At 30.7% G+C, this 70,558-nt stretch overlaps 8 protein-coding genes across 10 annotated transcripts; 2 read left to right on the forward strand and 6 right to left on the reverse strand.

Moving 5' to 3' along the window:
• Nucleotides 1–970: 970 nt before the first annotated feature.
• LOC137819614 (gibberellin 3-beta-dioxygenase 1-like) lies at nt 971–3,376 on the forward strand. Its single transcript, XM_068623514.1, has 2 exons — nt 971–1,540; nt 2,592–3,376. The coding sequence occupies exons 1-2, from the start codon at nt 1,053–1,055 to the stop codon at nt 3,226–3,228; spliced, it is 1,125 nt and encodes a 374-aa protein (XP_068479615.1). The 5' UTR covers nt 971–1,052; the 3' UTR covers nt 3,229–3,376.
• A 6,288-nt stretch (nt 3,377–9,664) lies between these two features.
• LOC137818516 (probable 2-oxoglutarate-dependent dioxygenase AOP1) lies at nt 9,665–11,469 on the reverse strand. Its single transcript, XM_068621987.1, has 3 exons — nt 10,868–11,469; nt 10,282–10,603; nt 9,665–10,028 (listed from the first exon to the last, which is right to left on the reverse strand). Exons 1-3 carry the CDS (start codon nt 11,239–11,241, stop codon nt 9,780–9,782), a joined length of 945 nt encoding a protein of 314 aa, XP_068478088.1. The 5' UTR covers nt 11,242–11,469; the 3' UTR covers nt 9,665–9,779.
• An 8,867-nt stretch (nt 11,470–20,336) lies between these two features.
• LOC137819674 (probable 2-oxoglutarate-dependent dioxygenase AOP1) lies at nt 20,337–23,063 on the forward strand. The gene is made up of 3 exons (XM_068623593.1): nt 20,337–20,809; nt 21,481–21,805; nt 22,426–23,063. The coding sequence occupies exons 1-3, from the start codon at nt 20,433–20,435 to the stop codon at nt 22,684–22,686; spliced, it is 963 nt and encodes a 320-aa protein (XP_068479694.1). The 5' UTR covers nt 20,337–20,432; the 3' UTR covers nt 22,687–23,063.
• Nucleotides 23,064–26,598: 3,535 nt separating this feature from the next.
• LOC137818821 (pleiotropic drug resistance protein 1-like) lies at nt 26,599–35,601 on the reverse strand. The gene is made up of 22 exons (XM_068622438.1): nt 34,762–35,601; nt 34,418–34,538; nt 34,152–34,325; nt 33,901–34,060; nt 33,712–33,788; nt 33,234–33,287; nt 32,727–33,119; nt 31,978–32,259; nt 31,463–31,779; nt 31,201–31,361; nt 30,762–30,865; nt 30,520–30,676; nt 30,353–30,439; nt 30,149–30,273; nt 29,726–30,058; nt 29,088–29,378; nt 28,912–28,995; nt 28,528–28,661; nt 28,180–28,407; nt 27,799–27,970; nt 27,465–27,719; nt 26,599–27,078 (listed from the first exon to the last, which is right to left on the reverse strand). The coding sequence occupies exons 1-22, from the start codon at nt 35,091–35,093 to the stop codon at nt 26,818–26,820; spliced, it is 4,302 nt and encodes a 1,433-aa protein (XP_068478539.1). The 5' UTR covers nt 35,094–35,601; the 3' UTR covers nt 26,599–26,817.
• A 3,253-nt stretch (nt 35,602–38,854) lies between these two features.
• Nucleotides 38,855–42,729, reverse strand: LOC137818468 (uncharacterized). 3 transcript variants are annotated; one of them, XM_068621915.1, is made up of 2 exons: nt 42,428–42,729; nt 38,855–42,291 (listed from the first exon to the last, which is right to left on the reverse strand). In XM_068621915.1, the coding sequence occupies exon 2, from the start codon at nt 42,161–42,163 to the stop codon at nt 38,993–38,995; it is 3,171 nt and encodes a 1,056-aa protein (XP_068478016.1). In that variant the 5' UTR covers nt 42,164–42,291; nt 42,428–42,729; the 3' UTR covers nt 38,855–38,992. The 3 variants fall into 3 exon arrangements, with proteins under 3 accessions (XP_068478016.1, XP_068478018.1, XP_068478017.1); XM_068621917.1 differs by having other exon boundaries at nt 38,855–42,288; nt 42,428–42,667; XM_068621916.1 differs by having other exon boundaries at nt 38,855–42,352; nt 42,428–42,666.
• Nucleotides 42,730–44,340: 1,611 nt separating this feature from the next.
• On the reverse strand, nt 44,341–46,124 carry LOC137818705 (molybdate transporter 2). Its single transcript, XM_068622273.1, has one exon. The coding sequence runs from the start codon at nt 45,959–45,961 to the stop codon at nt 44,549–44,551; it is 1,413 nt and encodes a 470-aa protein (XP_068478374.1). The 5' UTR covers nt 45,962–46,124; the 3' UTR covers nt 44,341–44,548.
• A 2,333-nt stretch (nt 46,125–48,457) lies between these two features.
• Nucleotides 48,458–51,155, reverse strand: LOC137819163 (root phototropism protein 3-like). Its single transcript, XM_068622932.1, has 3 exons — nt 50,377–51,155; nt 49,681–50,204; nt 48,458–49,175 (listed from the first exon to the last, which is right to left on the reverse strand). The coding sequence occupies exons 1-3, from the start codon at nt 50,654–50,656 to the stop codon at nt 48,645–48,647; spliced, it is 1,335 nt and encodes a 444-aa protein (XP_068479033.1). The 5' UTR covers nt 50,657–51,155; the 3' UTR covers nt 48,458–48,644.
• A 1,281-nt stretch (nt 51,156–52,436) lies between these two features.
• Nucleotides 52,437–56,481, reverse strand: LOC137819162 (plastidic ATP/ADP-transporter-like). Its single transcript, XM_068622931.1, has 5 exons — nt 55,397–56,481; nt 54,044–54,298; nt 53,649–53,792; nt 53,207–53,554; nt 52,437–53,063 (listed from the first exon to the last, which is right to left on the reverse strand). Exons 1-5 carry the CDS (start codon nt 56,150–56,152, stop codon nt 52,695–52,697), a joined length of 1,872 nt encoding a protein of 623 aa, XP_068479032.1. The 5' UTR covers nt 56,153–56,481; the 3' UTR covers nt 52,437–52,694.
• Nucleotides 56,482–70,558: the final 14,077 nt, after the last annotated feature.

Here is a 70,558-nt window from a genome sequence, read left to right on the forward strand (position 1 = left end):
ATTGTTATATCATTTAAAACACAAGATTCTCTTATTTAATAATTTGTTTTATTAAGATCTTTTCTTGTCTTTACATTATAGAATTCTAAATGTAAATTTGTGTCTTAGGTTAAGTAAAAATAAAAAAAATAAGAAGACTCACAAAATAAAATAAATCAATTATTTTAATTTTTTTTGATTCAAAGGTGTCTTAAATTTTTCTTTATATGTAATGCTTGTCGCACCTAACTTAAAAGAAAAATAAAAAATAAAAGTAGAAAAAAATTATATATAAACATTAGGGTTGATATAGAGTAATATGGGAAAATAAGTATTTTAAATTTGGTTTAAATATATTTTATTTTTTGCAAAACTAATATATTTTAATATTAAATTAGATATAGTTAATGATAAAAAACCACAAACAATGGCATGTATGAATTTAATAAGCTGATAATCATATATATATATATATAAAGAAAATCATTAAATAAAAATTAATTTTTAGAAACTAAAATAATTAATTACAATAATAATTAAATTAAAGACCATTTTGTAAACTAAATAAATTTTTGACTTCTAAATTACTTTTTATTATTATTCAATAGTTTCTAAATTGGTATTTAATTAACCACCAATGTTTTTACTACTAAATTTAAAATCTAAATAATTAATACTTAAAATAAAATAATTTTAAAATTATATTAATTAAATTATAATTATAAATTGATGTTTTATAAATTGATGTTTTTTAATTATGTTCTCAAAAGTAATATTTTTGTATAAAATTTTGCCTTGGTCATTTATATTTTGAAGCAATATGTATTAATTAATTGTATCTTAAAGACATGACGTGATGAAAAGAGTAAAAGAGGGATACAGAGGCATTCTTAGTGGCACAAAACAGAATATGAAAATCGAAAATAAAATTAGTTTCATGTCTGTCTGGTTTTCATTTGGTTATCTTATGTTAACATTGTCGGCATCTTCTGCACCATTCTCTATATATACATCATTCTTTCTCAACACACTTTCCCAACACAACACAACACAACAACATTAACATTAACACCATGCCTTCACTCTCAGAAGCCTTTCAAGATCACCCTGTCTATCTTCACCACCACAAGCACCCTGACTTCAACTCTCTGCAACAACAATTCCCCGAATCTTACGCATGGACACAACCAGATTCTGATCATCATCATCATTATTCCGATAACACCACCACCAACACTGTCCCTGTCATCGATTTCAAGGACCCTAATGCTTCAAACCTCATAGGGCATGCATGCAAAACATGGGGTGTGTTCCAACTGGTCAACCATGGCATCCCCATCAAGCTCTTCACTGACATTCAGACGGCTTGTCTTGCCTTGTTCTCTCTTCCTCTTCACCAGAAGCTCAAAGCTGCTCGCTCCCCCGACGGCGTCGCCGGCTATGGCCGCGCCCGCATCTCCTCCTTCTTCCCCAAACTCATGTGGTCTGAGTGCTTCACCATTCTCGACTCCCCTCTCCACCTCTTTCTCCAACTCTGGCCCCAAGAATATGCTAAATACTGGTACGTAACCGGATTTTTTTTATCAGTAAAGAATAATCATTTTATATAAAATGAAACACTTTAAAGATGTCTAATTTACTCTTATAGAGAGTCTCAACTTTTATCCAAAATACTTCAGGTGTCTCAAACCCTATACAAACATTTAAGTGTGTCTTAACTCTTATACAGACACTTCAGGTTATCTCAACTCTTATACAGACACTTCAGGTTATCTCAACTCTTAACACATTTTATATGTTTTAACTTTTATACACAAAATGGTCAAAGTCAAGCTATTGAACAGCTGAACATTTCAGACTTTACACGTAACTAGATTATCAAATAACCCTAATTACAAATACCGTTAACACTGCTCATTATAATAATTACAAGAATTTAGTACCTTTTGTTTTGGTTTTCTTGATGAGATATGTTGTTATAGGTCTGGTTTGAAAAGAAGGGTGAAGAGAGGGTTTTGTGAATTTTGTGGTGAAGGTTCCACTACGCAAAGTTAGAACCCCATTTTTCTCAGGCTAATGCAGTTAGCAAAGATCACTATAATGACAGCCAAGGACCCACCCTTATGAGAATCTACCACACTATATCCACTTGCTTCCCATTCTCACTTTCTTCAAATCCAAGATTATATATATTAGGTGGTCCACATCAAAATATACTTCCTATTTATCCACATCAAAATCCTATATAGTTCTTTGTATAAGGATTAATATATTTAATTTATTTTTTGTTTATAAAAAAAATTATCCACACATACACTATATATGTAATTAAGTTTGATTAATCTAAATAATATATGTCATTTAAAGATTTATTAAAAGTTTAGAACTATGCCTCATAGTGACTTTGAATAACCTAATAATTTATGATGCTAAACTTGTATGTATTTTGACAGTGTGTTTATTTTTTCATTTGCTGCAAAAAGAAAAAGACTGATATAGAGAGAAAGAGAAAAAAAATGCTAATGTTGTGAACTATATTATATAAATGGGTGATATGATATGAATAACTTATATTTAATATTTTCTAAAGCTATTTTATTTATAATTTGCAGTGAGATTGTGAAGGAATATGAAGCAGCCATGAAAAAACTAGCAGCGAAGCTAATGTGCCTTGTCTTGGCTTCCCTTGGTATTTCGAAGGAAGATATTAAATGGGCCGGGCCGAGAGGAGAGTTCAACGGGGCTTGCGCGGCCCTACATTTGAATTCTTACCCGAGTTGCCCGGATCCGGATCGGGCCATGGGTCTGGCGGCCCACACGGACTCCACGCTGCTCACAATTCTGCACCAAAACAACGTGAGTGGGCTTCAGGTTCTGAAGGACGGCGAAGGGTGGGTGGCGCTGCCGCCGCTTGCCGGAGGGCTGGTGATTAACATTGGCGATCTGCTCCATATTTTGTCAAACGGGTTGTACCCGAGTGTGCTCCATCGGGTGCGGGTGAACCGGAGCCGGCAAAGGTTCTCAGTTGCTTATCTATATGGGCCCCCAACAAACGTGGAGATCAGTCCAAATGAGAAATTGGTAGGCCCAGGTAGGCCCAGTCTATTTCAATCGGTGACTTGGAACGAGTACCTTGGGAAAAAAGCAAAGCATTTCAATAAGGCTCTCTCTGCGGTTAGGGTTTCTTCCTCTATTAACGGTTTATTTGATGTAAACGAGGATCAGAACAACGACTTTCAAGTGGGCTAGAACCATAGCCATAATAGCCCATAGCCCATAGCCCATAGCCTTCAACTTTTTTGACCCTTCTTGGTCAACTCTTGTACTAGCCATTTTAAAGGCAAAAAGAAAAAAAATATAAAAATAAAAATTCAAAAAACCCTTTGTTTGCTTATACAGAATCTGGTTTTGTGGTTAGGGTACAGACAACAAGAAAGTTGGAGAGGATTAAAACACACCATTTTTTTCTACTTTTATTTGATAATAAAAAATATTATTATTTAATTTAAATTTATTTTTATTAATTGAATGTAATATTTTATTATTGAGAGAAGTTGTAAAGTGAAAGTAAGAGAAAAATGTGAGTGTCAACAAATAATTTCTCTAAAAATAAAAAAACTATTTTAATATCTCAATTTTTTTCTCTTGCATCTATTTAACAACTATATACAATAATAAAATATTTAATTAAATTATTTAATTAAAATATAAATTAATAAAAACAGTTATTAAATGGGAGTATAAAGTTTGAAGAGTATCATAAGTTTGAAGATTGCATTGTACATGATCAATGACACTTAAGTCTATTTGATAATAATTTTACAATAATTTTGTACAAACAACAACTTTTTAATTGTATATGTTTGGAATACTCAAAATATTCTTATTAAATATTTTTTTCTGATAAAAAAATGACAATTTTTTTTTATCCTCATCAAATGAGTTTGCAACCTTACCCCATTCTAACATTTTAAAAGCAGAAAGCAATGGACAAAACTCAATTATAAATCTGATGTATCATAAAATATTCAATAATAGACACTTCAACCATTCTTCGTACATGTATGGTGGATCTTAGTGCATGGCTGATTTTTTATTTTATTTTTTAGTTAAGGATGTTTAGAACTATCTTGTTTATATTTGTTCCTTTCAAATTTAGTGTTATTATTGTATAAACTCGTACATATGTACATTTGTTGATAAGGGTTAAATCTAGGTTTTAATTCCTTTTATATTATTTTACTAAAAAATTATTAAATAAAAATTAATATAAAGAGAATAAATATTTAGTTATTATATTGTTAACTTTCAAATTATGATTATTAAATAAGTTTATGAATTATTTAGTTGTTAAATTAATCTCCAAAATTAAGATATACATATTTTAATTACTTCAAATCTAATACTATTACTAAATTATATACTATTTTAAGACTAAAAAAACTATTAATATCTAAACTAGTTTTTAATATCTAAATTAGTATGTAATTACCAACTTTAGAATATAAATAATTGATAGCTAAAACTTTGATAACTAATTAGATACTAATTTAGAAATTATTTATCAATAATAGAAACTATTTTAGATATTAATAATTCTTTTAGTTTATAAAATAGTATCTAATTATTTTTTTTTCTAAAATTAGTTTCTATTTAATAATTTCCTAGTAGTGTAAATTTTAGTTTAGCCCCTATTTACTTAGTTACTAATTCTTTAAATTGAGAAACCATTAGTTCAAAAACAAATTTTCTTATAGTATTTCTATCATAGGAATTATGTGAAGAAGCTAATAAAATAGAATAAAATTTATTATTTACTGTATAATTAATTTCTTTCTCTTATAGTATTTTGGATATTAAAGGGGAAAATAGCTATAATAATCTAGAAGAATGTCGTAGAATTATATCTCATGATATATAGTTATAAAGGATAGATTGATCTAGCTGGGAAAAATGAATTAGTTATACTATAATGAGTTCTAAACACTGTAGAATTTTCTTATCACAAAAGACATCATTGATCACATTTTATTGGTAATAAATAAAGCTTGATTACATGTATATATTAGAATTATGATGTGAATTGTTTCACCAAAATTATGAAGGAACCATTCCATCTGATAGAGACAAAAGGGACAAAAGAACTTAACAGATTAGATTGGCACTATTAATAGTTACTTGATTAAAAAGAAATGGTCCACAATTATTTGACAATAGAAGATTATATAACGATTCCTAAGCTTTAATTTTTCCAGTGTCTGAACATCTGTGTTTTACATACGACATTATAAAACTAAAGTTGAAGATGGTCCATTGTCCGTTTCTGCACATGGACTCAGATAATGCCAATACAGAAAAGTACTAAACATATATGCTTTTAGTTTTTATTCAAAATCATATTATATGTAAAAATGATATCCTAAGAAGAGATGCCAAATACTAATTATCATAGTTCTAAATAGATGCATGATGAATCATATAACTGGCACATTTCACTCACTTTATACTCCAGATTAATGCAAGTTTCATAGCACCAAACTTTCTGAGTTTGTTTTTGTATAATATAAGTGTACCGGTCGGAACCAAACAGGACTTAGAAATCTTGGTACCCGGTTTTGGTCGATCAACATGTTCAAAATGCATTAAGATTAAAAGAAGATTAATAAGCTTAAACCGTATGAAAAAACTAGGTAATATGTTTTTAATCAACATAAACATTAATCCAGTCCAATAATACCGGTCCATAATAAGCATAATAGTCACAACTTTCAAGAAGAATGTACGTTATTATCGCGCATTAATTACACCAAACACAGAGTATTTATCTGAGCGTCAGAGAAAAAAGAGAAAGACAGAGTAAGCCAATCTAGTCTGAGAAGTACGAGGAGGAGTGTGAACCGACCTTAGACGGAGTTCAACAGGCAGAAATTTTCTCAGTTCCTTTTGGACGAAAACAATAAATATCAATGCGTGAAGCATAAGAAGGAAAATTTTGCTTCAATATTTAAAAAAAAAAGTGTTCAGTGGCGTGCTGGGATTATAGATACACTACACAAGATGATTGATTAGTAAATCTTAAGGTAGTTTAAAGGACTCCATCATGAAAATGATTGAAGTGCAAAAAAGCAAAGGACAGCAAAAACTTCAAAACAAATAATTGGTTTCTGGTTTGGAGCATAGCAAAACTTCTTTGTGTGTGTTGTTGTGTTTCAAGCACGGGCAAAATGCTTTTAGAAATCACAACTATACTTGAACTGACATGATTTGTAGCCACATACGTTGAGTTACACAATGCAATTACTACTAACTATATCAAAGGACTTTTTTTCTCTCTTTCCATAAACCAAATTAGGACTTTGTCAAATGTAAGGTTGTCTGTTAGCCAATATTTCAAAACCAACCTCAATCACATCAGCTACAAACTGTATCATGGTATTGTGGAAGAGTGTTGCAACAAGACATGCAGATGTTTCATCAAACTTTTCAGCAGTGATGAAACATTCAAAATCACATGAAGTCCAAAGTGACATTGTTAGAATGAAGAAATTATAATATCTTGACACACATTGTAAGGAGGAGGAGGGTTTGTGCATCCTTTTTCTTCTGTGATCCCACTACAGGAGCAGAAAATCTATGATGATTTTCAGATTATTGTTGGGTGGCAGAAGAATGAAAAATCATAAGAGGTATGAAATGTTTCATTTGATCAATGTCTTTTCAAGCTAAAAAAGACTGGTTTATACTCCGAATCTGAGGCCTACATAGAATATTGTTATGATTAATCTTATCAGTATGATGGATGATGGAGACGAATCTTTGGTTATTTAATTGCATTTGGAATAACTCCAAATGCATGTCACCTTTTTTATTCTTCTTTTTCATGCATTGTAATATTCAGTGATACATCAACAATCTACAATATTATGAGTCTATCATAGAATCTTTTGAAGAGCCAACTGCACTAACTTCCTTTATGTTATTCCATCATAGGGTCTTTTTGACAGATACCTCCACTTTCACATGTTAGTATATATATATATATATATATATATATATATATGTATGTATATGTATATGTATGTATATATATGTATATGTATGTATGTGTATAATTATATTATCAATAACTTCATATAAAAAATATCAACAACTTCATATTATTACTTCACCACTAGAACAATCTTAGTGATTTTGGTTACAACTTTACTTGCTGTTTGTTCAAATTTATTAATTTAAATGATTTATATTCCAATATTTCAGAACCAAATATTAAGTAGTTTTAAATTAATTTTGTATTATACTTAAGTTGATAACTTGGTCATTCCACTAATAAGACTAATGTTTGATAAAAAAATTAGTTGGAAGTTGAATAACTAGATGGAGCTCTTAAGATAACTTGTAACTACACAAAAATTATTAAATAAAAATTAAATTTAAAGATAAAAAATAATTAGTTGTTATATTGATTAAATTAGAAATCATTTTAGAGACTAAAAAAATTTTTGCTTTCTAAATTAGTTTTTATTATTGTTATAAATTGATATCTAATTAGCTATCAAGTTTTTAACTACCAATTATTTAGATTCTAAATTTGGTAGCTAAAATCTTGATAGCTAATTAGATATCAATTTAGAAATTATTTAACAATAATAAAAACTAATTTAGAAATCATTTTTTTTATCTAAAATGATATATAATTTAGTTATTATAGTAACTAATTATTTTTTGTCTCTAAAATTAGTTTTTATATATATTTTATGATTAAAAATACACTTTGAACTGTCCTTTTCTTTTAAATTACTTTTTTAACTATTAGATTTTTTTATTCATAAAGGAATTATTTTAATTGCATTTTTTTTAGTTTCAGTTATATATTTTATATTCTACTATTAATCTTATATTATATCTTAAAATATTTTAATCAAGTTTATAATAAGTAAAAATAATGTATACTTTAGAAGAGGTATTATTTTGTTATATTAATTAATATATTCGTTAAAATGAACAGTTAAACATGAAACTATTGAAAAAACTAATAAAAAAATTAAAATAGATCCGTTATTAGCATTTCTAAAAGTATAATATTGAATTAATAATATAATCATTATTAATATTACAATAGTTCAAATAGTATAAAAAGAGAATAACGAAAGAAAATAAATAATTTACCTTATCTCTTATTACTTAGGACTGTGACTTACTAAAATGAATATTTCAAGCTTGAGATCAAATTTTGTGAGTGGCCCAATATAGAGGATGCACAACAATAATAAAGTTGAGTATTATAGACTCAAAGTGATTCTAACACAATATTAGTAACTAATTTTATATATAACCCAATCTTATAAAATTAAATTATAAAAAAAGATTAGAACCTATAATATATATATATATATATATATATTCTTATTTCTATTGGAAAAAAAAACTCCAATATTATTTAGAAACAGTAATAAAAAAACTTAATAAACATTTGACGAATGAAAACTAAAAAATAAAAGAAAGTAACATTTAACCTTTTAAAAAACGTTAATTTAAAATATATTCTCTTAGTAGTAAACTAGGAAGGCCATTAACATAGTTGTTTTTATATTTTATATATAATAATTATAAAAATTATGCTAGTTAGTTGTTGATATTTCAATGTATAAGTTAATGTATATTATATAAAAGGATACAAATAAAAAAATATTATTGTATACAAGCAAAATATGTTTAGTGCATAGAGTTGTTACCTACTCTCATCTAACATAAAGAATTAAACAATTTTTTAAATAAAAGCTTTCATATAAAAGATGAAAGCCTACAATACCAATGAAAAGTTTCTCTATGAATAAATCCTAAATTAGCCAACTTATCAGCACATACATTCCATTTACAAAAAATATGAGTAACCCTAAACCTAATTTTTCCACAATAATTAAAACAAGTATTTCATCGATTACGAAGGATCAAGGAACATTTGTCCTAACAGTAAACACAGCACAAACCAAAGCAGAATCACATTCTAGCCAGACAAGACATTAATAAGCCTCATCTTTTGAGTTTCCTCCATAGGATGTATAACCCCATATAAAACTCAGCAACCAGAGCAGCCTGAACTTCAAAAAACGCAGAAAAAACTCAAATAAATTCCCCCATACTCCCACGAAAAATACCTTCACAAGTAGTAAGACCAGGATATCCCTAGTAGCCCCATCAGTGTTAATTTTAACCCAGTCTGGTGAAGAAAACTCTCATCTAACAGGAAGAGGACGTAGAACTTTATCAATACGAGTGTTAATACCAAAAAACTTGAACACATTAAAATCGAACATATCATTCTTCATTTAAGCAATTTTCTTAATTCTATGTTTTGTATTTATAATTGGAGAAATTTATATAAGATAAGTTATTAGTAAACTCATTTAAAAAAATTATTTATAAGTCTTATTTATTTTTATTTTACTGATGTGTCTTGTTTTCAGTTAACTTTTATACTTTTATAATATAGAGAACTTGTTATTTTTATGATCCTATTAACTTTAAGTATTAGATAATCATTTTCAAGTGAACCTCCCATTTTACTTTAGAGATTAATTAGAACTTGATACCTGTTCTTATTAAGTTGCACACCCAAACTCATTTATGGTAGAAACAACTCCTATTATCTTTCAATTTTGTGTCAAATACGAGCAATCAAAGGTTGATTAAAAACAACACACATAACAATGGTTTTATTAAGTCCAAGGTAAATTGCGTAGGGAACATTTGAATGATGAATGACCACACTGTAGTGGTACAACACAACCAATGGCTGCTCAAACACCACAGTAAGTGAGCAGTGCAAACTGATCTCTCTGTCCTTTTTCAGTGTAATAATACTTGAGAAACTCCATATGATCAAAGGGTTTGAAAAGCAGAGGGTGTTCCTCATCCACCAGCTCCTCTGGGGCTTTTATTATGCTCCCTCCTTTAGGGATAGAGAACAACCCTGCAGAGTATCTTGTCTCATTTCCACTCATCATCACTCTATGAAAGGGTGAATGCAACCTCCCATTTGCCCATGCCTGCAACATTTCACACTCATCCAATAATTACAAATTTGAGTACACAACTTTTTACTGTCATTCAATTAGAAGTAGTCATGTAAGATAAGTTTGATGATTTCTGATTGTGTTGGATATTAGAACATTTCATAATAAATAACTCACCTTACGACCGACTTATGAGACCGACTTATGAGGTTGAATTAAGCTCACTTCTTAATAGATTGATATGATTTATGCTGTTTAAATGGTAAGAGATTAATAGAAAATTTACATTGAAAGAGTCACCAATCATGACAACAAAACTGTGAGGGGAAGGCTTGTAGCTTATCCATGTTCCATCTTTGGTCAACACCTCTAAACCCTCCACTTCATTTTGGTACAATATGGTCACTATGTTCTTGTCTGTGTGTGCGCTGAGGCCCAGCTTTGTGTCACTGGTTTGAGGGCCTTGGTATTTCATAACCCTCAGGAGATAATTGGTTGAGTTCATGTGCTCCTCCAAGTACTTCTCAACACCCAAGCTCTCCAAAACCATCTTCCTAATAATCTGATCCAACTCTGCTAGCTCCTCAGAGAAAGATTGTATAGTTTTGCTGCCAAATTACAAGACAAAAAAGAAAAAGAAAAGAGTTAAATGAAATACAAGTTTCAAAATATGTATTAGAAATCCGAGAAGTGATATATTGACAACTTGTACCAGTCTACAACTTCATTTTTTTTGTCTAAAATTTCAAATTTTTTTCCATGAAATGACAAAAATACTTTTTCTTCTTATCATGAATGTATTATTACTTTGAAATTCGTATATGGAACAGGTTGTGAATGTATTATTACTTTGAAATTCGACTCGGACATACCTAAAATTTGGGTTTCCATTAGGCCACATGGTGTTGGTCAAGCTTTCTACTTCCTCATACACAACTGCATCATCAATGCCCATGCTTTCAAAAAGTGGAACCATAGGATATTGCCCAACATAACCATGAAAAAGCTTCTTAGACACATTGAGTAGCTTTGTTTGCAGAGGGAGATCAAAGAGTTCTTGAAGTGAACCTAAAATGGCTTTTCTAAGCTCTAAAGGAACTCTATCAAAAACTGCTTCAAAGCAACCAAACTCCACAAGTGCCCTGTGGACTTGGGACTTCACTGCCTCCCAATTAGGGTCCTTGGCCTCCAGTTTGAGGTCAGTAAAGTTGATTACTGGAAGCTTTGGAGTGTCTTCTGAACCCATATTTTCACTTTTCCTTCTCTAATTTGATTACAAAATTGAAGGGTGATGCTTAATTTAAGGTGGATTTGAAGGCATTCATAGTACATATGCTATATAATGCAACAACCTCGTTGATAATATTATAACATTAATGTTGTTGTATGGTGTGACAGAAAATATATTGTGATTGGAAAGAACCAAGCATGTGAAGCTGACACTGCAAACAAAATTGGTTGGGTTTTTGGCTTCAGGCTCTGTTTTGGGCTTATCTGATGGAGTTTATTAGACATTCACAACCAACCAATTGTTACAAAAGTTAAACAATTTTGTTTGGTTTCAGCATCACACACTGTTTTGGGCTTATTTTAATTAATAATTAAAGGCGATCTCATTTGTGATTTGTGATTTTGAAGGCAGATTTTGATTGAATTGTAGTATAAATATATATTTTTTCTTTATTCTATTTTATATCTCCAATTATTTGATGTTTTAGGTATAATAAATAATGATACTAGACTCAACAACTGAAAATGACCTCCCTGCTACAATATTTATGGTTTAAAGTTTAGCCAGAATGTATATTAATTTAAGGGTTTTTTTTATTTGATCAGCATTAAGGGTTAAAGATGTAAAATTGTTTTTTTCTTAATCCAAATTTTGAACATCCTAAATACTTACTGTTCTTGTAATTTATGAGACCAGATATTCCCTATCAAACACCTCTTCAAGCTTCACGTGAGTTGTCCTGCCGATATTTCGTTCGAGACAATCTAAGAAGAATATATGCAATGACATTCTGCCGCTTAAGTCAGTTTAAGTATGCAATATTAGCTATTTTAACTATAACTATCATTATCCTTTTATCATGGATCTTCCTCTATTTATACTTTTCTACGACTTCATATCTTGTACAAACTAACGCATGCCCATAACTTCTTAATCATGCTTAATACTTGTTAATTGAGTTAGCTTCAACTAGTTTAACGACAGCATATTTATGGTAAAAAAATATTTAACTAATTTTTTATTAATAATTTTTACATAATAAATAAATTTTTAATATTATTATAATATTATAACAATTCCATTTTAAGTCTAGAGTGATGCTCTATCCGAGGGAGGGAGAAGCCCCAATGCAAAAATGTAAAAACTAAAGTGAGTCATGTGGTTGAATGAATATTTTTGAGTTTAATGAAAAACAGAAGAAAGTACAAGAAGGCAATTTTAAAAATGAAATACTTTTTCATACAATTTTTTTTTGAATTTGTTTATATTAATTTTGTATGTACTTAAACTCAAAGCCATGTTATTGAATGGTTAAGTAATAATGATGATGAATTGGTGTGGAGGAGCATTTAGTAAAATATAGTAAAGTAGTTAATTTGGAAAAGGAAAGCATGTTCTTGTGGATCTTTCACACCATCAATTCTTATCATATCTACAACTTGTGTCTAACACTGGACCACTACAAATTAATCAACTTTCATGCAATTATTCTTAGTACATAATTTTAATTTTTATAATAGTTTAGCAGAGATTAATTGTGGTACCACGATGTTATCTTCATGCACAATGTTTGACATGCTTCCTTCGATTAGCTGTCTACTGTGTGGAACCAACAACACAAGAGCTCAGACAAAAGTAACATACAAACACGACAATGGAATTAGGTTACCATGGTTTCTTTAACAATTATATCCCTGTTTAAAAACCTCTGTTTCTCTTTAAATGAGTCATCTATTATGTAATTACACTTATTTGTATATTATAAATTATTTTATCTATCTTTCAACACATAAGATTGGTTATTTGTATATTATAAATTATTTTATCTATCTTTGAACACATAAGATTGGTTAATATATGTGAGATTATATATTTATTTCTAATCCCAAATTAATAATTATAAAAGATTTACATTTATTTATATATTAAAAATTAAGTCTATATTCAGATATTAATTATATATATATTAATAATATATACAAATATGAACCAATTCAGAAATATTCCTTTATATAAATTGTACTTTATTTATCTCTTTTCTTCCAAAAAAAAATTTATCTATCTAAAAAAACAGAATAAAAAATAACAACAAAATGTCAACAAATCAATATGAGAGTTCGAACATCAATTAAAATATATATATTTATTGACAATTTCGTATCAAATTCTAATAATTTTTTTTTTATAAAGTTTTCGTGTTAGGCAAAAAATTCTAATAATTTAGAATGAATGAAAATTAACAACATATACCACATATTTTAACATTCAACTTTCAGCTTTTTTTTCTCATAAAAAGCAAATGCATAATTGAAGCATTTTTATAGTAATAAAAATAATAAAAAAATTAATTATTGTAATAATTATTAAAATAAAACAAAAATTATTATAGTAACTAGTGGGAACACAGGCGTGTATCCGCATTTCTTATTTTTTTCATTTATATATATTCATGTTTAATATTAAAATTTGAATAAATAATATTATTATTTGCACATTTATATTAACAATATAAATTTATAGTATATTATAAATAAAAAATGATATTATCATTATTATGTAAAATTATTATACTTTGTGTGAATTGGCTTAACAATGCGAGTAATGGATCATGTGTTTTATTCTTTACACAACATATATGTCCATTTCCTCTTTCTATGCAACTATTTTTGAAAATTAACTACTTTTTCAATTCAAAACCGCTAATTTCTCCTGTATTTTCACTAATATTTTTTTTCTCAAATTTGAAGAGACATTCATCTTTCCATGTAACTACTTGAAAAGTAACAACTTTTTCAATTCAAAATCGCCTCCAACCTCTATTTTAATTTAAAACTGTTCCTCCACATATATTAAATATTTTAGAAAAAATAAAAAATAACAACACTATCCATAATATAATAATATAATTAAATATTTATATAAGGATAAAATAGAGAAAGAATTAAGAGCAATCCTCTTTATATATAAGTATATAATAGTTTCTTTTACTATGAAAATGAAAAAAATATTAATATTAATATAATATAACTTAAAAATTATAATTTTTTTTACCAAAATCACTCCTATTATTAATTGTTATAAATATCTTTTTTTTTCTGTATCTTTTTTCTATCATTCTATTCTCTTCATAATCTTTTGGACCAAACTAAAGTAGGCAATTAGAATTTATCTTTTGGAACAGACTCGACGGTATTTTTTTTTTAATTCTTAGGGTTTAAAATTTCACATTTTTTTTAAAAAAAAAGATATATAATATACATGATCAGGAATTTCTCCCTCTTTTATTAGTTTCCAAACTTTTATTTTATTTTTTATAAATATATTTTTAAAGCATTCATAATTTAATTTTAGTAAAATTAATCGGCAGGGCCTTGAATTAATTACATTTTTAAATTAGGCTTCCAAACTAAAAAAAAAAACTATAACTGAGTCTGTGATCTTGTAATTTGATTTAAAGTCTGTAGACTTTTTATAGAAAGTCTCAAGAATTTTTAACCAAACGTAAACTAATTTAAGATTTTGTAAACTAATTTTAGAAGCATAATTACAAAAAAAAATGTACAGTATCAAATATTTAATCATAGTTTTTAAGCCTAAAAACTTAATTAAAAAAGTTCAACTAATTCATGACCTAACGATTAATTTAATGTTTGACTTATACAACCTAATAATCTAATACAGTTAATAACTTAACTCAAACTCAAAATTAACATGGCTATAAAAGCTCAATTAATTAAATTAAACAGATTTTTCTTCCAAATACATTGTACAATCGTACTCCAAAATTTTAGTTCAATAATCATATTAAGAACATAGACCAAAATAATTTACAAAAAAAATCATTGTACTTTACCTTTAAACAAGAAAATTAATAATCTTCTCAATAATAATTTTAAATTGAAAACTAATTCAATCTCTCTTATTTCAGCCTTTATCTCATATTTCTTTCCATTTCAGAAAACTTTTTTTTTTCCTTCTGAAATCCCAATCTTTCCTTCCATTAAATATGATCTGCTAAAGGAAAAACTCACACAATCAATATACACGATATTAGAAAAATCAGTATATTTTTTCTTCGTTGGGTAATTAATGAAAATGGACAGTGAGAAAAATAAAGAGAGGAACGCAACATGGTCAATTTTTAATGAGAAAAACATGTGAAAGAGAAAAACTACAAGATTTAAGTGTGTTTTAAATATATATATATATATATATATATATATAATAACATTATAAAAAAAATTGAGGATTACATAGTTTTTATGAGCCAATGACGAGTTGAGCTAAAACGTAATAGATTAACTCATTTTGATATTCTTAATTAATATAATGTAGTTTTGACTAATAAAATTTCTTCAACTTTTTATCACGTATCATGATTATATGAAGAATATTTAATAATATAATAAGAAATGACTATAAGAAAATGATATATAAGAAAATGGTAAGAAAAAATATACAATAATTGCATAAAATAATTGTGTATAGTTTGATAATTATTATTTTCTTAATACTCCCTCAAGTTGGTAGGTGAAGATCATGAACCCAACTTGTGTGTCGCAGCGTTTCTTGTCCAATGTCTTCGTAAAAATATATGTGAGAGTTGATACTGTGTCGGTACATAAGAAAGACTGATTATCCTAACTTATAATTTTTCTCCTACAATGTGACAATGACTTTTCCAATTACTTTTTTCAATTTGTTTATATTAGAAATATCTTTTACAATGATATACATGACATCAACATATAATAACATTATAAATTTTTGTTCTAATAGACATAGTGGTTGGAAGTAAACAAATTCAAATTAAAAATATAGATTCTTTCTCAACCTACACACATAGTATTTCTTGTCTTTAAATAAGAAACCTCATCCTCTAAATCACTATGAAGGAAAGAAGTCTTCACATCTACTTGCTCTAACTCGAAATCAAAAGTAGCAATTAAGCTTAAGAAATGAGTGACATTTTCACAACAAGTGAAAAAGTCTCATTAAAATCAATACACTTTATTTGATAAAAGTCATCTACCAGTAATCTAGATTTGTATCAAGGAGACATGGAATTACTCTCACACTTGATCTTATAAATTTACCTATTTTTCAAGACCATCATCTTGTCCTTAGACAAATTCACCCAATCAAAAGTGTGATCATCATATAAAATTTTAATCACATTCTTTTCGACCATTTTTGTTTTTCTTCACTCTTCATCGTCTATGCATAATTATATATGATTTTTCTCATCTATTAAGATCACGATCTCATAAAAAGAATATCTATTAGAAATTGAACTTGAGGTAAAACAATAAAATTTCATCTTTAACCTGGTCCTCCTTATCATCATAAAAGAAACATCTACCTCATTTACATTAATATCTATATTCTAAATAAGCTATTAAATTATTTAAAATTAGTTATATCACAGTCTTTCAAGTGTATAATTTACCACCTTATCAATTTTTAATGATTGTCTTTCATCAATTTTCTATCACAACTTCTTAAAATTCTTCTAAAGAGAGTCATAAAACTTATAACAAAATCCATCATCAACATAACCTATATTGAATCTTTCTCTTTGGCTTGGAACCAAAAACTCTCATGTAATTATACTTGATATTATAAAATCAATTTTTTTGACCTCACTGTCCAAAGCAACAATAGAATTAAGATTAATAACATGCACTTCAATTTACTATGATCACAAATAAAAAAAGAAGATAAAAAAATTAACTTCAAGACAAAGTTGTTATTATGAATAACTTATCTTTCTATATTTCAAATAACGATCCAATCGTGGAAGATAAAGAATAACTTCTTTTGAATTTGTTGCCCATAAATAGTGAATAAATCTGTAGTTGCAATTCAAAAATTTATATTCTAGTAAAGATACAAATGCACAATATATATTTTTTTCTTTCTTATAGTCAATAATGAGTGTGTTGTTCATAATTTTAATATGAAACCTCTCCACTTCAACAAATGATAAACAAAATCTCTATACACCTTTGAATCTATCCTCTGTCCAAAGAAAGGGAACCAAAAAAGTCAATTGAAACACCTAATGGTGTTAAGTTCTAATGTTCCATACTTGGATTAAAAAAAGAGAGAACTGAAGAAGAAGAAGAATTGTGGGTTTATTTTTGGCCAACTTGCCCAAAAATAAATTGGATCTCCCCTGAAATTGTTATAAGAAAATTTAGAATTAGAGTTTGTTATTGAGGCAAACACATGGAGTGCATAATCACTGTTGTTGATTGGGAATTTGGCATGATTTGACTTATAGAATTCAATGGAGTCATGTTCTTTTCCCCCTAATGTAGCTAAAGTAAATAAAATAAAGGAAACATTCAAATGCTGGCAATGGAACTTAAGCATTTTCTTTCAGCTTCAACAAACAAAATATTTCATAGAAAAAAATGACCTAATAGCACAAACTCTATCTAAGTAAATTTATATTACTCAATGTAGCATAAGCAAATACAGTGAAGAAAAAAAATTAGCTACCATGAATTCATTAGAGACTTAAAAAAATTATTAGTTTCTAAATTAATTTTTATTGTTGATAAATAGTTTCTAAATTAGTATCTAATTAACTACCAAATTTTTTTTTACTAAATTTATAATCTAAATAATTGGTACTTAAAATAAATATGAGACATTTTAAGAATATTTCAACCTATTCCATGTAAACAGTATGTATATGCATAATTCTAAAAAAATCTAAAAATCATCAAAATATATATATATATATATATATATAAATCCTATATAGTTATCACAAAATTCCTACTTACCTCAACTGCTCACCTATATAAACAAAATTATTATGATTTCAACTATCATTATTACACTCAATTAAACCAAAACAACTAAATATACACTACAATACAATAAAATAAAGAAAATAAAACGAATTTTTAGAAATCAAAATAATTAGTTGCAATAGTAACTAAATTAGAGACCATTTTAGAAAATATTTTTTTTTCTATTATTGTTAAATAGTTTCTAAATTGGTATCTAATTAGCAACCAAGGTTTTAGTGACCAAATTTAGAAATTAAATAATTGGTAGTTAAAACCTTGGTTGCTAATTAGATATTAATTTAGAAACTATTTAACAATAATAGAAATTAATTTAGAAACCAATTTTTTATTTAGTTTCTAAAATAGTCTCTAATTTAGTTACTATTAGAACTAATTATTTTGGTTTCTAAAAATTGTTTTCTATTTCATGATAATTTTTTTTAGTGATAAAAACCCAAAACAACAAATAAGTTTATCATGATTTAAATAATAATAACTATTTTGAAAAAAAAAAAATGAGCAACCTACAAAATACATATGTTTGACTGAAAACATATCCTCAAAATGTATTTTGAATAAAATATTATATATATCTCTAATACTGTTATTATATATTATCTGCTTAAAGGACTCATTGCAATCAAAGTGAGACATAACTTAAAATAAAAGATATTTCCAACATCAAGAACTAAGAAACCCTTACTTGGAAAAAGACATTCACCAACCAAGTGCTTCTATAATTCAAGGATTAATCTGATTTGATGAAAACCAATCCATTGTGGTGAACATGCAAAAATGTTTGATGCACAGAACAATGGTGTTCAAACCTAAGTTTTAGTTTATTGTTCTTGAGCCATTCACTTAACACGGTGCCCTATTCACTAGGCCTCGAAGACTTTCCAATAGGCTTAGCTGTGATATAAATGTAATGACAAATTACAAATTAATTAACTCAAATGCATTATGTTACGTCTTTGGATATTTAATTTTCTCCCTGTGATTGGTTGTGTGGTATCATAAAAAAATCCATGCACTTGTTTTCTAACAACATCATCGTATTCGTATACCTATTTCCTTGTGGTTTGTTTTAATCGATGTAGGTTGTACCATGGGAACTATAATTTCCCATTAATATTCGAGTTTTCAGTTTTGTCTATATTGCATGTCGCAAAGCAAATTTGACTTTTTTGCTTCCATCACTATCTTCCTTTTTCATTTCTTATGAGATTCACGATTCATACATTTCACCTATAAATCATTTTTCCATTTATAAATTCTTTTTAATACTATCCAATTTGGTTGAAAATTAATATTATAAAACGTGATGGGATTTTAAAAGTGTTTGCTTTTCAGAATTATTGCTCACCCTTATCTTGAGTTATAATTAATTTATGGATACGTCAATGGGAGATCTTAACCCTTTATTTGGGGAATATGAAAAATGAAAAAATGTTACTCTTTTATTAATTTTTTTGAAAAAAAAAAGTTTTTTAGGACCCTATAAAAATTTCCCTCTTAATAGGGGAAAGGGGAACTTAATTTTTTCTGCTTTTGCTTCTTAAAATTAAATGTTTTTAGTAATATAAAAAAATGATAAACAATTTTATCACTAGAAGAAAATCATGAAAAAAAAAACTAAAATAATTAGTTATAGTGACTAAATTACATACCATTTTAGAAACTAAAAAAAATGTTTCTAAATTTGTTTATATTATTATTAAATAGGTTATAAATTGTTATCTAATTAACTACCAAGGTTTTAACTACCAATTATTTTTACCAATTATTAGTAGCAAAAACTTGTGTAGCTAATTAGATACTAATTTAGAAACCATTTAACAATAATAGAACCTACTTTAGAAACCAAAATTTTTTTAGTCTCTAAAATGATCTCTAATTTAGTCACTATATAGTAACTAATTATTTTTTGTCTCTAAAATTAGTTTTTATTTCATGATTTTCTTGTAGCGTAGGTTGTGAAAAAGTAATTCAGTAGAGTAGTTTAATATTTAATAAATATATTTATTATACAATTTATTTATTTTCATAGTGTATTCTTTCACTTATTCCTATAAAAACATGCCTTATACTTTTATTAATTTATTTTTTTGACTTATTTCACTTATAATTTAAATTCAGCAAATCTTTGACGTTATCATTTAAACAAAATTAAAAAAATTCGCTCTCTTTTATGCAACTAGATATAAAAGGAAACCTCTAACTCACTGTTACCTGAGTTTTTATCTAATGTAAAAAATAAAAAACCCTTTTCTTCTTATAAAAACTAAGATGATTTTATTAAGTAAATCAGAAAAAGCAAAGGCCTAACACTGCATAGAGACACATCTATATATAGTATTTGTAGTTAGTTGGGGAAATTAAGGTTAGAAATATTGTAAGATGAGGGATTCAGAAGCAGTTTGTGAGGTTCCTGTTGTAGACTTCACTGATAAGGAGTTGAAACCAGGTACAAGAAAGTGGGGTTCAGCATGTGAAGTGATCCGAAATGCACTTGAGGATCATGGTTGTTTCTATGCCTTGTATGATGAAGTTCCTATGGAACTTTACAACTCAGTTTTCACTCTCATGGAAGAACAATTTGATCTTCCATTGGAAACAAAAATGCAGAAGATCAGTGACAAACCCTACCATGGTTACTATGGACAACATGCTCATGTTCCTCTCTATGAATCCCTAGGGATCAATCATCCATTGACCATGGAAGGAATTCAGAACTTCACCAAACTAATGTGGCCTGCTGGATATGATCATTTCTGGTATTGTTTCAGATTCATTTAGTTATGTTGCTTCATTTTTTATTTACATTTCTAGTCATTATTTCTATATCTTTGTGAATGATGTTGTCTGATCATTAAAAAAAAAAATCATTCAATAGAAATCAGTTTTAAAGATAAAAAATAATTAGTTGGTATATTGATAAAATTAGATACTATTTTAGAAACTAACAAAATTATTGGTTTCTAAATTAATTTCTATTATTGATAAATAGTTTTTAAATTGGTATCTAATTAAAAAAAAATATTGATGTTAACCTCTCCAAAAAATTCACATAAAGACTAAAAGGGAGACCCTAAATGATAATTAGAGTGAGTTTAGTGTCCCTTTTAGTTTTTGTGTAGGTTTTTTGGAAACTAACATCAATATTTCTTGTAATGAATTTAGTTATCCATGTTTTTGCTACCAAATTTAAAATCTAAATAATTGGTAGTTAATTATATATCAATTTAAAAATTATTTATCAATAATAGAAACTAATTTAGAAACCAATAATTTGATTAGTTTCTAAAATAGTATATAATTTAATCAATATAAGAACTAATTATCTTTGATATTTAAAATTAGTTTCTATTTAATGATTTTCTTGTAGTAGTGTATAAAATTTTTTCCTAGTGATGCTATTGTCTCTAATTTTTCATGGTGTGAACAGTGAGAGTATGAGTATGTATGCAAAGCTGCTTGTAGAATTGGATCATATGACGAAAAGAATGGTGTTTGATGGGTATGGAGTGGAGCAAAGACACTGTGATTCCCTTCTGGAATCAACCAACTACATGCTTCGGAGCTTCAAGTACAGACTTCCACAGAAAGATGAAAATGATTTGGGATTGCATGCTCACACTGACACATCCTTCTTCACCATTTTGCATCAGAATAATGTAAATGGTCTGCAAGTCAAATTCAAAAATGGAGACTGGATTGATATTGATCCTTCACCCTTCATGTTTCTCATCCTCGCAGGCGATGCATTTAAGGTTGTTACATTTTTCACAACTTTTTATTTATTTATAAATATGGTTCAATTTAGGGATGATCCAATCCTTATACAACTTACCAAAAACAGTCGGCCAACAAACTACTGACCAAATTACTCTGAAACAAGAAACCCCAAAATCAACCACCAACAAACTAAAATCAAAACTAAGTCGAGTTTAGACAAATCATAAGTTCAAGACACCAATTTGAATAAGAAAAGCAAGCATATGAAATTTTAGAGGAAATCCAATACCAAACCTTCAATTGAGTCAAAGAGAAAGTCTTTAAATGATTCGTCACTCCACTTTTAAAAATGACATTGTTTCCAACACACTAGATCTCACTAACTACCACAATCCAGATATTCTCCAAGACCAAATTAACAGAATTAAAAACATTGCACTAATTAAACGACAAGAAATGAGAGTGAGGGTTTTCAGAGTCACCCGACTTCAACCCTAGCCACGCATAACAGAGACTCCACACTAACCAAGCGAAACGACGAAAAAAAAACAAATGAAAAGAATTTTCTTCTTTTTCCATCCATGAATATGAAAATGTAATGAATGATTCATATAAATTTGACAGAAACTTGGTGTTGTTCTTGAACTATTATCAGGTTTGGAGTAACGATAGGATACACTGTTGTGAACACCGAGTGATCATAAGTGGAAAGAAAGAAAGGTATTCGATGGGACTGTTTTCACTAGGTGGGAAGATGGTTGAAACACAAGAAGAGCTTGTTGATGAAGAACATCCAAGGTGTTACAAGCCATTTGATCATTATGAATACCTAAGTTTCTGTGCAACAAAAAAGGCCCTTCAATCTCACTCTCGAATCAAAGCATTCTGCGGCATAGACTCTGCTGATCAGAACTGAAAATCACATGACAATTGTCTTGTGTTCATGCACCTTCATCACAAAAGGTGGCTTTCTCACTTGGTTCTTTGTATTTGCATGCTGTTTTTTATTTTATTTTTTAGTTCATTAATCCTATTTCTCAGTTTATTTTTTCTGTCATCACAATTCATGAATCTCAATGGACATTATTGTTGAATTAATTTTAGATTATATATCAGTTATGAAAATAAGATGAATAAATTATATATATAGCTTTTGAAGTTATTACGTAAGCGCTTATGTAAGGGTTGAACCCTTATGTTTGGTGCATATAAAATTGTGACCTTATTAATTAAATAAATGTTGTGTACATTTCCCACAAACATTATGTGAAAAACTCTGATCCTCTCTTTCAATTGTTCTTATTGTTTTTATCTTATCTCTGATATCTTCATCTGATTTATCACTTTTCACTTCATGTAAAAGTAAATCTTTAAAAGAAATTTCAAATTTAATTGTGCTCAAATTCAATGAAATGTTAATTTTTATTTCTAATTTATTTTTAAATAAACACTACAAGAAAATCATGAAATAGAAACCCATTTTTAGAAACCAAAATAATTAGTTACAATAGGAATTAAGATAGAGACCATTTTAGAAACTAAAAAAAATTGGTTTCTAAATTAGTTTCTATTATTTTCTATTATTGTTAAATAATTTCTAAATTGGTATCTAATTAGCAACTAAGGTTTTAACTACCAATTATTTAGAAACTATTTAGCAACAATAGAAAATAATAGAAACTAATTTAGAAACCAAATTTTTTTTTAGTTTCTAAGATGTCTCTAATTTAATTACTATTGTAACTAATTATTTTGGTTTCTTACAAATTGTTTTCTATTTCATGATTTTTTTTTAGTAAGATTGCATGAATAGTTGGATTTACAACAGAAAAAGTATCTTTATTGGTATCTTTATTTCTACAATTCATTTTAGAAAATATTCAAAATTGTTAGTTTCTAAACAATGCACGATTTTTTTTATTAGGAGAATTTTCCCAACAATCTTATAGATTAACTATGAATATGAAATTTTTTATATATAAGAGAAGCTTAAACAACTAGTTTAAATAGAAAAAAATTACCTTCCAATTTGAGGATATTTATAATATCACACTTGCAGGATTCACAAATAATATCTCTATTATCCTGATACTCATTTTATGGTCATTAAACATAAATTATCTCTATACTGAATTTCTTAACATACCACATATAAGTTATGTAAAACGTAATTTCTTATAAAATATAATTCCGACTATGTTCAGAAAATAGTAAATATTTCGAATTCACTAAATTACAACTCAGTAATTATAATTTTCATCTACTAAAAAACATTTAATTATAATATACTAATAATAGTAAAAAAAAACATATTATTATTTAATCACTAATTATTATAATTAAAAATTACTTATTTTATAACAATAATTACTTAAAAAATCGTATAATAGTGTATTAAGAACCGAACAATATGATTGTGAAGACAAAAACACATTTTGAAGTATACAAGTCAAATCTCAACTTTTTCGATTAAGAAATATAGAATCTTATAGAAAAACTAGAAGATTATGATTGTTTGAACAAAACATATATAAGGAAAAAAAATCAAATTTTTTATCCAGAAAAGGAATAAGAAACACAAAATCTGATATAGAACCTGGAAAACAACATCACATATCTGTAAGAGGGAAAAAAAGCAAACAGTGAAAGTTATTGTTATCCATCTATTTCTGGAAGAGGCAGAGAATAAGAAGATAAAAGTTTACAATCTTAGAAATTATGAAATTTTATACTATAAATGAATGTAAATTTTATTTTTTAAACTATTTTATAATATTGAATTAGGTTTATTATTTCTTAATATGGTATGAGAGTCATTTATAGTTTATCATAGTAAGAGTTTGATAGTGTTTTTAATAGATTCGATATTTTCTTTCATTAATGTTTTGGAAATGGATATGGTGCTCCAACAACCCTAGATTTCTCTATGCAAAGATAAAAAGTATGTTTTACGCTACAAGAAATCAAGAAATAGAAACTAATTTTTAGAGACTAAAATAATTAGTTGCAATAGTAACTAAATTAGAGATCATTCTAGAAACTTAAAAAAAATTGGTTTCTAAATTAGTTTCTATTATTCGTAAATAGTTTCTAAATTGATATCTAATTAGCAACCAATGTTTTAGAAACTAAACAATTGGTAGTTAAAACCTTGGTTGATAATTAGATATCAATTTAAAAACTATTTAACAATAATAGAAACTAATTTAGAAACCAATTTTTTATTTAGTTTCTAAAATGGTCTCTAATATATTTACTATTGTAACTAATTATTTTGGTCTCTAAAAATTAGTTTCTATTCCATGATTTTCTTGTAGGGTTAATTGTTATAAAAAATAATTTTTAAATCATCATTACACACTATCTTAAAAATTAAAAATTTGAAGTAAAAAATGTGTAATAGATTTATCAAGCATTATTTTAGTAATTAAATGCACTAGAAGGCTAATGAGGAAAGAAAAGATAGTTTTTCACAAACTACAAAGGTAAGAGGTATAATTAAATACATATACCATATTTGTGCATTGTTTATGAAGCAAGAAAAATGGTCATCCCCTAATATATATATATAATCTCACCGTTAATAAAAAGTTGTAGAGAAATAAGTACAACTAATACTTTGGAAATATTAATTTCCTAACTCGTTAAATCATTCCATTTTCTATAACAAATTATTTATTTTTCTTAAACTTTTAAACTTTTTCCATTCCTCAAATTGTTAGTTTGTAAATAAAAGTAGAAAAAATAGGTTTGATCCCAAGTATTTTTGTTAATGATAGAGGATAAAAAGTTGCAAAGAAACTTGGAAGGAACGAAGAAAGGAAAAAGAGAAAGCCAACACTTTTTAAATTTTGATAATTGAAACTATTTCGCTATGATTGGGTCTACATCAAGAAATTTTATTTAAAGGGAATTCGTTAACCGAATCTAATTTGCACTAATTTTTGGAAAGAAACTAAGGATAAATTTTTGTTTTGGAATTGAAAGATATAAATATTTTTATTTAAAAGAAAAACTAGAATATGAAGAACAAAGGAACTAGCAATATATAAGGAGAACTCTATTGAAGTAATTGGGAAAGTTTGGAATATTTCCCAAGTTATTTATAATCTTCAAAAGTGTTTGTTATGTTATCATATATTTTTCTATTTTTTTTTTATCATTAACATGGTTCAATGAATTGTATGAAGCTATTTTTAGTTGTGTGTTTATTTCTTCGCATTTCTTTAAAAAAAATTATTGAAGTTTCTAAAAGAAAAATGCGATTTTAAAAACTTTCAAGTTCTTGTTAGGGTTTAGCGTTAGATGTAACCAACTAAACTCTTATGTAATTAGTATTGTTTATATTTATATGTCTTTTCATTCAATGTTAGTAATGATTCTTATGATTTGATCATCGTAGCTTGATATTTGATTTATTCGATATTGACAAATATTTTTTGTAATCTTGAACAGAATCAAAATACCTAATGAAGATTATATTTAGGAATGGAACTTGACTCAATAGTTGTCTTAAATTCTTGTTGTGAAAGAAAGTTTGCTTATTAAGTGTTCAAGGAATTATCGCTTAATATGAAGATTAGGCTCATTTTACTAAGGAATTAAGGTTTGATTATATTTCTAAGGTGACTTTAACATTAAATTGGAAAGAATTTGAGTAATTATATACATAAGAATGAGATTCAATGAAGTATAACCCTAACAATAACCTATCATGTCATTTCTTATCTATATCCATAGTCAAGATTCAATGTTGCAACCAAAAAAAAAGAAATGTAGTTAATAAAAAAAATATCCTAAAAAAAAAATCAAGTTGAATGAAGGAGGGTCTCATGAAAAAATTTAAATACCTTTTTTTTTTACTTTTTTTCTCTACATGTATACACGCTCTAGTCCATAAATAAAATATTTTGAAACTCTAAAAATACATCTCTTACTTTTCTAAAATATATTTACTATGAATAGAAAAACAAACAATATATAATTCATTACAGTAATCTACCAAAAAAATTCTATCACTCGTGTTGACAAAAAAAAGGAGCCTAATCTATCGCTTTTGGAAGTTGAAGGCCTTGATTGAGACAGCAAAAATAATAGCAAACAACCCTGCAAAACCAGAAACCATGATTGCAGAAACTCCTATGAAGTCATGTCTGAAACCAAAATAACTTCTTAAGAACTCTTGCACTGAAACATTTTCTAATTTCATCACATTGGTTATATCTCCAAACTGTGAGGCAACCAACCCATATATGGTCCATGCCACAGGACATGCCCAGTAATACCACCTCCACCACACAGGAATGCTCTGTTACAAAAAAGTTAACAAAAGTGAGACATCATAAATCTTGAATTCCTTCATACATATTATGTATTCAAAGTTATGAAGCTCGGACATGCCTTTTTAAATGGTGTATTCGTGTCAGACACACTATTAGACACCGACACTTGTACGACACTCGCGTAAAACACGTATCCGTAAAGTATAAAGTTCAAAAAATAACTGAAACATACTTGTACACATAAATTCATAATTATATAATATATAGATCCTTGTTCCCGTGCTCTACATTTTAGAGATTATATGTATTTCCGTGTCCATATCCGTGTGTCGTATCAGTGTCCGAGTGTCCGTGTCAGTGTCTATATTACATGTGTCTATGTTAGATAGATTCAAAGTTTGGCAATACTTACAGGTCGTGCAATGACAAATCCTGAAAACAGGTTCCAGATTCCATAAAATGCAGAAGCCACAACAGAAGCAACATGGTGATTTGGTGTGACTGCCACAGTCATCATGCCATAGAAGGTGAAGTAGCACAATGTGAAGTACATGAAAAACAAGTACCAAAAAAACTTCTCTAAAGTCCATTCAAATCCCATCATGGAATACACTATGACAGAATATGTTGAAGCTTGCACAAAAATATAAGGTAGCTCTATTAAAACCTGTGACAAAAAGGAGTGATTTGTGTTAAAATGGGTGTGTAAATTATACTTCCTTTATGAAAAAAAGTGATCTCATTACTTGTGCAAGTGCATAAGGAAATGCAGAATACATTCCCGCAGCTCTTTCTCTGTAAAAAACAGTTCTTCCAATGGCTACTACAGGTTGTACAGAGGAAGAATTTTGGACACCAACAAAGAGAACAGCATTATACATTGAACCCAGGGCATTGAATAGGTCCTGTCTTCTAGAGCTGCAAGCCAATGAAAGGAATCAAAACTTGAATACAAAAGCAAAATTAGCTAAATTTGATAGATTATTTATCTTTTTAGAAAAGTTTTCATGTTAGACATCACTATGACATCTCAGACTAAAATCTCAAGTAACAACAATCATCTGTATCACATGAAAAATGTATTACTATTTGCCTTACTATTTTCAAGTTACAGAAATTTGACTTACTATTTGCCTCCAAGGTCCCAAAACATAGTTCCAAACATCAGAGCTGTAACAGTAGTTGAAAGAAATCTGACAGCAGTATATGGTGGATTTCGCCAATATGACCAATGTTGTTTCCATAAGCAAGCTATACATTGAACCAAAAGTGACTGAGCGTATTGAGTAGGAAACTCAATATCTTTTGATCCATGACCAGGGTTGCCAAGTTCTGCTATAAGTTGCTTGTTTCTCCTGAAGAATAGTCATTAGTGTATAATAGTCTAAGCCTTTGTCCAATATGAATCCATACACATACATGTGTGTATGTGTAAGTATAGTTAATAGAAGTTCCTACTATACATATTAGCTTACCTATAGAGCTCAGAATTTCTGTATATTTCATGAAAATCAACACCTAAAGTAAGTTCTTGTGCTGGAGTTGTGACTTCCAACATCCATGTTGCTGGGTTGTAGCCATCTTTGATTTTACTAACCCCTTCAATGCTCTGGCCAATACAAAAGAATGAAAAAGAAGTAAATACTAGCAAAAGTATAGGTATCTACTTTAAATAAGAGGGATGATATATCGACAACCTGCTCTACTATACAACCTCTGATTGATGATATAAAAAAGAATATTTTTGTTATTTCATACAAAAATTGAAATTTTAGACAAAGAAAGAGGATTGTATACTGGAACAAGGTTGTCAATGTATCATTTTTCTTTAAATAATGTTGAATTGAAGAGTCACCAACCTCAAAATATTTGATCAATTGGCTAGATTGGCGTCCCAATGGCCCAACATATATTTCTTGTCCTCCACGCTTCATTAGGAATAACTAAAGTAACATGTAGCATATGTTAAACACAAAGCCTAATAGAGAAGAACTATGAAACACTTCTTGAAATATCTTATCATACCATTTCTCACCTCATCAAAAGCTTCAAATATGTCTATGCTTGGCTGATGGATGGTGCAAACAACTGTTCTTCCTGTGTCAACTGTGTTCCTGACTGTTCTCATAACAATTGCTGCAGCTCTAGCATCTAACCCAGAAGTAGGCTCATCCATGAAAATTATGGACGGATTAGCCACTAATTCAACTGCTATTGTTAGCCTCTTGCGTTGTTCTGTTGAGAGACCACTCACACCAGGCAACCCAACCAGTGAGTTCCTCAGTGGGTTCAACTCCACAAGTTCCATGACTTCCTCTACGAACATCTAAAACCACGTTCAAATCCGTAAGTGACAACAATTATTTGTTTGCCTATTGATTAGTCACTTCAGATCAAAATGCCAATTCTTTTTATTAGTACATTCTTTTTATTAGTATTATGAAGTGTACTTTAAATCTAATTCAACCTCATAAAACCGACTTAAAACCGACTTATGAGGTAAGGTTTGCATTCACTTATATACTGTGAAAGACTCTAATCTCTAGTGGACGTAGCATCTCCAACAATTAGAGTACAACACATTAACTTTGTCCATTGCTTTGGACGATATTAGTTTAAGAAAAAGGAAAAAACCATAAGGAGTTGTGTTTTGACTCTTGAGTTGTAGCTAACCTTTCTAGTCTTGGATTCAACTTCTGCTGTCAAACGAAGCCATGCAGAGTATACCAAGGACTCATAGACGGTAACATGAGGAGAGTGGATATCATTCTGCTCACAATAACCAGAAATACGAGCAAATGTTTCTTGCCTTTTGGGATAACCAGAAACTTTTATGTTTCCCTCAATATACCCACCAGTTTTTCTTCCAGCTAAAACATCCATCAATGTAGTTTTACCAGCACCACTTACACCCATCAAAGCTGTGAGAACACCAGGACAAAATGCACCACTCACACCTTTCAAAAGCACCAATTTCTCCTCCCTCACACCTTGCTCCTTCATTTCCTGCCAATCCCAAGGATCATGTTTTAGGTAAATTTAACTAAAATCACTATTAGAAACCCAAATGTTAGTTATAACTTTCAAGTGACTTACTTGTGGCATATCAACAGAGTACACTATTTGATCAAATGTGATGGAATATGGTTCAAAAGGAAGAACCATTCCTCTATTCTTTCTGCGGCTACAACTCACAACAGAATTAGCACTTCCACAACTTTCTGCATGACAGTGAAAAAACTGTTCACTTAAGCACATACACTGAAATTCAAAATAGTAGATATAAATAAGATATATCACCTAAGCATGTTAATTCTTCTTCTCGAGCTCTCCCATTAGCCATGCCACCTTCTGATTCAGTTATTGTTGCCTGTGGCTTATCAAATGCTGCAAAAACAATGTATACGTGTTGATCAAGCTTTGCTTTGCTACAAGAATCTTGAAGAAACAAATGTGAAACTACTCACGATTTAGGTAAGAGAGAGCCAAGGTGTACATAATGTTGAAGAGGAAGATAAATCCAATCAATGCCCCAATTCCTATCCAGTACCAATATGCATGTGTGAAGAACCCACGAGACTCCAAAATTTGAATTCCCAAAGTCTTATTTGAATTTGGGGTGAACTGTAATTGCAAAACAAACATATTAGGCTCATACTTTTTTAACATAAAGTAAGTAATCTCTGTAGTTGCTGGTTAAAGAAATTACGTGGTTCCAACTATTTCCAAGGAATTCATTCACCACTATTGCATTCTGTCCATACATTAAAGGTGAGATCCAGTAACCCCAAATCCACCACTTCTTGATATCATCTATTTCATTTCCAGTTAAACAAAGAAGCATTAGTATCAACCTATGAGGCTCAGACACATCTCTTTAATATCGTGTCCGTGTTGGACACACGTATCAGACACCGACACTCGTAGGACACGTATTTCTAAAGTGTCCAAATCAAAAAATATTTGTTTAATTTCTGACAATTCTAATACAATTTTAACATAATTTTAAAACAAAGAAATACAATTTTAGAGATTATACATATCTCAGTGTTCTTGTCAGTATCGCATAAGTGTCTAAGTGTCTGTGCATATCAACTACCATTATGAGATGATAGAAACAACTTCGTGGCACTATTAATTGAACTTACTTTTTGACAGAACGAAGCCACCCAATGCAAAAAGAATGAGAAGTGCAAAGGACCCAAATGTGTTAGCCACAATCATGTTCCTACCAAGTGCTGCAATAGCTCGGAACAAACCAGAAGACATTTGGTTTATCAGTAGTAGCACAAGGTACTGCTTTAAAAACCTACATAAAGAATGAGAGTTCAAACCAAAAGTAAAGACTACAAGCAAATAAAGCATAAATGGTGTTCATTCAATCGAAATAGATGAAGGGAACACGTTTACCTCCCAACATTTGGATCAAATCCTATAACGTAGTAGGTGAGAAATACCCAAACAGCAGCTTCTAAAAATGTAATAGGGATCTTGAGGATCCATGAGGGAATGGCATATGCCCATGAAGGATAAAATAGAAGGTCTCGTTGCTTGTAGAAAATAGGAAGCTTTACAATGGTCATTGAAATCTCAGCCAACCCATTAAACATAAGAATCACTACTGCGAAAAATAGAGCACCAGTATAAACGCCTCCATCACCCATGTTATCCCGATGCATCTCAGTTCGCAGAAACATTGTCATGGTCAATATTGCCAAGGTCGTAAGCTATGCAAAGCACAGACAGAAAAATCAAAAGTAAGCAAAATCACTATAATTTCAAATATATCAGCATTGAACGATTATAATTCAAAAGCATTTATCAGTAGCCATTCAAAGGTGAAACAGAAGAAAAAAATGTGCATTGAAAGTTGTTTTTGATGTAAACAGAAAAATATGGTTTTAGAAAAAGTGACTAGAACTCACCTGGAACAGCTTGAAAAAGTAAACAAAGGAATTCCTTTTCATGAGCAAATACTCTCTTGAGATGTTAGCCTTCAACAATTCCTTCTTGTTCACGCCATACCTTTCAGTGGTTAAGGCAGCTGGGTGGTTCTTGGACTTGTCAAATGGAGTTGCAAGCTGTTCTCCAATTCTCCTCCCAACATGGAATGACTGAAATGCCTCAGCAAATTCAGTAACAGTTACAAACCTGTATGGTTCATCTCTGTGCATCCAATACTGCTCTTGATCCTTTCTTGAAGTTACCTGTGACAAGACATCAGATTTATGTGCATGGCTTGTTAGAAAATTATGTAAATTCATTTTATAATGTGATTCATATGAAATAGATGTTGTGCTTTGGATTTTCAATATGATTCAATAAAATAAAAGATTAATGCAAAAAGTTATATATCTTATCATACTTAATAAAACCTTATCCAATGAAAATTAGAAAAGAATAGGAATCTGCAAATAAGATTGTCTCATTGTTGGTCATCAATAAAGGGTGTGACAATAATAGAATTGTCAAGAGATAGATTGAGAAAAGGAGATTAAAGAAATAGTTCACATAGAAAATCTCATGAATCAAAGTAAGTGTTGTGTTTATCTCTAGTTTGTAAGATTCTTACTATGATAATGTGCGTTATTGTTTATTACTGTAAACTTTTGATTTTACATCGCTTTCAGCAAAAACTTCAAACGAGAGATGCAAAAGAAAAACTTTGACTTACTTCTTGTAGAAAGTCAGCAACACCTTTCCTCTCAGGACACTGGAAACCAACAGATTCAAAAAATTGAAGAACATGTTCACGGGGTCCTTGGTAGACAATTTGACCATCAGATATAAGAATAATGTCATCAAAAAGTTCATAAGTCTCTGGTGCTGGCTGGAGTAAAGAGATAACTGCAGTTCCATCAAGAATGTGAACATATTGCCTGAGAGACTTCACAATTTGAAAAGTTGTGGAACTGTCTAAACCAGTGGATATTTCATCCATGAACAGAGCATTTGCTGGTCCAACCAACATCTCCCCTGTAGTAACCCGTTTCCTCTGTCCTCCAGATATACCGCGCAACATTTCATCCCCCATCATTGTATCAGCACATATATCCAACCCCAAAATCTACATAGTATCAAAAGTAAACAATTTGTCGGTTCATTTCTAATTTAGATTAAAATTTGTCATATTTGAAGGCACCATAAGCATATATTTATACTATTCTTTGAAGCATGTTACCTTCAGAACATAATCTGTTACCAGACTTGCCTCCTGGCCTCCGGTTGCAGCTGCCTGGTATATCACAAGACAATCAGATGCAGAGATATTATGTCCATGGCTACAGAGCTAGCTTAAATTAATGCAACATGAACTGATCATTTTATCTTCTATTAAGAAGAAGTAGACTTTAAGCATAATTCAACCTCATAAAACCTATAAAGTGAGGTTTGCATTCACTTATATAGTATGAAATGTCTTAATCTCTAGTCGAGAGTGACAGCTCATGCGCGAGACAACATATTATGAATGGTCCAATAGCAGGTGGCCTGATAAGCCCAACAAACAATCGCTAGGATAGGCTCGAAAATGTATACCATATTAAGAAAGTGGACTTTAAGTTTAACTCAACCTCATAAAACTGGATTATAAGGTGAGGTTTGCACCTATTTATATACTATAAAATGTTCTAATCTTTAATCGATAACATCTTTTTTACCTTCATGTAGACATCAATATCCGGGTCAGGCTTGATCTTTGCTTCTTTTTCTCTTCTGGCCAACTCAGATAGCAAGTCTTGATCATAACAAATAACAAATAGTGAAGAGAAGCCACACATTAAACACGAATAAATCGGTAGGGTGAAAGTAGGCATGGTTTGATTAAAAAGAAAAGGCAAATGGCTAACCATAACGTGTTCCAACTCCTTGGCACCTTGCTGAGAATGCCAAGGTTTCCCTCACTGTCATTTCTCCAATATGAACATCATTCTGGCTAATATATGCAGCTGTTCTCTGAGGAACAAACTCGTCCATTCCATGCCCATTATAAGTCACTCTCCCAGATGCCTAGAGGACACAACAAAGCCATCTAAATTAAACCAAAAACTACCACCTTCTAATACACAAAAGTGGAAACAACACAAAAATTGTTTTTCACCTTAAGATTTGGATCAAGTTTTCCTGACAGGGCTAAAAGGAGTGTGGTTTTTCCTGAACTTGGAGGACCCAAAAGCAGTGCCATCCTGCGAGGTTTGATTATTCCACTCACGTCTTTAAGGATAGTAACATGTTTCTTTTTGCCTGAGAGAATATGGAGAGAAGTAAAGACACTCTAAACAAGCAGAGAGAGAAAAATTGTAAGAGAGTGAAGCAAACTCAAACAAAGAAACACAAAAGTCAGAGGCTAGAATCTTCCAAATGTACCTCCACCATATTAGTCACAAAGTTCACAAAAGTAGGCAAAGCTCTGCTTCCCACATAAGCCTCTGCATCAACATGTAAGTGCTCATATCGAACTTCGATCGTTGGAATATCAATCCCAACTCTGAAAAAGCACATTTCAGAAACAAAATAAAAACACAACAGAAACCATATCACAGATTATCATGATACATTGACAACTCCAATATACAACGTATTCTCGTCTTTTTATATAAAAAGTTGAAATTTTAGACAAAGGTTAAATTGTCAATATATCATTTCTCTTATAAATAATAACACTTCAAAAAGAAAACCAAAAATTGTAAAAGACAAGCATAAATCTTTACCTATCAATCCGTTCCTTGAGCTTCAACAGAAACTTCTCATTATCCTCTTCAGCAACATTGATCAACCTGTCCAAAAGTTTCTGTCTTTCTCGAAATCCAAGTTCAGTTATGTCAATCTCACTGGCGACACCACGTGAAGTGGTCAACAGCCCTTTCTTCAAACGGTTGTAAGTGGGGAGTTTCTCAAGTGCAGCCCATTTCAGAGCTTCTTCATCAGCTCCCTCTTCATGCTGAGATGACCTCGAAAAACCCTCCATTATGCTCCTTCTCCATGCAGTAGAACTGCTCGCACGTAAACTATTCCTTGCTCTGTATATATCACTCCCCTCCATCCCCTCTTCAAGGAAACTACAACACCACAACCTTTGCAACTTCACACATGCACTCACAAACTTCTATGATGCGAGATGAACACTAAAGAACAGTGCTTTTTATAGCTAGTTCAAATGTACAGCAGCAAGAGCAACTGCTAAAGTAAATATGAAAAAAGAACATTAGTTTTCTCTGATGTGTTCTCAGTTTTCCTAACAACGAAAATGGAAAGTGTGTGGTTATATACACAGATAACTGTTTATTCTTTCTTATGCAGAAGTTTTGTTCTCAACTTAGAATTCTCTTTGCCCAATTGTGTTCTCACATTGAAGTAGGAAAAAGTCAAAACTAGTTTGATAAACATAGCAGGTGGAAGGTGTATGTCCTGTGAGAAACCCCTAGAGTCAAGCCGTTGCATTAATGCATGCATGCTATTTTGGTTACTGACAATGATAGTACTTCTTCTTCTACGTGTTAATGGCCGGTATTAGTGCTACAACCGAATTTTGCTTTGGATGAATGGATGTTGTTGAAGGTTGAAAGTTGAGTCTCATTAAATGCATCTCATCTCATTTACCATGGTAATACTTTTCACTTTCTCCTGCAGATTGTGTCTTCCAATCACTGTGACAGTGAAGTTTCATATATGTAGATTCATCATAAATTTATCTGCTCTGAAATTGTCTGTATTAATTACAGTTTTAAATACAACTTGAGATTCGGACACGCTTCTTAAATGCAGCAGGTTCCGTGTTGGATACATGTATCGGACACCAACACTCAAATCAAGTATCTAATTCAAAAAATATTTGTTGGATTTCTGATCATTCTAGCACGATCCTAACACATATATAGATTCGTGTACTCGTCAACTACCATTTGATTTTATTTAAGATGCAGTTAATTGTATAAAGATCATAGAAAAAGAGATATGGGTGGGAGAGTTTATAGATAGTTACTTCAAAACAGTGTTTGATCAAAACATTTTTACTTTAACATTCTAATGTCAAAAAAATAATTAGATTTACGTGGAAGATGTTGATCAATTTAAGAAGGGCAACGACAATCTAGAAAATTAGGTAGGGCATTCTCGAATAAGTCCAACGTTAGGAGGATCGAATCTAACGTTTAGCTTATGTGGTGGACCAACTACACGATGTTGGCTAAACTTAGTCTATTGTCGCATGAGAAACACTAACGGTACAGTTTTTTTTTTCTACAAAAGGGAGCTGAACGTTCACACCAAAATCCACCCGAAAACCATACTAGACCAAACACAACTCACATGGAAGAGTTTGGTAGGTTACCAAATATTAGGTTTTATATTTAATGTTTTATGTGCAATAAAACAAAATCTCATATTACTTATCAATCAAAATTAAGACTAATTTAAATAGGTCTACTAGTATCAATAATATAATATTTCATATATATGAGTCTAATTGATGCACTCTCTTTTCGAAAAAAATTTAACCTCAAATTCGTTGAGATAGGATTACTAGAGTCAATCACTGTATTCAAAGTATTATCTGTTTTGGAACTTGGAACTCCGTTATGATCTTTTCCTTACAAGTCGTCTTGAAATATTAAGGAATGAAGATGTATTTAAATTGTCTTTGGCGTCGACTCCTAAGTGATGTAAGACTATTGGGCGTAATGGAACAGATTCCAAAAACGAATTCTCGATCTCCAAGGAAAAAGTAGTTTAAAAAATGAACCATTATTTCCTTAGCCCTGGGGGAATTTGTTCCCCTTAGAGCTTAACTTGGAGACTTGTTTCAATACGCTCAATAGTCTCACAGGAGTCGAGGTCAAGGATAATTTAAATACATATCTCTCTTAACTTTTAAGACATCTTTTTAAGGACAAAATTCACTACAAGAAAAGCATTAAATAGAAATCAATTTTATAGACTAAAAATAATTAGTTAGTATATTGATAAAATTATATATTATTTTAGATACTAAAAAAATTATTGGTATCTAAATTAGTTTCTATTATTGATAAATAACTTCTAATTGATATCTATTTTTGTTGTTAAAATGGTTGTTAAAACTTAAGTAATTAATTAGATACCAATTTAGAAACTATTTATCAATAATAGAAACTAATTTAGATACCAATAATTTTTTTAGTTGTATCTAATTTTGTCAATATATCAACTAAAATTAATTTCTATTTAATGATTTTCTTGTAGTGATCGTGACGGAGCTCCGAGCTCTAAAACAGATAATACCTCACTCACATGCGGTGATTGACTTAATAATGTCATCTCAACAAACTTGAGGTGAGGAGCAAGTAAGAAAATATGATATGAGTAAATTTTGTAAATATTGAACAAAGAGAGAATGAAATGAAAGATTATCTATATACTATTAATACACAAAAATGTGCTTGAATTTTTTTAATCTCTCATACATTTTTAAGTTTGATTTTGGTCGTCAATAAAAAAATAAAAAAAATCTTCTCTAATTTATTTTTTTTACTTTGTTATTGGTTTCTAAATTTGTTTAAATATGACTTTGAAAAGTGAAAGAAAGTGATTTAGATAACACTTAGAAATAAAAATTTATTCTGAATAAAAAACAAAAAGTTAAATATTAAGGATGAAAAGAAAAATTAGAAATTTATTGGAGACAGAAACATATTTAAATTTTTAAGTTTTATTTTTTTCTACAAATACTTTTATTGCAGTCTATTTACAGAGAATGTTAAACTTGTATTTTCCCATGAACACTTCAGCTAAAATTTGAAAGTATTTGATTAGGCGTATAAAAGTGGCTAATAACCCTCCTGAAAACCTTTTTTAAGCTCATTTTACTTTAAATAAGTTTTTTTTAAGCCATCGAGCATCTCAACTCAATTTTTAGAAGATGCAGTTCAAAAATAAGGCACAATAACAGTAAATCAAGCCACCATTATGCAGTACCACAACTCACATCATTACAGAAAAGTTCATCAAGCTAATTAGATATGCTTGCACATGTTTTGATACCTAATGATTTTTACTCTAGTTCCTACAAAGTTTTCTTTATCCTTTAGTCTATTTAACTAAGTGGTCTGATTTTACTATCTTATTACAATTTTTTTGTCTTTATTATATATAAAGATTACAAAATAAGTAACTTTTTATATGAACTAAAAAAACCATGATATTTCATATGCCAAAAACATATTTGATCCTGTAAGATATAGAATTCTATGGAGTAGTTTTGGGTGTTGAGAGTTTATATCCAAAGAATGCAGGAAGCTAAAAGAGTATGATATATTATGCTTGATTATACTTCATACAATTTTTCTGTTTGGATTAAACTTCCAATCCTAACATGTCGTGTATGAAAGAACTCATAATCTATGTAGTCCAAACACTGAGACAAACACGGATACAAAAATACGTATAATCTCTAAAATGTAGGATACGGAAACACAAATATATGAATTATATAAATTGACAATAAAGATTTAAGAATTTGTTTCTTATTTTTATAATCATACTACAAATTTATACAATAAGTTTGAGTTTTTAGAAAATTAATATATTTATTCTTTTTAAAATTGTGTTAGAATAGTGCTAGAATTGTCAAAAATCCAATAAATATTTTTTGAATTGGACACTTCACCAATACATATCTTACATACTAGTGTCGATGTCCGATACGTGTGTCCGACACGGACACGCCATTTAAAAAGAATGTCCGAGCCTTACAACTTATAATCCATAAATAAATCCATTCCTGAGAGCAAAGATCGGAGAAAAAAGCATAAGAAGTTGAAGAGTGTATAACCAAAACAAAATTCACTTGATTATTCAGTACGTGAGCAACCTCATACAAAATAATACATCCACCCAAAACTCTTACCTACTTTTCATACATGGGAGTACAACAGCTGTTGTTAGTCAGTAATTCTTAAGTTTACATTACTCTACATCAACTTGCTCATTCTCTTTTGCAGAACCACCATTGATACCAGGGACTAGTTCAGATTCACAAGCTCTAGAAGACAATCTTTGGTATCTGAAAGTTGGGAGAAGCTTATACTTTCCAAATGTCAGAAACTGACTCAGCTTCTCATAGCTCCATCTTTGTTGAGTATACACCACAATTGCAAGAATAATAGCAGTCAGAGAAATAGCAATATCCCCAAATTTGGAGTAAAAATCCAAATTTGGATTGACAAATTCAGAGTCCTCAGAGAAGTAAGGATTTGAAACTGGAGCCCGAATGCAATCATATATATGAGGAAGAAGTCTGACCACAGTGATTCCAACAAAATATAGTTTTCTGAGAGGTTTGCAATCGATATGCCAGAATAGATTCCCAATAATTTGAGGAAGCAAGAAAAAGTCTTCAACAAGACCAACATATTCCTCCAATTCTGTTGCCCATCCCGGCAATGGATGAGAATTTCCTCCATCAACCAAATATGTCTCTCCTGTGAGATTCTTCTTGCTGCTCTTTGTGCCATGAATTATCAGAACAATAACATACCCTATCACATGCATGAAGAAGGTACAAAGAAATACCCTTTTATCACTGGGGACTCGATGTGGCTCAAGAGGGGAACGTGTTTGCAATCTGATGCGAGACTTCCATACCTTCTGAAAAAGTCGCAGAGTTATCAGCAATGATACAATCAACAACAGTTTCACAGTGTAATCAATGACATGGAGCCACTCACTGCTCTCCAATTCACTAGATGACACATCATAAGATTCAGAAACCATTTTCTTAAAGAGTGCCTCTGCATCTGTGACCAAAGGAATGGTATACCCAAGAGCTTGAACACCTAGAACCACTAGAGAGATATATGGAAGAGAATCCGCACTATGCTGTATATAAAACAGTTGGCTTAAAATGCACCCAATTGCAAATGAAAGTGTCAAGAGTCGAAGAATCCCTTCAACACCTCTGCGTGAGAGAACATCCTCACGTTGCTTCCTGTATACGATTGGAAACGTTTTGAGTTTTATTGGATCGAATCTAAGGGAATCATCATCACTCCTTTGACTTTCTATTGATATTGTGGCTCTGGGATCGACTAGCCACCGAGTTGTGGTAGGAGGATAAGCCACAACCACCTCAATCAAACAGTCCATTCCAGCCTCAAGATCATAACTCTGATATAAGACGTTCCATGAAGCTCGCACGTCTCTGCAACCAATTAGATACATTTTTCCAACATGTGGATCATAAAGACCCTCCAGAAAAAGCACAGAGAAGTTACTGTAACCTTTTCCAGCAAGACTGAGTTGTGCAGATACATTTATAAGAAGTTGTTTTTCTGTATATTCAGCAGCCGTAGCATGATATGGCGTTTCCTGTTCAGATGTTGAACCATTTTTAGCATACCAATAGCGTCCAAACAAGGGACCAGTGGAGAGAATCTCCAGTTGAATGTCAACTCTTGGGGTCAAGACATTAGCCAAATGTTCAGGAAATCCAGAGACATGATAAGTGAGATCTTCTGCAAGAAGAGACAGACTATCTTGGAATGCCTCATTGTCCTCAAGTTTGGGGAATGTTAGCAATGATTTCTTGATGACAGTTGTAAAACTGAAGGGCTCATTTTTTTCTAGGACAGCACCAGCCAAAATAGTTTTGGAGTACTTGTAATTTGGGTTAGTGAGCTTGAAATAGTTCCAGAGTTCTGAAGGTAGCACAAGTTGCTCAAACGATAGTGGAAAGAAGGCACTACTGTTACTAATGGGAGACATAGTTCCCAAAATAATACTATGTTGCTTTAAGGAAAAAGTGGTAGGAATATACATAGAGATCCGAGTATTACAGTTACTCCCTTTGGCATCAACAACTCCTAGGCAACCAACCATGCAAAGCTGTCCACTAGAAGACTTCCAAAACCCTTCTGCAGCAAGAGACGTGCTAGGCCCAGATCTTTTTGCTGCAGTATACTCATTCTCTGATGGAGAAACTGCTCTGAAAACAGTTGATACCCTAGTAGAACCAGTATTACTCTTACCAGCTTCTTGCTCACAGATAACATCCTGCATATAAAGTTTAACACCTTGAAAGCCTCCATCAGTTGATTTGATTTCCTTATCTGACAAAAAAGGACCTAATTTACTGCAGAAATCATCTGTGCCATTACATCTCCAGTTTGGCACCACAGACAAAGGTTTTTCTCTAGTAATTTCTTCAAGGATTTCACAAAACCTTGCCCCTTTGTAGACACTGATGCCATCATCCGTCAGGTTATCTTTAACTGGGTACGGATTGCATGCTTTGGATACAATCTGTTGTGAGCCAAATGTGTACTTTGCTGACTTGCCCAACTGTGATGACATGTGAACAACATCAAAGTATTTAGAATTGGACTCCCGGTTCAAGCTTCTTAGCTCTCCACTGATCATCCTGTTTGTTAATGTGAATGTCATTGGATACCGAAGAACAAGCAGAATTTGATCATCTTCTGACAACGGTATGTCACCCGGATTCTTCATCCATTGCCACGGGTTGGCAGGGTCAGCCTCTCGAGTTGGAAGCATAGTGTTCCCTAACAAACACAATACCCTTTCCCCACCATTTTTCCTTGATTCAGTGTAAATCCCTTGAAAGGGGATTGAGAGCTGAGAATGGCTGGGCCACAAACGAAACTCAGGATTCCCATCAAATGCATTGTCCACAAAATTACCATCTCTAGTAATGCCAATCACCATGAAACCATTGATAGGAATTGACTTCTTCAAGCGGTGGTCAAGATCAACATCCGATACCCAAAATGAGACCAAGTTCATCGAAGCACGGTCTTCAGACAAGGTTCCAGGAGATTTGCTAGCATCAAATGGCATTATGGGAAACTTACCCCCATCCTGCCTCCAATCCCCATTCACAAAAGAAAACTCTCCTTTTATACCACTAACACTATATTCATATCTCAATTCAGATGAAGCAGACAACACAGAAGCACACTGTTTCTGAACTTCACTCATGCGATCATACTTGAAGGTCACATGGGAGTTCCTCTCAAAACCATACATTCCCTCAGGGAAACGTGAATTTGCGTGAACAAGTACCCCCAACAGGTCACAAACACACCAAAGGACAACAATGGCTGAAAATGGAAACTTCATGATTCCGGGTGACAAAAGGATTCTAACTTTTCCTGACAAATCCCGAAAACTAAATGACCCAGATGGTTTTTTTGTCGAGATTCAACGAAAAATCGAACTCCATTACATCCACGACACGACTACCACTACTACGCGTGAAAATGCAGGCAGCACAAAAAATCAAGCACAGATCAGAGTGTCAGAGAAGATCTAAAGAGACGAAACAAAAACATTACAAGTCAAGACAAACTCATCACCAAGTCCAAAACAAGTGAGAGGACAAACCTGAATCAGACACGGATCAACAATGGACAGTGAAAAGATGAATTGATTTGGATTAGGAAATAGGAACATAGAAAAAGAAGCAACAATGGACTTTAACGTAAGATCAAAGACTTCAATTGAATTGAAGTAGAAGCTTTTGCCTCTGCTTGGTCTTCCTCTTCCAGATCCAAACTATTTTTTTTCCTTTTTTTTTCATTTTGGAAAAATCGAAAGACAATATTCATTTTTTTTTTAATTTTCAATTTCTTAGTTTGGTGGCGGGTATTTATCATTTATCAACCACATTTTTTTAGAGAATATTTAAAGAAATCGAAAGGCCATGTATGAACTAAATTTAATAAATCCACTGTATCTGTTAATTCTTTATTAAATTATGCTTGCTTATACATAATTAATTAGTATAAGAATAAGATAAGAACAAAACAAATTACTATTTAATATTTGTTACAGACTATAACAAACCAAAAATTATTATTGTACTATATGTAAAATCAAATGTTGATAGAATACTATATAAATTATATTACTGTCAAAAAATATATGAATTATATCCTCAGTAAAAATATAAACTGTTTTTCATGAGATAATGATAACAACTTGCAATTTTAATAAAACTTAATATAAAATTATAATTTAATAAATGTTTTGTTTAACTATTACATGAATTCTTTGATTTTTTTAATGAATGGTTTCAATTTGAAATTGTTGAAGATAAAATTATAAAGTTATTTTGAAAGAAAAGGAAATAGAGGTATGTGTATTAATTGGGTAGGGTATATTTAATAAATATCCAAACTCAGTAGGGCCTCTTGGCTTAAATAGGGTAGGGTATATTAATTGTATTAAAATTGTATAATTGTAAAAAAATGAATATTAAGTTTTCATAAATATCAAAATTACTTGTTAATAAATATATGAGAATCAAAAACAGGTTTAAGTAAATATAAATATATACATTTTGAAATAACCTTTCCAAATTATATATATTACAGAATAATCATTATGCAATAAAAAAAATCATTTTAAAGAATTGTAAAATTCATTATATTATTTTATACGTATTTAATGTTCATTTTTGTTATGTTTCTTTTATTTTTATTTTTCATTAATAGAATATTTTGACCTTCCACTTTATTCTCTTTCAACTTTGGTATCTCTTCTAAAACCTTTGACTTTTTCTGTTCCTCTTGCGTTACGTTTGCCCATACAAAAGCAACCACCTATCATTTGGTGAAAGGTCAATTTTTTTGGGAAAAACAAAAAAAGATAATAATGTGAGATGAATTTAAAATTGAAATAAATAGATTTAATAAAAATTACAATCAAGGATTGTGTAACATGGATGATTAGTTACAACTAATAGTCAACTAACCACAGTTAATGGAATAAGTAATTAAATGTCTTTCACTAATCGTTTTAATTTTTCTTGTAAAAGATCAATCTTTTACTTCAAATACTTTTAAAATTCATCCACTATTCAACCAGTCATTATATAGTTTAATAAATAAAAAATTCTATTAGATATTTCACATTAATTAAAAATAAGAAAATTTTATAATATAAATTGATTTAAATTTCACTTTTACAAGATTCCGTCAGACTTAAAATTCATTTTTTAATATAATATCAAAGTTATTTAAAGTGTATCTTAACTAAAATTTGTTAAACCTATCATATTATTATCGATCTTATAAAGTGTATTTAAACGCTTTTTAATATTACTACTAATTATAACTAATGAACAATATTTTTGAGATTTAAGAAGTTGATAAGTTTAGAATTTATAGTTTTGCTTATATATTTACAACATTGTACCAGATTATATCTGGCAAATTGAAAAAGATATAATTTTACATTAAAATTTGAAAGCTAGTAAATCCACTTTTTAATTATGAAGTGTGAAGTCCAGAGTATTTTCAAAAGTAGTTTGCCAAAAGTCCTTTATTCAAAATGGATAAACAAACTCTAATATATTGTTACTACATATAGTTGCATAGTGTACACCCTAACTCAAAAACATTAAAACAATACCAATACACAAACATTCCCACATGATCACAACATTGGTGATCATTTTCTGGACCATAGACAAATTGCAAATAATTACATAAGAATTGTTGTCTAGGCAATTAAGGTAGCATGAAGTTCTTGGAGAGAAGAGTTGGTGTTTTTGGATGAGCAAAACCCAAAGGGAAAACCTCCACATTCAAGCTCCCTCAATTTGAGGAGCAAGAACAGAACAATGCCAACAAAAAAACCCAAAGCAGCACTGGAACCAGAGAGTGAAACAGCAGCACAAACAAGCATAACAAACGACTCTTGTTTAGTGTTCATGTCTCTGGTCGCCATAGCTAACTCAATCCCTGCAAACAACAAAAGCACCCCAAGAATCCCAATCGGAAACTCACCCAAGATTCTTCCAAGAGAGTTCCCAAACACCAAAGCAAGCACCAGCTTCGCTATCCCAAGGAAAACCACCGAAGCACCACTCCTACCTCCGAACCTGTACTGTCCCGCCAAACCTCCCGCTCCGTGGCAACAAGGCATGGCTCCGAACCAACACCCCACGAAGTTCATAACTCCCACACTCACCGAAACATGCATCGCCGAAGCTTCACGTTCGGGAAACAAATCCCCCGACAGCTTACAAACCGCAATAACTGAATTCAAAATGGATAACGGAATCTGGGGAATTGCGGCGCTGACAAATCCAACTTTGAAATCTTCCCAGGTAATCTTAACCACCGAAATCTTCGAGGGCCCAAACCTAAGATCTCCGAAAATCGAAGGGTCGCTGATAAAACACAACACCAGACCAAACAAAAACACTATCAACGCCGCAGGTACAGTTGACAAAACCTTCAATCTCCGGCGAACGCTGACTCTGTTTTCATTTTCTTCTTGTTGTTGTGGTGGTGGTGGGTCGTCGCCGGCGCCGGTGGTGAGGACGAGGAAGAGGACGGCGGCGAGGGCGACGGCGACGCCGTCGAGGGCGAACCAGGGGCGCGCGGGGCCGGATTTTGATTTGGCGAGGTCTTGGTCGTAACGAATGTATTTGACGGCGGAGAAGGCGAAGGAGAGGCCCTGGGAGAGTTGGACGCCGCGGACGACGGGCAGTGGGAGGTAGCGGTAGAGGACGGACATGAGGCCGGTGGCTCCGAGGAGGAGGAGGACGGCGGCGACGGAGAGGCCGGCGGCGGATATCTGGGCGACGGTGAGCGGGGGCGAGGCGGAGATGGCGACGGCGGCGATGGACTTCATGGGCTGGACCGGCATGGGGAGGCCGAAGAGCAAGCCGGTGGCGATGTTGTAGAGCGACGTGAAGACGAGTGTGGTGGTGAGATTCAAGTTGTTGACCAGAGACAGAGCCAGCACGATGGGTATGTATGTTCCTAAGTCACCCACCGCGCCGGAGAGCTCTGAGAAAAGGGTTGTTTTCAGTTTGACGGAGGAGGGGAGCCACCGGTTGCGGGGGAGGAGAGGGGTGGTGGTGGTTGACATTTCGCGGTGTTCGTCGGAGATTGAGGATGACATATTCGAGGGCAAATGGTGTTGATTGTTTCTATGGGTTGTGCTACAAAATTAGTAAAAACTTGTTTTGATACCACTCATAAACCTTCAACCTTACAACCTATTTTTTCTAATAAAATATTATATTATAATTTTTTTTTAATAATACAACAATTGTTTTTCTTTTCTCTCAATCGGTCTCCATCTCCTTCTTTTATTTAATTATTTTCGTGCTCTTCTTTCACTTTCTTTCCTTTTGTTTTTCACGAACTTCAAATTGATCCAGGTAAAGTGTTTAACCCTATATACTATTAATATTGAATGATGATGTATTTTGTTCTTAAAATTTGTTTCTAATTATATGATTATCATATTATTGAACCGAGTCGAATGAAGATAGTATAGTTTTTATAATGTGATTGCAGCTAGGTTAGAATAAAAAATGGGCAGGGTTAGTGTGCTTAATAGGTGTTTGGATGAAGTATAATTTATTTTTGAAATTTTAATTTGGAAGTTATATGATTTATATTTGATGTTTTATTTTGTTATTTATAAAAATAAGTTAATACTTAGAAAAATAGTATATCTTTATTGATGGTTTTTAGTTGTGAATGGAAAGTATGTTTTTTATGTGTTGAAGAGAATTCCCTAAAAAAGTAGAAAAAGGAAAGTGAGTGGCATTTGTATGATGAGAGAAGCACTGAGATATAATTGTGCTTACGTTACGTTGCGGCATAAAATGGAATCTCGAATTTAAGATTTTTTAATTTTTTACTGCGTCTCTTTCTCATTGGCTACCTTTCAATTTCAATGCCTTGTGCCTTTATTTTTCTAAATTTGCTTGCGTAATAAAGTCCAATTCTCCCTTTAAAATCTATTTCTGTTTCCATCATTTCTATATTAATAAAATATAATATTGATTACACTCATATTTTTCTTTCAATCGTATTGAAGAAAATTGTACGTATAAAATAAGTTGATTAGAAAATTCATTATATTTGAATATATGTTTTTTCTATTATGTATTCTATTTTTTACTAAAAACACATGGTATGGTGGTGTGATATTGTGGCACGAAATTAGGGATGAAGAAGACTTGTTTGGTTTCCACTGAAAAGGATAGATTATAATAATTGTAAGATGTGATCATGATTTGGCTACATCGATGATCTTCCCATGAATCAAATTTTGTTGCACAAACAAATGTGTTTCATCGAGCAATTGGTTGAAGATGACTCACCCAGAACATGAAAAAAAAAAACCTAAAGGTGAAGAGAAAAAAAAAAACAGTGTAATGAGCTAAATTTGGGTCCATTTAAATCCACTTCTAATTTTTTATATGATTGTAAAAGTTTACTTTTTCAATACTATATTACCCTTAATATTAGATTCTGGTGTGAAAGATTATTTTAAGTAGATTTTTTAGGAATGGGGTGTTTAGGATAATTAATAATTTTCATTACTTTTTGTCAAGTCACCAACAGAGTCTACAATAATACATCAGCTATTTCTTTCGTGGTGGAATGTGTTTCTATGTGTATATTTATAATATCTATCTTTATCAACTACAACTTCTACTTTAATTGCTATACATAAGAATATTTAATATAGATATTCAAGCTTTCACCATTTTTACTTTTTTTTTCACTAAATTTTTTTAATACTTGTATTGACTAGACCCGACAGCGGGAGAGATTCTCAGCATGATAAAAGTTAAAAAAAAAAAAAAAAAAAAAAACATTGTGTCAAAGTTGAATAAATAGACCCAAAATATATGAAATATATTTAATAATGGCAAGGTGCAAAAAGTAAAAGCCGGAACAAACCAAGATCCAACAAATATCTCATAAGAGAAGACACTAGATATGTTGGAGATTCCATGTCGACTAGAGATTAGAGCATTTTACAGTATATAAGTATATGTAAACCTCATTTCATAAGTCGCAGTTTTATGAAGTTGATAAAGTTCACTTCTTAATATGGTATCATAGTCATTTTTGAACCTATCCTAGAAGTGTTTGTTGGACTTATTAATTCACCTACTATCGGACCGTTATCGAACCACCCATAATATATTAGTTGTCACTCTCGACATAAGAAAGATGTGTAATCACATCGACGAAAAATATATAAGAGCATTTCATAATATATAAGTTCCAACATATATTTCAACAGGAAATCGAAGTAGAAACACTAACATATCTCTAAGTGAAATTTTTCTTTTGGTTTTCCAGAGAGAATCTAATCTTATGTTTATTTATCTATCACCTTCAGAGTATCTCGTGCTTATAGATATAACTATTTTTATAACCCGCTCGAAAAGATATTATTTCTATATTTAAATATTATATATTTTAGTAAATAAGTACAAATTATATTATGAAATTGTTACTATGTATTTTTATTCTTTTCTGCCCCCATTTATTTAATTAATCTTATCAACCATTGTCCAAACTGCAAGGAAGAATTTTGCCCCAGAGTTCAATCTATTCAAGTAAACATACAAACACAACAAACACCTAAACAAACTCAAAATTCTAGTTATTATTGTACAATCATAACATTTCAGTTCAAGCTATCATTCCAGATACAAAAGCTGATGTTACATTATTTCAATCACCAATGAACCAACATAAACAATAAATTAATCTTCTGAACAATATAATATAACAAACTAAGTTGTGTTCTTGGTACAGTGTCTGTGGTTTCACGACATGGATTTCCTCCACTTGTGAGCATTGTTGTTCTTGCTACCTTTTGCATTCACCAATCTGGTTTTCAGACCCGCAGGCGTGTGCATTCCATTCCCTTCAAGCACTTGTTCCATTTTATCATGTTCAGCTTTGCTAAAAGCAAACTTCTTCCACTTGAAGAACCCCTTCTTCTTCTCCACCATTCTCTCCATCTGTGCCTGCATGGCGTTGCACTGGCTCTGCAACCTGTACACGTCGTCCTTCAGCTTCCTTATCTCGTGCTGTTGCGCGTTCACCTCGCGCTTGGAGAGACACCGTGTTGGCAAGTCCAACGCACTGGGGCTTCTTGTCCCACTCACCAAGGAACCGCTCCAATCCACGTGGCGTGTCAGTTTGCTCTGCTCGGAAAGCAGCACCTGAATCACTGCTCTCACTGGAAATCGTTCGTTTTGTGCTGCGTGGAGTGATGCTTCTGGGGTCAGTTTTCTGCTGTCGATTAACCTGCAAAGACCCTTCCTTTCTTGCTTTGACACTGCTGGGTGTGCCTGCCATTTCACAGAGTATTTGCCACCCAAAGTTAGAATGCTCATTTACATCTCAAGTCATCATTACCTTTCATCACTCTGTTAATTCCTAAAACTGTGTATAAAAGAGTATATATGTTGAGAGAGATTAACTCTTTAAATGAATTGATGCAGCTTACATTGCTATGAGTCTTTTCTTTTGTATTTTTGGGTGTAGAATTTGGTTGGATTTTGGATGACTAAAATGGGTGAAAGAAACTTTGAAGTATTGGTGTATGGAGAATGATAATGAAGCTTAAATTGTTCAAACAGTTACACCAGTTTTCACCTGATTAGCTTTATGTTCAATTTCCTAATTTGGTTCTTTTTACTAATTCATAATGTTACTTTAACAACGACATAGTTTATAATTGTGATTTGGCCAATTGTTTCATTTCAAAAAAATAGTTGTTTATCTTTTCAGTTGTAATCTAGTACATGTTCTCAATATATCAGCACTCATTTGAAAATATAGAGGAGGGCATACTTTAAGATAGGTATCAATGGCTCGGTACAAGCCATCATCCGTTGCTCTTGAATGGCTAGGAAGAGCAGCAGCAAGGGTAACGAAGTCGTTCAAGCTCAAATTGGCGTCCACAGCAGCCTCAGCGAGGTAGGAATCAACTAGCTTAGCCACCTTAATCATAGAAGCAACGCTCTTAGCTCCCTCACTGTCCAAACTCACGAACCTCTGAACCAGCCTAATGACAAGCTCAACATCCAAGAGAGTGCCACAAGTGTGGCTGAAAGATGGAATCACCAACTCCTTCAACGAAGCCTGGTCCAACTGCCACGAAATACGGTTCTCAAGCTCTTGCCTGTAGGTACCCTCAACCCCAACCATGTTGGCTGTTCTCAGAAGCCTAAGCAGAAAGTTGCATGGAATTGCATCTTTCTCAGGAGGCAGAACACCCACCAAGGTTTCCACGAAGAACCTCTTCTTCATCCATGAAGCCGTCACGCTTTCCTGTGATTCCTCGAATTGGGTGAGACCCTTTTCCACCATATCACCTACACAAAAGAAATTATTAAGTCCTAATCTCTGTTTAATCTTGCAGTAACATGTAAACAAGAGTTAAGCATTTTTCTTGTAAATTGCAAAATTTGAATGTGCTATATGTAAATGTTAGTTAGAAGAATAAACCAATAGTGACATAGTACAGAACTATCTAACAATTTGTACCTGCAGAAAGATCAGGGAGCCATTTGGAGGCATAGTGTGTGATGATGGAGCCAATAAGATCTGCACGAACACCTTTGGCCTTGATGCCAGAAAGGGTCTTCACGAAGTAATCCATGTCCAAGATGCATGCATCGTCGAACCAGCATTCGGAGGAGTATTGGGAGGGTGATTTTGCTTGTAAGGTGAGTGATTCTGGACAAGATTGCTTCTTCATTTCGGTGAGAAGCTCAAATAGACTAGTAGAGGAGGAATCGGTTGGTGTGGTAGCTGTCTCGGGCATGTTGCATTATATGTCAAGAATAATCAGATTTTTATTCTTTTGACCTTGTTGAAATGAGATTTTCTTAGCAGAAGAAGGTAGGAATGAAGAAGATTGATGGATAAGGCCTTCTGAAATAGATAGGTGTAGGACTATAGGACCACTCAGGCAACTTTTTATTCTCTTTCTATGCCAGACAGCATGCATTTTGCTCACATCCTCCTCTGCGTAGAGAACAAAATTAATTATGGCGCCCTTAAGTTGAAAGGCACTTGAAACGGACCACTTTGTTCTCTCTCATTCTCATGTGTACCTAAGGAGTTTGGACTTTGTCCCAATTACATTATCTACCAGGAATCCAATATATGGATAGGCAAAAAGAAGCAGCAATACTCAGTTTGCTTGCTTTATATGGAAATGCTGAGTGAATATTGCTGATACCACTTACTTCCTCAGTGTTGTGCACAGAAAGATAGAAAAGTGGACGGAAGAAAGCATTGAATGAGGGTTCAAAATATGTCTGCGTAGGGCATTCATCAATGATTCAGCACTAAGAATAGTAACTTAACTTTCTGTCAAAAAAATCTTGTAGCAGCAAGCAAGATAACATAGCATCACTGTCCATAAGGTCATGATTATATTATGTGCAGAGATTCAATCACACTCATCACCCTTTTTCAACAAAAGGTATTAAAGGGTAATTGGGTTCATTTTAAGGTCAAACTACTACCCCATTAAGAACCAAGAACTTATATTATAACCGTTACAGAAAAGTACATTTTAAACACATCTCTCTTTAAAGAAAATATATAAACTAACTAACTATGTTAGAGATTAATAAATAAAAGAGAGTAGAAATGGCATTATAGTGTTAAAGTTGAAATAGAAGAGGAAGAAAACAAAAAAAAACAAAAAGAATCCAAAGTTGTTGTATGGCACCACAAAGTAAGGCCATAGCTTGTGATCATTCTTGTCAGTTTTGAAGCAGACACGTGAAACTGTAGGCAATACTGCATCGGTCCCCTTGTTGTATTTATTATTTTGTTCCATCTGCCTCACTCAAACTCTATTTTTGAGAAATACTAAATTGAAGTCTTTGTTTCTACACCTTCATGTTTTTTTTCCTATCTTCATGAAACAGCAGAAAAAGAATTCATATGGTATTGTAAAGAAGATTTCTGGTTGAACGATTCTGATATTTTTTGGATTGGGCAATCAACAAATTAATAAAACTAAGCTTCTTGTTTAAGATTGCAAATTGTGTAATTCAAAAACATGTTTCTAATTCCACACCAGAATCCACGTATGCACATTTTAGACACTTCCAACATTTTACAGAAGTTCAGAAAAAATCACCGGGTGCAATAAAAACAACTTTTTAAAATCCTTCTATTTTATAATTATTCCATAACAATAAATATTATTATGAAGTTCTCTGAAATAGAAAATATTTAAAAAGTTACCGTTATAGATATATTAGATAGAGGGTGTCTATAATAGGAATACCTTAACTGTCAACAAGAGTGGTGAAGGGTGCTGAGGCATAGAATATTAAGTGAATGAGTTTGATAGCATGAGGTGAACATGCTTGTTTTAAATAGTTATATAGCCTCAACACAATTATATACTTGTGAAGAACAGGTAGGGTTTATTTTTCCTTTTCCAAGACAATTTGTTATACCTTGGAATGATCATTTGTGGGCTGCATGAAGCCCAAATCCAAGACCAAGCCCACACCCTTGATCCTAATCACCAAAAACCCAATGAAGGGCATAGAAGAAAGAGGGAAATAGATATTACATAACACTGAAACGAACTTCTATCTTTCATAGGAAAAGAAATGCGGTTCACTAAACAGTAAACCATGATAACAGGTAAAGAAATTCATCTGATCTAAGAGGACAAAAAATTTATGTGACTGAGAAAGTAGCTAGCATGTTTATTCTATGAGCTTATATATAAACCTACAACAAATAGTTTCACCTAACACTGCTCCCAAAAGAGCTCTACTTGTTGCTCAATTCTGTGGGACAATTTTTGACAGAAGGAAGAACATTTTTCAAATATTGCGAGGGGATGAGGCTTCAGATGGACTACTTGAGGAGTCACCTGAGGATGGACTCAAGGGTGAACCAGTTGCAAGAGAGCCATTTCCACCGTCATTCTCAGCTACCACTGGTATCTTAACAGCGGCTGCTCTTTCCATCTCTTTCTCCAGTTCTTCCTCTTTCCGCAATGCAGTAAACTGGGTATCCAACGATTTGGCTGCTGCTAGCCAGGCTGAAACAATCAGCAGAAGCACTCCTCCGAGGTATGGGGTTGAATTTGCTAGTGACCCAAAACTTAAGATCATAAATTGCTGAATAAGGGCACCTCCAGACTTCCCCAATGGGTTGCACACAACATCAATGGCTGCCTTTCCTTTAACCTGCAGCGAGGAATGCAAAGAAAATTCAGTAGAAGTAGATATGGCAACAATAATTGTAATAACAGTTTAGAAGAACTTGGCAGAAAGTTTCATATCATCAATTTAGTGTATAAATATGATGGAGAAGCGTATAGCAATTAAACCTTGGTATCCTCATCCAATGGAATGTAGGCCATTTCTTTGCAGGGATCAAACAAACTGTACTTGGCACTCTTGCTGAATATGTTCTGCATAGCACCTACATATACAGCTGCTAGAAGTGGAGTCATTCCAAAGCTTGCAAGAGTAGGTGCAATCGGGCCACCGAACAATAAAAGCGAAAAGAAACCAACTCCTGTCAAAAGCAGGACTGCAGGGGTGATTGTGGCAGCAACTCCCCAACCATATTTGTCAAATATAAATTGGCTCACAAGCATCATTGTGAATGTGGCAATTCCGGTTGCAGTTGAGAAGTCGCCCATAAAAGAAGAGTACGCATTGGGGCTAGGAAACTGCAGGTTATACAAGTTTGTAAGCAAAAAAGGGTACAATCTGAAATAGACAGTTATAAAATAAAAAATAATCAAAGGATTTTGTGTTCGTTACTTGAGCTTTCAGCTTAGACTTCCAAGTAACCTCAACAAGATTAATGCTGATTCCATAAGCAACCACTAAAGTAGCAAGATCCCTGATGTACTTGGAAGACACCAAGAACTTCAAACTCTCCATTGTACCCATTTTGGGCTTCTCCTGTAAAAATTCATAGAAAGGTAAAAAAGTCAGTTAACTTATTTCAAATACCAAAAAACTTGAACTGTCAATAAGCCAGAATGTCCATCAGTATCATCAAAATTCAAAACAAAAGAACAAAGGCAGAGATGTAAAGCAATCAGACAGAAAGTCAGAAATGATGCCTCATTTAAATATTATATTAGAAGTTATTTTTTCAAATAAAAACATCTATTAAAAATACAGACAGTGAAAAAGAAACAAGAAATTACCTTCTTCTTCTTGCTACGTGTAGGAAGAGAAACAAAGCTATTCACCCACCAGTACAGGAAACAGATTGCAAACCCCATACCCACAACTATACTCATCATTCCTTTCAGAGAAATGGCCCAACCATCAACTCCGGGACCCAAATTCTGCCTCAGGTTAGAAAAGTATTTCACAGTCCTGCCAGAGAAAATAAGGGCTACATTGGCCCCCAGTCCAAACAATGGGTAGAATCGTTTTGCTTCCTCGATAGTAGTTATCTTCAGAGAGAGAAAAAAAACATTTCTATTAGATTTGTCGAGAAGAAGAAATGCATAAAACCATGTAAATCTATCTGCTTTAAATTTATTATAATTTATATAATATATTCACTTTATCATGTTGGTCAAATAAAATTGAAGATTCAAGTATTCAACATTTAACCCCACCATGCCGTCACATGATAGCATGATAATTTCGTAAGAGTTTATGCATGGTATCGCAAATGAAGCAAGAAGCCAACAACCATCATTGCTGTTTTACAAAAAACATATGGACTTCACAGTCCTACACTCAAATCTGAATGAATTGTCCAAAAAGAGAACAAATGAATGACTAAATTATGCTAAATTGCAAGTAAAAAACACATTAACAAAAATCATCCACTAACCAAGTCATCTGACAAGTGCTTTCGATTCAGCTAAAGAAACCAATAGATTCAACACAGTAAAAACAGAGAAACAGAGACAGACTTCAGAAGATGTCATGTGTTTAAGTGCATTTTGGTTTCACATTGATCAAGTTAAACATGGATCCAGTTACTTTGAATAGTTTTTCATTGTTCAAATTCAAAACGTGGATCCGAGACTTTAAACGTCAAATCAATCAGGACCTGATTCCATCATTGCATTCATTGACATTTTAGTTATACGAAGTTATAAACTAATTTACCATTTCTTCCAAATGCAACAGCAACCAGTATCTGCAGTTCCAAACACTCAAATTGCTAAAGGATGGAAAATGCATGTGGAAAAATGTTAAGAAATGACTAATTCTTAAAATTGAATAAACATAACCATGTTTCCATCCATCTCTAAACAATCAACAGATGTACTATAAGGCTAAGTCAGTAAACCAAACATACAAATCTGAAGAATAAACACAGATGAAAAGTAAAACAATTGAATACCTAATCGTGATGATCGACGAATAAATTAACCATATCTAAATTCCATTAACAGGAAATCCAAGGAAAATCAAGATGTCATGCCCTGCCATGCATGCTTATGACAGCAGAATAAAAAATCATAACCCGATACTATCACACATAATCAAAGAATCAATCAAAAAAAGTCAGTTAACAAAACAGAATCAATTACCTGATTAGCAAACCCCCAAAAGAGCACAGAAACGACGACACTCCCCCACAACTCAGCCATGACATAGAACAAACAGAAACTCCAAATTCTCATGATCGCCAGGGGACCGAGGAACCTTGGTCCGAGGATGTTGAGAAGCTTATCCGCAAACGCCTCGGGGTGAATATAGCTGCTGAGAGGGTACAGCACAAACCCGAAAGCCCCAAAAAAAGCAATGAAGGGAAGAATCACGGAGTAGAAAAGAGCTTGCTTTGACAAAACATTGGCCAACTTGGTGTACAACAACATGAACCCAATAGCCATGGGAAGGTTCACCCAAGTTTTGAGAAACGGAATAATCTCGGCACTGCTCCCTTTAGCAGTGATAACAAGGACATCCTTGGTGTCTCTGAGAATCGTGTAATTAAAAAGGATGCAAAAGAACATCAGACCCAAAGGGATGATTTTCTTCAGGGTGGTGATCTCGATGCCCATGAGTTTAGGCTTCTCAGCCTCGGCCTCACCGAAGGCGGGCTGCGCCGCCCCATCTGCGGCGGCGGCGGCCTCGGCCCGGCAGATGAATAAATTTTTGGGCTTGGAACATAGGGGTTCAAATTTGGCGGCGCAGAGAGAAGGGGCGTATATGGGTTTGGGGTTCAGTGATAAAAAACGGTTCTTAAGGCCGTGTGAAGGGTTCAAATGACGGGAAAGAGAAGCCCTGGATTTGGGGTTGGTGGGGAGAGAGAGAAGGCCCCTGGTTTGCACAACGGCAGCCATGGATGTGTGAGTGTCTCTCTCACTCTCTCTCTCTTTCTCTGTCTCGAAGAACGATGAATGAATCTGGCAATTGAAGAGAAAGGAGGCGGTGATGAAGAAGAGAAAGAGAGAGAGATAAGGTGGGTTGGTGGGTGAAGAGGGTGGGTGCAGATGGGAGAGAATATCGTGTTCAAAAAAGGGAGAAGAATGAAAAGCAAAAATCTTACCTTTATAGCAGCTCACACTAGCAATCGAAACACTTGAAGGGTTGAAGACGACAAAATATTATAAACAAAAATACCACATTAGGTAACAAAACCACTAGGGTTTCCTAGTCAATCAAAATCCCTTCTTTTAGATGAATCAAAATCTTTTTATATGACATGAGATAGTGTAAGTTTTAAAATTAAGAAGTAAATATTATGTAATAATAAGTTTTTAGAATGAAAAATAGTTTTTTTAATTATAAATATGAAATGTAAATAAATTGTCATAAAATGTTAATTCTTATAAAATATCATTATTAAATTAAAAAAATATTATTATTTAAAGTAAAATAAAATCACTTAGAAGTTTTTCATAAAACCCTTGTGTATGATCAAAACAATGCTACTTTTTTGTTTTAAAAGTTGAGAGCCAAAATCTAATGAAAATGAATAAAAACTTTGGTTAATGATTAATGTTTAATGAAAATTTATTTTTGATTAATTATTTAAAATATTAATTCAAAAAAACTTAAAATAATTATTAAAGAAATAAATTAAAACTCTTTCATCATATGCTAGTATTTAAACAAAGACGGTTTCCATATCGACTAGAGATGAGAACATTTTATTATATGTAAGTGGGTGCAAAACTGACCTTATAAACTGGTTTTATAAGTTTAAGTTAGGCTTAAAGTTCACTTCATAATATGGTATCAGAATCGTTTTCGAGTCTATTAACAAAGTTTTGTGTTTTCCTCTTATCCTTACTGATACGTTTTTTTAAGAACAAGATCATGATAGAGTATCGACTTTCAAAACGGACAATACCAATACCTTAAATACAATGATTTATTCAAGCCATAGTATCTTTCGGAATTCAAGTTTTAAAAAATTCACTTCTTTTGTGGATGACCAAATTACCCTTGAGATATTTTTAACATCCACACTTTACAATGTGTCTAGATCTTGAAAGCAACATGTGCGATTCAAAACCTTCAAACGTGAACCGTTGTCCTTATTCACGGTTCATCAAAAACAATGAGTGACAAAACAAAAAGTTCTCTGCTTTGCACCGCAACTATGTCCAAGTTGATGCAAATTTTCATAAAACCAAGATTGTTCTAAAAAATGTTCATTATTCAGACATGAACTTCAATTCACCAAACGAACGGTGGAGTTTGGACCTTCTTTGAATATGGACCCATGACTGAAATTATTCATATGCTTTTCATTTTATTCGAAAACTACAACGCAACAACAACTACAATTACAATTTGGTGTCTTCTTTTTCACAATGTTTTGTTGTTGACACGTTATGAAGTTTAAGGTTTGGTCCTGTTCTTCCGCGATGCTAGGAGAATACCAAATAATCTTCATAAACAAACACGTGCCATGTTACTGCGCCAGATTTAAGATTAAGAAATTATGTTAGCTTTTTAAGTGCAACAAACTACACTAAAAATAACTGAGAGTAATGATGCTTCTTGTCAGAGAGATTTTACTTTTATTCACTAAAATTTTGGGATGGTATTGTTTAATCTATAAGAAAATGTGACAATGACCACTAAAACCTCATCACTAATTTTAGACATTAGATATGAAACCTAATAAATTTTCTTAAAATTAATTAGTTAAGTCTCTTTTTGTAAATTGGGAAACCTAATAATTTTTTTCAAAATTAATTAGTTAAGTGTCTTATATACTGATACGACACGGATACAGAAATACGTAAAATCTCTAAAATATAAGACATGGGACACGAATCTATATATTATATAATTATGAATTATATAAATTGACAATAAAGATTTATATGTACAAGTATGTTCCATATTATTTTTTGGAAGAGAAATATGTTTTTTATGATTGGTTCACAATAATTTGTTTGTTATTTTTATAATCATAATAACAATTTATATAATAAAGTTTGATTTTTTTTAAAATTAATGTATTTTTTCTTCTAAAAATTGTGTTGAAATCGTACTAGAATTGTCAGAAATCTATCAAATACATTTTGAATTGAATACTTCATGGATACGTGTCCTACAAGTGTTTGATACTCGTATCAGACACTGACACGTCATTTAAGAAGAGTGTCTGAACTTCATAGGCTATTCATGTTTCGGTATATCTAATATAGTTGTATGATGTTTTTGTACATTTAATATAGTTTTATAAAGATTAATAGTTAAGATTAATGATAATTTATATACACTTTTTTATTTAATTTTTAAGAACAAAATTATTGTATATAAAAATCCGAAAACTCATTTCCTTAATTTTGAAGATTTGTTTTAATATGTCAATGTAATTTTATAAAAATAACAGTTGAAAATCGTTCCTCTAATTTTGAAGTTCTATTTTAGTATGCCCAATGAAATTTTATAAAAACAACAATTAAAATTAAAGATATTTATGTACATCTTTCTCGTTTCCGATTACATAAGAAATGTCATTAAATTAAATTTATGTATAGATACGTAAACGCAATTATTTATTAAAAAAGCTAAATTATTTTTAATTAAAATGTATATTATATAGTTTTAACTATTATAAATTATTAGTATGAAACCCACTATTTATTTTAAGCATTTAATAGACATTGGAATTGGTATTACAGCGCAGCCAATTTGATTTATACTAAATTTGTTTGATGAATATTTTTAATAAATAAACGTTATATTTCAATCAACTTTACTAGTTTTTAATTAAAAACTTTAACATGAAATTCGTTATTTATTTTATGCATTTAATATTACTGTAAAGTGAAAATGGTTTATATTTTTAAATACTTTTATTAATATGGATTTTTTAAAATAAACATGGCATTTAATACCATTGTGAAATCAATTTTACTTACACATATAATATATTTGAAAATAGAGGGTGGTCAAAGTCAAAGAATATGGATTCCGTGCACGTTTTAATTGCTTATTTTTAATTGCGTTATTGAGTATCCAAAATCACGTCGTAACAAAATCACGATTAACTTGTACGTTTAGCGTTCACAACATCCTTACGGAATATAGTTCAAATAAAATGCCAAAATATTGCAAATTTATCTATATCTAGTAATGCATGGACGACTATCAGATTAAAAATATAAATATTATTATAAAAAATATTAAATAAACAAAATTAAAATAATTAGTTATTATAAATATTATTATAAAAAATATTAAATTTAAATTAAATTTAAAAATTAAAATAATTAGTTGCTATATAATTAAATTAGAAATCAGTTTATTAATTAGAAAAACTAGTAGTATCTACTTTCTATTATTAATAAAAATTTATAAAATATTTTCTAAATCGATATTTAATCATTAACTACCAAAATTTTAATTATTTATTATTTTATATTTTAAATTAGTCTTTATTAATCTTTTAGAAACTAATTTATAATCTAAAATATTAATCTCTAAAACTTAGGTAGCTATTTTATATACAAATTTAAAAATTATTTTATAAATTTCTATTAATTACAGAAATCATTTTAAATATAAAAAAAAAATTAATATTAATTTAATTAATATAGAGATTAATTATATTTGATCTCTAAATTTGATTACTATTTAATGATTTTCTTGTAGTAGATAAAATCATTTAATCTTACATTAATACTAACTATGCATAAAAAAATTAAAAGTGTTTTTTACTGTTAAATTGATATATTAAATTATACTTATTTAAAAAAAAATTGAATGCTTAAGGTTTGTTCATTTTATTTATGATTTTTTTTTATAAATTTGGATAAGTTTTTATATCGATTATGGATTTGAAGTCTATGAAAAGATTTGATGGTGTATTATTTTAACCTTTCAACCTTCTAATTCGTGAATTTCTTCATAGATTTCAGAGTTATCTCGGGATAAAAGAAACTAACTTTATATTTTTATTTCTAAAAATAATTGATATTTTGAAAGACATTTTTTGTGAAAATGAATTATGTGATATATAATTGTTCATGAATTAGTATTGATACGATATACTTTTGTTTAATGTTGAACTTTTGGTTGTTTTTAAGTCTCGTCCACGTAAAATTTATACCGAAACCAGAAAAGTAGTTAATATAAAAGTAGTGAATAATTATAATAGTTTTCAATCTACATAAGAACCAATTTTACATTATTAATACGAATCTATATATAATTTTATATAATATATTTAGGTTATACAATTTTTTTTAGTATATAATTTGTGGATTAAAGAATGAGCAATTGTCGCTAATATTCTAATATTAATATTTTGATGTTTCTTTATTTGAAGTGTTGTGATTTTAGTATGTGACAATAAATGATATGATCATTATATATGTATATGTGAAAGTTGTATGATAATTTGTTAATGAAGTTGGGCTTAGGTTTTACTAAATTATATTGATTAATATAAATAATAATTATTTATTGTATTGTATATGATTGACATGTCTTAGCATGGTCGAGAATATCTTAAACATACGGTCGAATAGTGCAATAATTACCATGATCGTGTTTATCTCTATAATTAAAAGTATAAATAATTTAAATATGGTATTTCTAAAGGATTGACACCTAATGTCATGTTAATTCATGATATCCACACTAATCTATGCCTACAAATGTCTCGCGCATCTCAATAAATAGGTTGATGAAGTGCATTTATTAGTATTTATTAACTACAATTACCTATATCGAACACTAACTTTCTGAAAATACCTTTTACATATACCTTCACACGTGAGCATTATCAAAATCTATTTAAGACAAAGATAAGAGTCATCAAGAAAACTCTTTCGTATACAAAACTTCAATTGTAAAAAATACTAGAATGATAGTTGATTTATTTATATTTATGTAATGAATATAAGAATTGTTAAAACATAAATGGCAATAACTTGATTTAAATTTGTTTATTATCAAGATATTATTATATTGTTTAGGGTTTAGATATATCATGTTTATTATATTATTTTGAGAGCGTTACAATAATCTAATTATAATAAAGTATCATAAGTTATTAATGTTTATATTTAAAATTAATTACAACTAATTTAAAAGAATTACAATTATTTTTTTTTTAATTTTATTATTTAGCTTCAACCGTACGTGTATATTTATATTGCATATTGTACCATGTTATTCTTAAAATATTTTCAATCATTATCAAGATAAAGTTAAAAAAATTACATTTAAACAGATATAGTTAAACCTTGTCCAAGCATGGTGTAAAAAAATTATATAATTGGTATACTGGTTAAAATAAATGACGTAATATAAGAAATACTTTAAAATTATAATAATAAACTTATCAATGTCAAGATCTACACAAAAAATATTGAAACAATTAAATAAGTATTATATGGTCAAAATCAACAGTATAACGGCTAGCGATTTAAAAAATAACAAATAAATTAAAACAAAAAGCATTAATGTCATTATCAGTGTCTTAAAAATGAAACTGAGGAAATACTTCATTAGTAAAAGAGTGTAAAAGTAATAAATTTTTTACCCGATGACAGGAAAAATATTTATAATAAAAAATGTTGCACAAATTTTTTTAAAATATTTAAAGTACAAAAAATAATGAAATATAAAAGCTAGAACATAATTACTTGAAACGATGTTTTGCATAATTTTACAAATTAGTAAATAACCTATAAATGAAACAAAGTTAAAAGCATAAAAAAAAAATAACTAATTAAAAAAACTAACTAAAATTAATTCTAGTGATGATTTTTTATTTTATTTAAGATATTTTGCATTGATGAAAGAGAAGAAATAACATACTGCACTGACAGCAAGTTGGGCTTTGGTCCAAATAGGAATCACATGTGGTACTGGCCCACTATTCCAATGGCCCACTGTAATTATATTCTTTTCCATTCAACATCATTCGTTTTAACTTTATATATTCTATAATTTTTTTATTTAATAGTTATTTTTATTTTATTATTCTTTTCATTTCATCTCACTATTAGACAATAAATTGACCCGTGACTTATAATCAGCAATAAAAATCACAGGAAATGTGCTATGTGGTGAAACAATGAATAATACTTTATAATATATACTCAACATTGTCCTTATCATTTTTGTTTTAAAAATAAATAAATTGAGAAATGTTTTTTACTGTGTCGTGCATTTTGAGTGAAGGTGGTGGTAAAGTGGGTTGTTATTGTGAAAGAGCAAAACCATTATTCTTAGGTGTGGTGCAAATCTTTTATAAGGTAAGAAAAATCATTTATATTTTGCGTTTTATCTGATAATGGTATTGAGCTGTTACCAGATCCTGATATTCAGAAGGTTTCATATTTGCTTCCAGATGCAAAAATTTAGAAGTGTTTGTTATATATTCCGAATTTAGATATCCAAAAGGTCATTTTCATGTTTCATTTAAGCTTTGGATGACCATACTCAAAAGTGAATTATGAGTTTTGGATTTCTATATCCAAAATGATGTGCTGTAAATGGTGTTGAGGATCAAAATTCAAAATTTATTTATGTTTGTTTATGAATTTTGGCATCTGGAAAATCATTTATGTTGTCTAGATAAACTTTCCGATAGCAAAATCTACAAGTGACATATTAGTTATAAATTTGCATAGAATTTTGTAATTTGAGTTACGGATATAAATATTTTAAAAAAAATTAAATCATTAAGAAAAACATTTAATGTGAATTTGGTGCATATTTGATTTGATCTGGTACATGGAGAATAACCATGTGGTAGATGCCCACAATAATTCCTTCAACGAAGCCCAAGTCGGTGGAGAATGGGCCCATTATGAACTGTGTATCAGATTTGATATTACAGAATACTTTTGGATTTGACTTTTCAAAACATTTTTCCAATTTCTGAAATCTCTTTTCTCAAACATGTTTCGATATTTTGTTTTTTGGTTTTTTTAAAATATTTATTTATTTATTTTGGAATTGTTTTTTTTAGAATGAGATTTTTTTTTTTCAATTCTATTCAAAAATTTCATTTTCAGAATAAAAAATCTATTTCCAAATGAGGGACAATTTTGGAATTTCAAAAAAATAATTGGGTGCAGGTTTAAAATCATCGGTTCATAAAGCAATTGCCCTAATGAGAAAGTTATAAAACATCACATCTGACTCTTCTGTGCATGTTTGATTGTTAATTTAAATTGTTCTAAATGAATATTTAGTCCTTTATATCCAAAATCAATTGTTTTATATTTTAACTTTTAAAATTATTTTTCATTCTTTTCCTTTAAGGAATTGATTTTATTTAGTTTCGTATAACATTACATATGTTACCTTTTAGTAACTATACTTAAAAATCGTTTGGTTTTCAGGCATATAATTTTAATATATATATATATATATATATATATTTATATTACTTTTAAGTCTCTTTTATAAACTCAAAAACTAAAATGTATTAAATATGTCAAGTATGAGACTAGAAAAAACAACTTGTTAATATAAAAAGTAAAAAAAAAAAAAAACTAAATCCACGCAAATAATTTAGTATTTATTTTCCATTTAAAAAGACATGTGATGGAAAACTCACCTGTAGTGTGTGGATTGTGATGGCATCATATGTATAAGGCTCTGAGAAATAATTTTGAAATAAAAGTGTTATACCTAAAATTTTTGATCAAGTTAAAAAAATATATGATTTTGTTTATTTATAGGTGTAAATTGAATATTGATTTTCAATAATTATATAATATGTTGTATATGATGTATAGTAAACACATTTATTTTTAGAGAGAAAATATTATGTTGAGACGTTTAAGTGGTGTATTGATTTTGAATTTTTGTAAAAGAGATAATCAAGTAGAGCATACAAAATTTACCTTGTTATATATGATGATGAATTTTCTGATCTTTGAGATTTTGTGGTGAGGAAAACTTAGTGATATAACAAAAGGCAAATCTCTTAGTCTAATTTCAACATATGATAGAGTCAAGTATTTGTTGTTGTATGTTTGTGGATTTGAAACATGAATGGTGGATCTGATGCGGAAATTTAAAATAAACACTTGATTGTTGAGTAATATGTTGTAATGTAAATTAAGTGATATGAGAAAAAATCTTGAATGATCGTTGGTTATAAAATCATATTAAAGTTTTAAAAATACAAACTTACCCTACTTGTGATTTTTATTATTATTTACATATGATGAATTTCAACACTAAAGAGTTGAAAAGTTACTAAAAAAAATAGAAAAGTCTTTTTTGTTCAAAGCACATATTGGGCCTTAGAATTCGCGAGGCCTCTTCCAGACTCATTCTTCCTACACCTCCATACCTTCTTGTGCCACCCCATACTAAATATGAAAATATCATTTTATCCTTTTTTTTTTCACCCCCTTGGATTTGAAATAATAAGCCTATGGATTATGTAATCCGGATAAATTCCGGATTACATAATTCGGAAGTCAATTTCATATTTAGAAAATACTTCCGGATTATGTAATCCAGAAGCTAATAACACATCTGAAAAAAAAACTTCCGGATTACATAATTCGGAAGCTAATCTTATGTATAGAAAAGACTTCCGGATTATGTAATCTGGAAGCTAATCACAAAATACTTATGGATTACATAATCCGGAAGCTAATTCTGAATCTAAAAAAAGACTTCAAAATTATGTAATCCGGAATATTGAAAAGGGTATTTTTGGAATAAAAAATATTTATGGGGTGGCACAAAAAGGTATGGAGGTGCAGGAAGAAGCAGCCCCTCTTCCAATCTATTCGGGCTACTTGGTCAAGGAGTTCACTTCATAAGTAGTTCATCACATCATTAGATTCATACACTAATGAAATGGTTAAATTATAATGATAAATAATTTTTTTCTTTCTCACCCCCACAATAGATTATTAGAGCATATTTTTTTTATCAATATTTATTCATTTAATTTATAATAAAACAAAAATAAGCTATTATTTAAAATAATCAAATACTTATTTAACATAATATTTACATAAACTTAAATTTAATAATTATGGCAATTAATTAATATATTTTAAACTGAGTAAATTATACTAATCCATTTCCAGATTTTCTGAAACTACACAAACTCTTCTGATTTTTCTCTATTCCTAGTGGGTCGTTTATTGAACAAACAATAATATATTAACAAATCACACTTTTCTAAAAATCACATTACAATCTCAATATTATTATTTTAATATTTTTTGTATTATTTAATTATAAATTTACTATTTATTATATATATTCATATATAAACTCGAGTTTATATAATTGTAAAGATTGTGCAAACATCATCTCCTAAAAGAAAAATGAGAATTTTAGAATTCCCATTTTTCAACCTAGTTGCTCTAGGCTTTGAACTTTCTCTTAGAACTAAGTGGGGTAGCATGGAATTTTTGGAATAGTTAATTTTGGAAGTCATCATTATCTTATTTGAAGCACCATTGATTTATGCTCCATTCTTGTGATTGTAAGCTTAAACAATCTAAGTATTGTGACAAACACAATCCAGAAAGTTAGTTGTATCAGTCATTATTGGTGTATTCTATGCACAAGAAAAAAGCTGGACCTTGTTTTGGAATTACCTTATTTATTGAATGTGTATTAGGAAGAATATTTGAACACTATGCTGAGTCCAAAATGCAACAGTCCAAAGAGGTGGATGTGCCTTGGGGAACTGCTCTGGTGGGGATATTTCATAGCAGTTGATGGTTGCAAAGCTGAACCAAATCAAGGGACCACACAACACAAAGTACTCCTGGTACAACTTCCTTGCATTCTAGACTTCTACATGTTTGAGAAGGAAATAGGCCACAGACATTATAGTTAATGACATGCAAAAGTTTAAGGTTATCATTGTTTCTATATCAAGCAGCAGACAAAGTGTTCTCTTGTGTTTTTACCACCATGCATCAATGGACAATTCTATTAGGTGCCCAAATTCCAAATTTGGAAAAACATGAATGTGTTGTGTGTATACTAAGGGAGTGCATAAGGTATGTTACCATGGTACATTACTAATAATGAGTTGTTATTCTTTTGTCAACTTTATGATACATGGCAGAGTTTTTAAAGTATACAAATAAATATGAAACAGCTCACTTTGGTTGTCCACGTTTGAAAGAGAGAAGAGTACAGATCAACAATCACCACATATTAAAGTCCTACAGTATTATTAGATTATTATTATACATAACTTCTTCCGATATCATCAATATAATCTGGTTTAGAGTCGAAATCAATGACTTTTTCCTTCTTCAACCTAAGACGTCTTTTAAAAACAAAACTGTGATGAAACACAGACAATATTTGATAATGATTAACAACAAAATCGTGATGAAACCAATGATTTTTTCCTTCTTCAACCTAAGACGTCTTTTAAAAATAAAACTGTGATGAAACACAGACAATATTTGACAATGATTCACAATAAAATCGTGATGAAATCAATGACTTTTTCCTTCTTCAACCTAAGACGTCTTTTAAAAACAAAACTGTGATGAAACACAGACCATACTTGATAATGATTAACTCTAGCTATGTTATCTTTCATACTTAAATTCAAGCATTAATTTATAATATGCTTAAGCTTTGAAAACCAGGGCATCCCAAAGAATTTAGTGGGCATGCTGATGCATTAAATTTGACCTGTTGGATGATTAAAAAACTTGTTAAATACTGATACTGAGTATCTTATCAGGAGACTAATTATGACGTATATTGTTTAAGTAAAATTGAAACTTTTTTCTGATTTGCATTGATGACCATATAAACAATATTTGGAATCAACTTTTCAAAAGGTGACCACTGATTACACTTTAGACATGTGTGATTAGGAGGAGTGGTGGATTTTAGTGTCCAATTGGCTAACACCATTCAATTTTTATCTTGACAGTGAAAAAGTCCAACATGGTCTACATAGAAAACAATCAATGACAGAGGAGAATCCAAGTACGTATCATTAATCTCCAATAATGTAAGAAGAAACATAATAAGCGACAAATCAAAACAACAATAAAAAAATGAAACACCATTCAGAATAGGCCACTTCTTATCTGCAAAACTAGCATGCTTGAGATAAAGTTTACTCCATAATAGCTGAAGTGACTCCACTCCATGATTCAATTAACTTGCAGTGAAAATTTGGAGCAACCATTCGAGTTGGATTTATATTTGTCACGGATTTTGTTTCCATTGTGGTAAATTAGCCAAAATTACCACTCACTTATTGGCTCTGGTACACAGCAGAAAAAAGGGTGACTCCAGATTCTGCCAACTTATGACTACTGTGTGAACGCATATGATAAAGGAGAAAAGAGATTCTTCAGTTGTTGCTTGTTTCAACCGAAAAACTGTATGTCATTACTCATTAGATCATCGTGTCATCAACACAAGGTAAAAGAAACAGACAAGGGGGACAAATATCATATGTGAATATGTAATGTTTTTACATCCAATACCCAATATCTCCTTTTTCTAGACTACTTTTTTGGAGTTTTCAGATAAAAGATACCTACAAAAAAATCTAAAAAAAATATTCTGACGTTCAAGTTAAATAATATTAATATTGATAGTAAGTTTATAGTTCAAAATGTCACGAGTCCTTCTTATTTATATTGTTCTAGTGAATTTTTTTATCAGAATGACTACTTTATAATCTTTAACCTCGTTATCCTATGATATGATGTGGGTATTAATTTTTACCAAATGGCCGTTAGGCTGTCTAAGTGGCCCGCTATTCAGACTTCCGATTTTCATGATATAACATATAATATGTTTAGAGATAAAACCTAAACTCTAAACCGTAAACTTTAAACTTAAAAGACTGTCAAATTGTCTTGTGTTCAAGCTTTCGATTTTCGTGATATAACATGTACAACATGTTTAGAGTTAAAACTGAGTGACTAAGGATTAGTTTTTTACCATGCAAGAAACTAAATGTTGAGTTGTTTTCCATTTTTCATGATAATATCTTGATTTGCATTTCCCAAGCTATTTTTCTTAAGCTAGAGTGAGCAAGTTGAAAATTTGACTAAAAACTAAGTGCTTGTTCTGATAGCCTTGAGAGTGAATTCTGATGTCTAAAATCAGAATTGAAATCATATAAATGCATTCTGCAGAAGTGACAGCAATTATTTACTGTTTGGAATGTATTATTTAAGAATTAAATATAGTGGAAATAATCATAAATGTCACTCTCATCCCAGCTTTTGAGTTGCCTACTGTGTAGCCTGTGGACATTTAAAACAGTTAGAGAATCCGTTCTGTCTGGAACAGTGTTTGTGGAAAAAGGGGTGAATTTTTTGGAGTTGGCAGTGTGGTTGATACATCAGAAAGCACATGGGGAAGATAGCAGTGTAAGAAGAAGAATCACCCGTGACGTTTTTTTGGGCAACCAAAATGGGAAAGCAACAGCCCCGTTTTGTTCCATTTCCGTTAATGGACCTAAAATTAATTATTGGTGAAGGAAAAAAACCTTATTCAATGTCCCCATTGCTACACTAGGTTGTACTGATGCATATCTTGGTACTTGCTACACCTTATGTATGTCAATGTGTTGTGTCTTTCTCAAGCTTCAAACTACTGCTACTCTCACATCATTTTTTTAAACTTACTTGCCATCAATCATGTGTGACAACAAATTCAAGAGAATGCATGTAAAATGCCAATGGAGGAAGTGAAGGAAGAAGAAGGAAGTGAGAAGAAATAATAAAATGGAGTGAATTTGATTGCAGAGAAGTGAGTATGCTCAAATTTGTGATGGTATTAGAAGAGAAACTGAGTAGTTATACTGTTTATTTGATTTTCTTACAGTTTAATGACTAAAACAAGATACTATTACCATCAATAATATAGTTAGAAATACTAATAAACAACTATGTTTTCAATTGTTCTAGTGAAATTTGTGATCAATTGGTCTCAAGACTTTCTTACTATGTAGTTCATGGATATTGATATGTCACGGACACATAAATATGTATAATTTCTAAAACATAAGACACGAGGATACAAATCTATGTAATATATAATTATGAATTATATAAATTGACAATTAAGATTTATGTGCACAAATATGTTTTAGTTTTGTTTGGAACAAAAATATATTTTTCATGGTTGGTCAAAATTATTTGTTTCTTATTTTTATAGTCATAAAAAATTTATACAATAAATTTGAGTTTTTAGAATTGTTAAAAATCTCAACAAATATTTTTTGAATTAGACACTTCACCGATACGTATCATACGAGTGTCCATGTCTGAATATCTGATATGAACACGCTATTTAAGAGAAATGTCTGAATCTCATAACTCCCTTATAACTGAATAAAATAAAAAGAAATTTCAATTATTAATTACACTTCAATTATCAAATGAGTAAAATCATTAAATATTAATAATTATTATTGAGTATCTCAAAAAATTCATCTTATCATAAGAGTTTGTCTTATTTTAAGTATTATTTCTACTTTCCTCCATAGAGTGATTTGATATCTCTATTTAAAAAACCATAACACATTCGTTCACAACTTCATAAAACTTAAGTCACTCTAATATTTTTTTAACATATTTTAAATAAAATAATATCCATTTAATAAAAAATTCAAAGTTATACACTACATACTACTCAGTGCTCTACCAGACTACAACATTTCTTGTAAAAAATAACAATAAGTCGGCTATTAAACCGACACTAAATGAAGACTACAAAAAGGAGAAAGGAGTAAATTTAGAAAAATGAAAAAGTATATAATTATAGGTTTGGTTTTAAGATAAAAAAAAGAATAAATAGAAAAAATGATGATGACAGGTGGCAGTTAACAAAGAAAGAAACAGGGTGTGGTGCGTGGGGCCTCGGTGGAGATAGTGACCGGACCTAAGTGTTTGAATTTTTGGTCCGACCACAACACAAACATAAACAGAACTCATTACTCTGTCTCTGTGCGCACCAAATAATTCTGCACCCTAACCGCCGCCCCTATTCATATCACTGCCCACACATGCATCAATCAAAACCACCTTCATCATCATTCTTTTATATTCATGCAATACAAAAAAAAATAGTATTTTTTAATTACTTGAAAAAATTAATCTGAATCTTTCAAAGTAAAAAAAACGTGTAAAATGGGAAAAATAATTAATTAAATCAGTACCAGAAAGGCTAATTCTTATTCAATCTTAAATTATATATTTTAATGCATTTTCCTTTTGCAAGAATGAGACAACACTTGGTTTTTTGCATTATTCAGTCCAGAATTATATATTTTACCA

This window comes from Phaseolus vulgaris, chromosome 10 (assembly GCF_000499845.2).
Source record: "Phaseolus vulgaris cultivar G19833 chromosome 10, P. vulgaris v2.0, whole genome shotgun sequence".
NCBI classification, from domain to species: Eukaryota; Viridiplantae; Streptophyta; class Magnoliopsida; order Fabales; family Fabaceae; genus Phaseolus; species Phaseolus vulgaris.

Excerpts from the sequence above, each read along its gene's own strand:
- LOC137819614 (XM_068623514.1), top strand. The coding sequence starts at position 1,053 with ATGCCTTCACTCTCAGAAGCCTTTCAAGATCACCCTGTCTATCTTCAC. Across the intron at positions 1,541-2,591 it reads CAAGAATATGCTAAATACTG|TGAGATTGTGAAGGAATATG; the intron begins GTACGTAACCGG and ends TATAATTTGCAG.
- LOC137818516 (XM_068621987.1), bottom strand. The coding sequence starts at position 11,241 with ATGGGTTCAGAAGACACTCCAAAGCTTCCAGTAATCAACTTTACTGAC. Across the intron at positions 10,604-10,867 it reads AATGGAAACCCAAATTTTAG|CAAAACTATACAATCTTTCT; the intron begins GTATGTCCGAGT and ends GTAATTTGGCAG. Across the intron at positions 10,029-10,281 it reads TGATTGGTGACTCTTTCAAT|GCATGGGCAAATGGGAGGTT; the intron begins GTAAATTTTCTA and ends GAAATGTTGCAG.
- LOC137819674 (XM_068623593.1), top strand. The coding sequence starts at position 20,433 with ATGAGGGATTCAGAAGCAGTTTGTGAGGTTCCTGTTGTAGACTTCACT. Across the intron at positions 20,810-21,480 it reads GCTGGATATGATCATTTCTG|TGAGAGTATGAGTATGTATG; the intron begins GTATTGTTTCAG and ends TGGTGTGAACAG. Across the intron at positions 21,806-22,425 it reads TCGCAGGCGATGCATTTAAG|GTTTGGAGTAACGATAGGAT; the intron begins GTTGTTACATTT and ends AACTATTATCAG.
- LOC137818821 (XM_068622438.1), bottom strand. The coding sequence starts at position 35,093 with ATGGAGGGGAGTGATATATACAGAGCAAGGAATAGTTTACGTGCGAGC. Across the intron at positions 30,677-30,761 it reads TTGGAAATAGTTGGAACCAC|TTCACCCCAAATTCAAATAA; the intron begins GTAATTTCTTTA and ends TTGCAATTACAG. Across the intron at positions 27,720-27,798 it reads TTCCTTATGCACTTGCACAA|GTTTTAATAGAGCTACCTTA; the intron begins GTAATGAGATCA and ends TTTTTGTCACAG.
- LOC137818468 (XM_068621915.1), bottom strand. The coding sequence starts at position 42,163 with ATGAAGTTTCCATTTTCAGCCATTGTTGTCCTTTGGTGTGTTTGTGAC.
- LOC137818705 (XM_068622273.1), bottom strand. The coding sequence starts at position 45,961 with ATGTCATCCTCAATCTCCGACGAACACCGCGAAATGTCAACCACCACC.
- LOC137819163 (XM_068622932.1), bottom strand. The coding sequence starts at position 50,656 with ATGCCCGAGACAGCTACCACACCAACCGATTCCTCCTCTACTAGTCTA. Across the intron at positions 50,205-50,376 it reads GCTCCCTGATCTTTCTGCAG|GTGATATGGTGGAAAAGGGT; the intron begins GTACAAATTGTT and ends TCTTTTGTGTAG. Across the intron at positions 49,176-49,680 it reads CCATTGATACCTATCTTAAA|GCACACCCAGCAGTGTCAAA; the intron begins GTATGCCCTCCT and ends GTGAAATGGCAG.
- LOC137819162 (XM_068622931.1), bottom strand. The coding sequence starts at position 56,152 with ATGGCTGCCGTTGTGCAAACCAGGGGCCTTCTCTCTCTCCCCACCAAC. Across the intron at positions 54,299-55,396 it reads TTTGGGGGTTTGCTAATCAG|ATAACTACTATCGAGGAAGC; the intron begins GTAATTGATTCT and ends CTCTCTCTGAAG. Across the intron at positions 53,555-53,648 it reads AGTCTAAGCTGAAAGCTCAA|TTTCCTAGCCCCAATGCGTA; the intron begins GTAACGAACACA and ends TATAACCTGCAG.